This window comes from Falco punctatus, assembly GCF_963210335.1.
Source record: "Falco punctatus genome assembly, chromosome: 5".
NCBI classification, from domain to species: Eukaryota; Metazoa; Chordata; class Aves; order Falconiformes; family Falconidae; genus Falco; species Falco punctatus.
Window position 1 is genome coordinate 75,442,325 of NC_137584.1, and position 72,089 is coordinate 75,514,413.

The window sequence follows — 72,089 nt, forward strand, 5'->3', positions numbered from 1 at the left end:
GTTTGTACTGTGGTACGGTGCCCATCTCTCCTCAAAATCAAATCTGCCTTTGGAAAACACTGCTAGGCACCCGTCTGCATCCTTAACCACTTGGATGTATTCAGATGCCAGGGCAAGGATGTGCCAGCAAGGGTCCTTGGGTAAGGGGACCCTGGATTTTATGTCCCCAAACAGCTAACAGGCAGACAACTGTGTGTGTGGGTGGGCAGACGGCAAAAGCCATGGAGTGTACATTATTTCGGGGGATCTGCATTCCCAGCAAAGATGAGCTATTACAGCCTTCCAAGACAGAGGGGTGGCTTTATAGTTCAAACAGCAGCAGTTCGTGCTTTCAACTCAAAGGCCTCTCAGTTCAGAGGGCAGCATCTTGGTCAAGAGGTTCTCTCTCACGCTAGTCTTTTGTCTTTTTGTCTGATTTAAATGAAGTTTGGGCTAAAAGCTCTTGAAATTACAAGAGTGGTTACTGTCCCATAACGTGTGTGATGCTGCTATTCAGCGGAGGCATACTCGTTCATGGCACAGCAGTTCAGTACAAAGTGCACTAAATTAACTTCAGCTGCCTTCTGGCTTATGTTGCGGTGCTGTCTGCACCCCTGCTGAAATTGCCTCTCGTGTGTCACTGTGAGCTCAAACTACTGGAAAAAAAAAAAAAAAAAAGAAAAGGAAAGAAAATTAAATAGATGGAAGCACTGTTTCATTGGGAACCAGTTCTAATTTTAGCTATATAAAATAAATGTATTAAAGTGTACATATCTGTTGTAGACGTATCCTCATTTGGAAGGTGTCTTGCATCAGGAATGTTCTCTTGTGTTTGTGCAGCAACTTGCACAGTAGTTTCTGAGGCTTTATCTGGATTCATTGCAATTAAACAGGCACTCTTGACTGCAGGGAAATAGCATGGGTGCTCCCAGCCTTATAAATGCCACTTAATGCTCAGATTCCCATTAGGACTTGGTAAACTCAGCTCAAGGTGGCAGTGCAAAGGTAACCTTTGCTAAGAGGTGACATCTTCCTGGCCATCGTAACCCAGTGTTACCCTATTGCTTATGTGACCTTTTCTGTAAGAGTCCCATCTTCACCTTTTTACCTTTCTGGCAGATAAGTGTTTTTGATGATGACAATAAAGATACCACAAAGCACTTTTATTCTTGGTTGCCCCATCTGGGCTGTGCGTTTGATCCGAACGGCCGGCGTTCCAGTCAGATTGCACTATCAGATGGAGCTGGCTCTATTTCCTGCATTATTCTTCCTGGCTGTACCACATTATGCAATTATGTTTGCATTTAAACCTGAGCACTTACCTGTAATGATGCTGTAGTTCAGTACATGATACATTACAGCAGTAGATAATGCATACAGATAGGCTAAGAAAGCATGTTGTTGATGTGCTAAAACTAAACAGGGCATTGCATTTGAAAGCGGGCTCTGAAAGCTCACAGATTAGGCTGAGAGGTTTAAAAAGCTTGCATTACTGAAACCACAGCCGTGCAGGGTGAAACCCCCTTGCTGCTGGGCAGGTACAGGATGGAAAGGGCAGGGCAGGTTTCCCAAGGGCTGCCCTTCAGTCTCCATCGCAAACGTCTGCCACTGGCACTGCTGGTTGCTGCCACCCACTTCTGCAGAAGCAGGAGGGTCTCGGCAGCTGCTGGGAGTCCCAAACCCTGCACCCCTGTAGCACAGCCTAAGAGAGGAGCAATGAGGCAGCTGAGAGAACTGACTGTGCCTCCACTGCTGGCCAAGCCCCTCACACCTGCCTTACACCTGCTCTTATCCCTGTGATGCAGATGCAGCCTTGGGGGACAGATTCTGACCAGCTGGTTTGCATTACTGTCATTGCTGTGCTGTTATGAACACACACACACACACATATATATATATGTTTACAGTGGTGCTCGGTGGCTGGCTGGCAGACCCTGTCTCCAAGCGCTGAGCGCGATGGTTACCCCTGAAGTGTACCAAGGCACTTAATGTCTCATCTCCTTTAGGATGTCGCTTCTGGCAGATAAGGTGAAGACTTAAGTAACTTCCCCACCTCTTTGCAGGGCACTACACTGGAGCAAGGGCACAGATTTCAGAGAGTAATAGCTTTCAACACTGGAGGTCTGCGTCAGAACCTACCCTGGCAAGGCAGAAAAGCTGTATAGCCTGAAGAAATTTCTTTGTGGCCATTCAGGTCCTCCCTCTCAAAGGTGGAATTTACTTTTAAAATACTTTTGAAACAGGCAAAAATGGTCAGGCAAAATGTTTTGATGAAGCTGCTGCAGTGACTCAGCAGAAACCAAACCTGGTACAATCAGCCATGAGTTTTCCTTGCGGGATAATGAAGCAATTCCCTCCTACTACAGCAAGCACATAAGTTTTCTCTTCATTACAACGGGGATTTCAACCTATAGTCTTCCTAGCAGGTCCCTCCTTCCATCATGTTCTGGGGATCTGTGGATGGAAGGAGCAATGACTGGGCAAATGTCCTCCTGTTTATTTGAGAGAGGGAATACACAGCTGATAACATTAGGGCTCACAAAGCCTTTTACTTTTCAGTTGCATGATGCTTAAAATGTTCTCGGTGGTAATAGATGTTTCAGTGGAGCAATACCATGATGACAATGAAATATTTTTCAAGATATGCCTGAACCTCTTAATGAAATAGTGAAAAAAATTGTAATAGAAGAACAGAGGAAAAGTGTCCAGTGACAGTCACATAACTGGCTCTGCTGCTTTGGCTGAGGAGGTATATGCTGTGGATGCATATATGGCATCAGTGTTTGTCCTTGGATTGTGTGGCTTTGCTGTCTATACGCTTCATTTTATGCATAGGATGTACCAAGTTGTAGCCTACATGCAACGTTTTCTCTCTTCAAAGCACTTTTGAGTCTTGGCCTCAAAAACCAGGTTTGCAGTGGAGACGGTTTGTGCATCAGTTCACTTGTATTCCCTACTTCCCCCTGAAAGCTGTGTGAAAGTCAGGGGCTGGATCTCACACCAGTGCTCTGGCCTTCCTCCCACCCTTGCAGCTAATTTGGGACTCTCATAAGAGTGTTTTTTCTCCTGACTGATCCAAAACCCCCATCATCATCATTGGATCTCCACTGGCACTGTTGGGGTGGACCAGCCTCATTCCTCCCACCCCATTTACTGTAGCGTTCATTCAGAAATCCTTGCTGACATATAGGTACATAATTTGATTTCTTTTCCTGCAGGTGGTTGGAAAATGGTTAAGCTAATCTTTGTATTTGCAATTTTTGCTCTTAGATTAGTTGAAGTAAGTCATGATCATTCAGTTGTGCGATGATACTTGCATGGTGTGTACTGCAAAGGCTAACACAGTCATCAGGCTTGGTTATCCTGTTTGTGTCAACAACATGATGTTGCAATTTTCTCATTACCATTAAATTACCATTTTTAATTTGTCTCAGAAGCCTTCATTTTTTGAGAAATCCCTGGTTTAGAGAGAAGTGTAAATTATATTTGCCCTTTAGCTGTGGTCTGGAAAAGGAAAACCAGTCATGTTGTATCTGAACTGGAAGATCGCACTGAATTCCCCATTGTGTTTACACGCACAGGATTTTCATGTAAATTGGGCTTGCAGTTAAAACTCTGCACTGGGATAGTTTCCACTGAAATAAACTGTCTCTGAATATCAGGCCATAGATGAACATTAGGAAGATTCTTGTGAATTCGCAATGACTAGAGAAAAATTGCATTTTGTAAAACAGGGCTCTTCGTGTGCCTCAAGATATTTCCTTTGCTTCCAGGGCATTTTCCTTAATATTTCCTTAATAATCCTGAGGTTTCTGATTCTAGGATTGACCTCCCATTATAACCATCAAAAGACCCTGACAGACCCAAGAACAACACTTTGGGACTGGTGTGACTGTGGTACCTAGGCCTGGACCTTCCCCTGGGTCTCATGGTTTAATTATGGATTGGCTTAACGGCTCATACCTGTCCGTTACTTTGTGTTTTACCTCATATTTGGGTGAACTTTGTTGCCTGTGCATAAGAAGCTGACTTGTGCTATGTCTGGGACATGCACAGCCCTGACACCAGCGGTCTTTTTGTGCCCTCCCTATGAAAGCACCATTAGATTTAACTAATACTCCATGTCCTTAATTAAATACCTCTGGTGCAAAGAGCCTTACCTTCTGTGCTTGGAAATTGCAGTGATTACTCCCCTGCTGGAAAAGCCTTTTTTTTTTTGGTGGTTGTTTTTTTGAGTGGTTTCGCTGGTTTAGTTATTTGGGATTTTTTTTTCTTTAACAGGAATTAAGCTGTTTCTCATGCCATTGTCCAGTTGCAAATTGGCCCGAGACTTGTGCCATGGGCTCTGACCTCTGAAACTGCCCACTCATTTTTTTCCTGAACTAATCAGCTAGACGAACTATTTACAGTTGGCTTTTGGGTCTTCTCACTGCTTTTGCGACTGCCCCTGTCTGAGTAATTAATGACAGCGTGGCTTGTTTATGGTCTTGAGTTACTAATGCTGTTGGCTGCAAATGCATTTTTACCTCTGGGACGTGCCAGTTTCCTGGTTCTAGTCCCACCTCACCATCCCAGGTCAATTTTTTGTGCGTAAACAGATTTATCCTGTAATAGTTGTAGAGAGACTAGGGTCATTCATCAGTCCCATAGAGAACATGCCCAACCAGATTCTTCCCTTCTTGTGCCTGTGCAACTCAGCAGAAGTCAGAAAGATTCTGGCAGGACTTCCAAAATTTAAAAAAAAGGGGGGGTGGGGGGGGAGGGGAGGGGAAGAGAGAGAAAAGGAAAAGCATTTCTTTCTTTTTAACTCGAGGTACAGGGAGTCTTAACTAGAAATAAAGGTATTGGATAGTGCACCACCTGTCTAGCCATGTCCCAGACCTGATCCTTGCTGTACCAATGCTTACGGGAGTCATTAATGAAGGAACTGTCACGTGGCTTTCTTCGGTAGGTTAATACCACCTACATTTGAAAGCTGGAGTAAAGGGTAAAGAGAAGTTACATAGCAGGAGATGATGCAGATAAGCATAAAAATATCATCTTGTGGCCTTGGAAAGGTTTTGCTGGGTTATGTTCCAGGCTTGTTCTATCATGGGCAATCATGTCAACTGTGCCGATCCATAAGGGAAAACACAGTTTGCTCGCCTGCTCCCTCTGGAAATCTGTTACAGACTCTCAATGCATGGATAGTCAGAAGTGTTCTGCCGGTTTCTGTCTTTAGTTTACTCATAGCTACAGTTTCTTTCAGTCTCCTTGTGGATAATGTTGTCTTTTGGCATAAATGATTAATTTTCCCCCACCGTATAGTTCTCTAGGTATCTTTCCTTCCTTGTTTTTTAATATGTGTAAGGCTACTTTCTTAGTGACTGGGGACTCAAGCACAACCATTGCTGCCATTTTTTGTATAATTTCTTTCAGAAACTGGAAGAAGACAGTCCCATTATCTCTCTCATCTTTGTTGCCCAGTTCGCTTACCAGTGTCTGCTCAGTTGGGTTAACCATGGGTGGTCTCTGCCATGACATGAATTCGAGAGGGGCTTCCCTTCAGGCCTCTGAATCAATAGTGAAATTCACTGTTTTACCAAGGCAGTTTGTGCCAACATCTAAAAACTGCCACCCTATTACTCATAGCTAAGCTGGCATCAGGGACTGTCTTAAAGCTGGCTCTCAGAGAAAAAGGACATCAGTGGTCAGATCATGTTATTATCAGGATCATCATCACATGGAACTGAACTGGGTGAAAAATTTCTCAAGGTCTGAAGCTGACGAACTCCTAGAAGCCAAGAGGCTGTCTTTTCTTTGAGGGAAGGCTGGGAGAAATTAGAGAAGTTCAAATACCCTCCCTGTTTTGCCATGTTCTTCTTTAAAAAGACTTTCTAAGTGGAAATAGGTTAAACAGAAATGGTAGAGATAAATGCGGTGCTTTAACTAAGAGGATGGAAGTAGATTGTCCATTGCAAACATTTCCAGAGGTTCTCCTTGTGTCACTTTCAACTTCCTTACATCCAGCTTAGAAAGTTGCTTGGAAATGCCTCAATCAATGACAAAGTTGGAGTACTGTGATGATGTGCTCATGAATGAAAGTCCTTTATGGGGTGGCTGATCACATTGTACGATCCACTAGACTGTTTTGGCACTCTGATTTCCAGAGAAACTCAATACAGGCTCTTTCAATGTTTGAAGGCAGCTTCTCTGAAATTGCTGTGTGGACAAGACAAGCCCTGCAAAAAATGGTAACTCTTAATCTCTTTCCTGTTTGCTTTTCTGTAGTGAAAACTGACCTTTTTGGAACGGGAGGGAAATTCCCTAGATAAGGATTCACAGCGTGCTGGTTTTCAGCTCTTCCCTGCCAGTTAGTGTTTGTTTGCTGCGCTCCTGTAATGACCATCAGATGGTACCCTCTGTCCTGAGACTGCTAGGAGAAGCCTTGGGAACTTCTGCATTCATTATTAGCCTTGACTGTCTTCAGTCTGGCCATTCTTTGGTTTCATAGCACTGCCAGCTAAATACTATTCATTTCTATATAGAAGCCTAAATCCATGTATTTGTCTACAAAACAAGGTGTTGCACTGTACTGTCGGTAGAGAGGATATTGTTTCTCACTGCTTATACTTGGTTTTGCAAAAAGTAAAGTATTTTCTGTTCTCTTTTGGATGATGCTATTCTGTCTTTTCTATGGAGCTGTATACATGCCTTCATTCTCTCTGTTAGCAAAATCCTTATACGCTGCTGGGAATGAAAAGGCAATTGCAAAAGTCCTCTTTCCGTTCTAGTTTATGTAGAAAAAAATACATTTTTTTGCACTGAGTGATGAAATGCATGCAGGAGACTTCTTATAACAGCAGGATGAAAGAGTGTCCTGTCATGCTTGTCTCAGGGATCCTGGTTATACAGAGGAACACCTAGCCATACCAATTGAAATTCCGTAACTTTGCAGTTGTGGTGAGAATTTTTCAAGCGATTTGGCAAAGGGTTAGAGGCCCTACAATCAGGAGAGGCAGGGAATGATGCCAAGAGACAGGTTCAGCTTCTATGGGCACTGGGCAGTGTTTTGCATGCTAACTCCACTGTCTGTAGCAAATAACATGCATTTGCATCCCTTTCAAGTATGTGTAGGAGGGAGGAGCCTGCACCAATTTGTCTGTTTTAATTATAGATGTTCTACCCACCTTCCTAATTGCTCCTTCATTAAGGAGTAGTTTGTTGTTTCTTTTTTCCCTAGGAGCTAAAAATAATCAACTTTTGTTTGTTTCTGTAAATATTTTCTTTTTTTTGCCCTTGAGGAGATAATTATTTCTATTGTTGCATGAAGATGGTGGCCAATACAGGAGGAATAATTAGAGCAGATGGCTGAAAATACTTCCCTTGTAAAAGACATCTAGTGTAATAAAATACCTCCCCTCCTCTTTTGTCTCCTCCAAATATACATTTTTCTTTCCTTCAGGTGGATGTGAGTTGGGTGAGGGGTGTAAATCTTTTCCTGATGTATTAAACTGAGGAGCTGTCAAGAGTTCACAGCCTGGAAAGTGAGCTCCCTGTATCCATCACTGAAATTAAAGTGTTTTCGAATGTGGCATGGAGTCCTGGGTCTGCGGCGTGGGGAAATATATGCTGTACTCCATCACTTAAAATGTTAACCTTGTCTCACTGTGGTGACTGAGGACAGGAACACTTGCTCTCCGTACTTGCTGGTTAAATGGCAATCTGTCAGGAAAAGGCTACCTTGTGGGTGTCAGTCTCCGCTGTGTCTGCAGCACTCCAAACCTTTGCTTGGCCACACATGCTGGGAGGCGTGCGCCTTTCTCCAGCTGGAGACCATAGGAAGCAACTAGGAGACTTCCTTGCACGTGCAAGCAGGTTGCTGTTGTGCCAGAGCGGTACTGTGCTCCGTGTCTTATCCGGGGTGTCTGGGGGAACAGATAAAGCTGGCTGCCAGGGGTGGAGTTGGTGGGAAAACCTCTCCAGGCTTTAGATTTTCTCTCTGTGGCCATGTTGCAGATGGCCCTCAGCTGAAACCCACAGCCCAGAAGAGAGTGCTGAAGCACAGAAGAGTCTTTTGTTTAACTACACTGCTGGCTCTTGGTTTGGTATTCAAATGTCCGTCGTTTTCCGACCAGAGGATGAGGGCTCTTGTCTTTGTGTCTGTAATGGTTATTGCAGTCCTCACTTTTGGGACTGTACTTTAAAAAATCCCCACCTAACCAAATTATAAAGTTACCACAAAGTGGGTTCAAATTATTTACACTGTGTCTAAACAGAAGTTTCTCAGCCCTTTTAAGCCCAAACCTTGCATTTTGGGGAAGAGGGAGTTAAAAATAACCAGATAAACACATTTTGTGTTGGCAGAATGATTGTTCTTCACAAAAATTTAGATGAAATATTGAAAGAGTGGTCACTTACAATCCCTTCCCTTTGTGACTTGTTTGCCAGTCTGTGTGGGGATGCCAGTATATCACTGTTATTTATTCATTTGTTGCAGTCGCTGCTGCTGTTTCTGAGCCCTGGCAGTCATAGGCACGAGCTGAGAAACTGGTACTGGGAGATCGTGTCCCCAAAGGCTGACATAAAGGCAACCCCAGGCTGGCTGACAACAGCAGCGGCTAAAAACATAAAATGGAAAGAAATCTGCCTGAAAATGGAAAAAGAAGGTGCAGAAGGGAGGAAGGAGACAATGTGCTGAATGACAAGGAGTACATCTTGTATCATATGCTCTTAAAACATCATTTTACCTTTACATCATTCATTGTTCTGGAGCTCTATAATGGGGAAGGAGTTGCTACCCCCCCTCAAATTAACCTGTGTATAACAAGCAGTATATAACTTGGTACATAAGGTGCGGGCTTGAAATGAGTTCTGCATGACACACACCAGGTGGATATCAGGCCTGGGAATATATTGCAGGACACTGCTCATTGAATGTTCATGTTGGATCCCCTCCCTGGTACTCACGCACTGTGCTATCCCAGGAAGAGCAATGGGCTCCTTAGAGGTTCCCAGCGCTTGTGATTTCCCACCCACCTGGAGTTTCTGCCCGTATTTTGAGGGTTTGGTTTCCCACTGAGTTAGGGTTATCTGCTGTACTCAATTCAAAGTGCACAATGTTGCCAGGGTGGGTTTTCTGTGGGTGTTGGTGTAAGGGCACATCCTGCAAAAGTTTGGGTGACCATTTGAAGTGTTCAGTTCATGCTATATTTGTGTTCTTGGGGAAAACACCAGAAAAGTCTCTTGCCTCAATCTAGCCACTGATTTTCACGAACTTTGCATTTCTATGGTCTCGCTCCTCCTGTTAAACCCAGTTGAAGCTGGCCATGTTCAAGTGTGAGCGCTGACAGTGACACAGATGGATGCAGAGATGTTACGGTCTCATAAGCTCTGTTCTCTCCAAATCGTCTCCCCAACTAGCTGGTGTACATTTGAGCCGGAGTGTGAAGCTACCACTTGACTGCAGCAGCTGCAGCCAGCCAGCTCCAGTTTCACCGTTCAGGCCTTGTTTTATGCCAGCTTCTCTTTCCCCCATCCTGACTTTCAAGCTCCCTGCCGTTTGCTGCACCCCGTGCTGAAGCTGGAAAAAGCACAGGAGGAAAACACTCACTGCTAGCCGCTGATGTGCAGCTTTCCTTGGCTCTGTGGGTTCCTCCTGGCTCATTCAACAAGCGAGCATGGGATGGGCACCCAGCCATGACCCTGGTGCTTGCAGCTGCTGCTGCTCTTCAGTCTTACTGAGTAAGTGTTTAAATTAAACACTGTCGGTCAAATGCTGGGTGCCAAGCCGGGGAAAAAATGGAAAAGGAAAGAGTTTTGCTTCTATGAAAAAATAGTGAGGGGGATGAGCTCAGCTGCATTTTGCCATAGGCTGCTTAATAGGGACTGGACATAGCCACCGGCATTCAGTAAAGGAACTTAAAAAGTCCATTACAGTTGGAGATTGCATTGGGCTTTTCTCCCAGAAAACATGAAGAGGGTAATCATATGAGATTCACAAGGTCCAGGCAAACTGTGCTTGTGATTCAGGGCAGCTGGCTATTTCATTAGCCTTGCACTAGGCGATACCTTCTGCTTTCAAAGGTCTTAAGGAGCGGCTCTTTCATCTTAGGGAAGGGTGTAGGACAGCAAGAGAAGGGTAACCAAATAAAATCTTCTGTGGTCTCATTTCCCTTCATCAGTTCAAAGCCTTTCCTCAATTCCTACAGAGCTGCTTTCCCTCTAACCCCCCCCCCCCCGTACATTCTTCTGTGCCATGGTAATTTAAAGTACTTTCCTTTAGCAAACCCCCTTTCTCTCCTCAGAAAGATTCTTTAGATTTATTCTCTTCATGACAATGCACGGATGATACAAGAGATTATAAACGTCTCTTGGTCCTGTGTTATTAGTTGATGTTCATCTGTTCACTTTTATTTTTAAAAAAATAATTAAATAATCCAAAATCACTTGAAAGACACACGTGAAAGTGATGCACATGGCAGCAGACTAAGCCAGGCATCTTGTCACTGGCAACCTTTAGGTACTGACTGGATGGAACAACAGATATTTTTATGACCTTGGCCAACTAATTTCTGCCTCTGTGTAATCATTCTTGGGTAGTATACTTTCTTCTGAGCAATAAAATCTGTCTGCCTTTGTTTAGGTTGATGGTGCAGGGGTTGCCTCTTACTGTGGATAAACGTATTACCTGAATAACACTTGGTTTCAGCCTATTTATATTTTTTCTGAGTGACATTCTTAAGATGGTTAATAGTTCTTAGTTTCCCAGATGGTTCCAACCATTTCTTTTGCCTTATTACAGTGGTGGGTATCAGCTACTAGCTTTTATGCCAGAGGGTATAACACTGAATGGTGTGGAGTGTTCTAAGGGTTGACAGCAGAAACCTAGCAAGAATAGCTTAAACACTCATGTTATATAGAGAACCTTAAATGAAGAACTAGTGTGTTTTCTAGTCAGAAAGAGGGATTATCTTTAAAAAAAATATTCAAATTCAGAAAAGGCGTTTATTCTTATTAACTCTTGCAAAACTTCTATCAACAGCTGACTAAGTTTTTGGTACTAGCAAGAACAACCTGGTATATTCCTTATGCCTTTGCTTTCCCATTAGAGCTACTGGAGGCTTCTAAGTGGCTTCAGAGGGTTAGAGTGACATCAGAGTGACTTTATACTGTTTAGCAAGCCTTCTCAAAAAAAGCCCCAATGTTCTGATGGATCCCACAATTTTGCAACTACATGATGAAGTGTTTTGCTAGTAGCATTGGTTGAGTTTGTGCCAGACAAGAATTTATGGAGTTTGTAATGGAATATGCAGTTTGTGCTGCAGTTGGCTTGGTAAGCAGTGTACCTGGGAAATATGGGTCTTTCCATGAGCTGTACCCTCCTCTGTCCCTTGTTTTGAGACAAAAACAAGTTTAATTATCTACTTTTTCAATGGATTTATTGTATACCCTTGTATATTGTGTATCATCTGCTTCAAAGCACTGTCAGTGAAGAGCAATTCACAGCCTCTCTGGAAAGAGAGTGACTAAACATATCTATCCTTTCAGCTGGAATTTTGTCCTAAATCTCTGAAATATATAGATAGATGTTTGCAAGTAATGAAGATGAAACTTGTCCTATTACACTTAGCAACCATGGAGAAATTGTACCCTCTGTAACAGTTGTGTACAGACGTGAAGGCTTATTTGTACTTCTATAATGATGAAGAGGTTCACTCCCTCTGACGCTGGAGGTTTTGCTTCCCAGATGTTTTCACTGCATGTGTGTTAATGCACTCCCAGGCTTCAGTCTAAATTGAACCAAGTAATTCCCTTTGCAGGGAAATCGTAGAATAGGTCAGAGGGTAGAACTTACCAGCATCCATACCCTACAGATGGGATGGATGTAAACCAGTTGTATCATTTAACCTGGGAGCCAGCACCCATTCCTTGCTGTAAACAATCAGGACAGTAGTCACCATATAATAGTTGGTGACATATAATCATAGGTGCTATGGGGAATATTGTATAAAATATCGAGCACGTAAAGCTAGAATTGACAAATGCACAGTTGAAAGAATAACTATCGTACCACCAGTATTGATTCACCTAAACCGCAGCTCCAGAGCAAAAGCTTTAATGCACGTGATGTGCTTTGATTGAAAATGGAATAACTTTATTTTGCTTTTGTATTGAGGTTATTCTTTCCACTGCTGTTTTGGATTAGCACAATCCAGTGAGGACCACAAATATTTCCATGTCTGTTCCACGCCCCCCCCCTCCCCCAATCAGTTGAGGCTGTTCTTGCTAGTTCACATGTGAGTCCAAAAGAATATGTTATCAATGCATGTGTCCACACTTGTACACACATCCGTGCAAAAATATGCACACGTAAGAAATCGGTCACATCTTCACTGCAAAGTTCATGATTAAAGTTTAGAGGTAAGGAGACACCATGACTGGAAACAAGTAGGTGACATTCTGACATTGTCACGAGTCGGGAACCAGTGCTTTATTTGGAACTGGCAATGCAAGCCATTGAAGGAGAGGCAATAATAATACTGGGTAAGCTGAGAAAGACAAAAAGGTATTTGAAAAGAGGAATGTGTCTCTAGATGCAGATGAATGGCAGGAAAGCCTTTGTAAAAGCCTGTAAAGCAAAACATTTCCCATCGAGCGGGATGTTTTAATTCTAAACTCTTTAGGCTGTTTTTACAACATTGCCAGGAATTAACATGCAGTTCTGCCTCTCGGGAGGCAGAGAGAGACACACACCGGGAAACCCGCGGACTTTCCACAGCCAGCCCTGCAGCAACCCCCTGGTGACCCAGACCAGAATGAGACAAGGGGGGCAACCCCCAAGTTGCGGGAGGTGTTTCCGAAGGCCGGGGACCTCTCCAGCCCCAACGCTCCTCCATCCCTTGGCTCCACGCGGTGTCCCCCCGGGAAAGCAGCTGGTGTGGCACAGGCGTCTCCGCTGTGCTCTCGGCCAGCTGGCTTCCTGAAGGGTGGGGAGGGGCGAGCTTTGAACTTCTCTGGGTCTTATTTTCTTTTCAGCTTGCCCTCCAGTTTTGCGGCCAGTGGGATGAAGACTCCAGCTGGCCTGCTGGCCACCAGCCGCGAGATGGCGATAACGTCACGATAGAAGGCGGCCGGACGCTGCTGCTGGGGACCACCACCACCAGGCTCAACCTGCTGCATCTTAAAGGTCTGCAGGAGGGGGGGTTCAGTGCTCTTCTTCCTCCAGGGCTGGAGTTTTTCATGGCTGTGATCTCTCCTTCCCTTCCCCAGCTCCAGCATCGCAGGAGACCCCTGGTCAGGCAGGCTGAGTCTGCTCTCAGTAGATACAACAGGATGATGATGGGGGACAGGGGAAGGATTTAATTATTATGTATGCAGAAAGCATCGTTTATGCTGTTTGAGACATAATGACAGTACGAGTAGGAAGGCTTTTTTTTTTTTTTTCCCCCCTTTCTCTTTCCCCCAGCTACTGCCAGTGCTGCTGTCCTGAGTGGCGTTCAGTGATAATGGCAGTGCTGATAACAATAATCAGCTCTGTTTTGTTTGGCATCTTTGAGGCAAACGTGTTGCAGAAGCATTTACAAAATTAATGATGTTACAGAATTACAGGCCACAGCCACCCAATGTAATAAATAATCCAAGATCCTGGAGCATGACTGGTGGAGAGTAAATAACTGTGCACAATTATGGGGGGAAACACTGGGTTTTCAGGGTTCACATACCCTGGGGTAGATTCAGCGTGTCAGTATATCTTTGTGGCTTGTCAAAGTAGGAATTAAAATTACTTTTAATTCAGTGCCAGAAATATTACTCCCTGGAAATTAGGCCTTAGTTGTGAAAACTGTTGTGCACATGCTTGCATTAAGTGAATTACTTGTTCTGGTGAAATTACTTGCTCAAAGGTAAGCCTATGTTTAAGCCCCTGCTGAAATGGAGCTCAAAAACTGGGAAAAGGACTCTTTATATGCTTAAGGACCTGGGTCATCTTTGCTTGTAAAAATGATTTTTTTATATTAAAGGGATGTTAAGGATATTAGATTTTCATTGAGATGATGATGAAAAACGTGCTTTGACAATTATATTTCAATCTAACTTCACTCATTCTATAAAGAAAAATCTTTGCAAGTTTATCCCTATTGTGAGAATATTTCCAAAAAATATTAAACTTGCTCTATCTAGGTTCAGAGGTTTTCAAGACTTATTACAGCAGGCATCATTCCTGTTAAAAAAAAACCAACAAAACAATCAAAATTAAGTTAGAACTGAGATTAAAAACCAAAGTGAAATGTTTCAGTACAACTTTTTTCCCTCTCTTCCCCAGTGAAAATCCTAAATCTATATGATTTGAGATTCTTCTTAACCTCATTGTGATTACAGCATACAGTAGAGGAGACAGGTCAGTACCCCAGATTTCTGAGACTTTTGGCTGCAAATCTGGATGAGGATTTCAGGGATCAGTCTCTGTGAAGAACTGAGGCACAGTCTTGCAGCAGAAACCCTTTGAACTTTGCGCCCACTCAAAGGCACATTTGATCTATGAGTCAGCACTCACGAAGCAAACGGAGGTCTGATTGAATTTAATGAAGTCTGGATTGGTATCTTTATGGCTTTGCCTCATCTGACATTCAAATAATTTCTCCCCTTTATCATGTGTTCCAAGAAGCTTGGTTTATAATGTAGATTAAGTTAGGAAAGCAGCATTAAAATATTCTAGATGCTGTTATTGTCTGCATTGCTACATGCCAAACACAGGAATCAAACGTTTTAGAAGCAGAAGCCTGCAAGGTAGTTGTTTACCCGAGCTTCATCTTTGCTGAAGTTTCTTTGCTGCATCCACCCCCACTTGCATGGGTGCTGCTAGCTGTTTAGTCTTGGTTAGATGTGGAGTCAAGACATGCTGGGGTCTACTCTGATATGAGACTGAGATTTATCTTTTCTAACCTTATCTTTAAGTTGTCCAGCTCAGGGAAGTTGGTTAGACTCCAGTACTGATAGAGAGAAACACACACCACCAAAGACTTGTTCATCTTAGGCGTTACAGATACCCGTTGTAAGACGAATCATGGTCAGGTGAGCCACTTAAGGTAGCAACTACCTAGTCTGTGAGCAGGTCAGATTATTGACAACTTTCCCCAGGTGCAAGGTGGGCATGACAATAAGCCCCTAACCTGCAGGCAGGTGTAGATACGGGCTTCAACTGAAGCACCCCCTTCCTAGTCTAGCTGGAGTGGTTTTCTTAGTTGGAGCTGGAGAATGGGATTAAATCGTAGTTTTGCTCCCTTTGGCTTTCACGACTCAGTATCAGGCTGTCTGTGCACTCACAAGCTGAGAGTATAATGGACTTTACAGAAGAAAAAAAGCTGGAATGCTACTGGATCCATGCCTGTGTAAAGATGCTCTACTGCTCGTTTTCTGGTGCTGTATCCAGCAAACCCAACACATGTTTATGGGCCATTTCTTGGATTCCCCTTTTTAGGACACCATGAGGATTTTGAATACTGCCTCTATGTTGTCTCCTGATGATGCTTTGAACATTGCAGAAATTGTTTAAAGAGTATTATAAGAAGGGTGTCACCTTTATATGCAGCCTTAAAGTGACCCTGCTTTGGCTGTCTTAACATACAGCAAAATGCGTATAGTGGTTCTGGTAGTGACCAGGTTGTCTGAGCAGAAGGTCTGGAGACCAAAGCAGTAGAGAAACAGCATTAGGCAACTGAGTCCTGTTCCCTGCCATGGGGGCTCAGCAGTTTCTACCTCCTCCTCCACAAACGAAGCATGAACACGTGGTTATCAGCAGTGGAAAGTTTAGTAGCCAGACTGTGAAACTGCTCAGACAATACTGATTGGAGAAGAGATACAAGATAGACAGATTGTAGATAACTGTATATTCAGCATATTGCAGTTATTTTCATAATCCCAACATCACAAGTATGGAAATATTTATGGTAACCCAGGACAGATGGAAATTTCCTTTGCGCAGAGCTTACAGTGGAGTAACTCCTTTGTGTTTGATGGGTTGATACCTCAGACATATGTTATTGTCTTTGTCTGAATTTATAGTGCTCTAGGGAGCTCTGGAGGCCAAAAAAGCTGCCTGACCTTTCAGGAGTACCTTGGGGATGAATTTTGGGGTGATGCAGCCAGTATACCCTGTTGCTTTTCTAATGGCAATTTGGAGATGGCCATCCTTGGAGGCATAAGGGAGAAGATTCCTTTGGCCCCTATTCTATAAAAGCCTCAATATCACTTGTCACAGCCCCTCCTGTCCCCCTAACATTTGTATCTTTGCTGTATCTTAGCTGTCCTGCTAAAACCAGCGTGCCAGTTCCCTCTTCCATGGTCAGGCTCCAGGCTGAGGTTTTCAGAAAGGTCTGACCCACCTCACCCACAGTTTCTGCCTCTAAAACCTGTGCATTCAGTTTCCAGAATACTCCAGCTAATCTGAGGTTTGGGGTTTTTTTCCAAACTATGAGATTCCAGAAAAAAAAGTAGAGAACTGACAAGCCCCAGAGATACTCAGGACAGCGCCAATTATTCTTTTTTTTGAAGCAATGCTTATCCGTCAGTATTTTGCATTTCTTGTAATTCATGCTTAGATCAGACTGTGGCTAGAATGGGTCCTGTGCATAGAGCTGGGGAGCAGAGAAATGCAGATACTGATTTGGCTTGACTTTTTCCAAGGCTTTGGTGCTATTAGCAAAAAGCATCAAATATTTGCTGGTACACCTGCATAAGTAGTTGTCAACTAACCAGTGCTTCAGTCACTGCTGATAAAGACTGCCTTTGAGTTTGCTGAAAGAAGGAGAAAGCTTTTCCCTGTTTTCCTGTCTATGGCATCAACCATAAAACCCATTTAGAAATCCCTTGTCAGTAGGCACAGTTGGAAACTACTTGTGTTGCGGTGTTTTCTGTGCCATTTTGCTCATCCTATTTGGGATGTGCATTGTGATACTTTTTGCAGGCAGTTTCTAGTTCATATTTTCTTTTTTTAATCAGGCAGAGACATTACAATTAAAATACCGTAAAAGCGATTCTGGCAGTATTGCAATAAGCATGTTTTTTAATTAAAGAAAGAACATAGGATGTACAAATAGTACCAGCTAATGGGAAATTTCATCCAATGTATTTTTTAATTGAGATTTAAAAGGAAGAAAAGTCAGCCCTATTTCTCCCTGTTGCTGTGTGGTATTTTCCTGCATTGTTACAGTGAGGTGTACCAAGTCTGCAATAATTACAGTCTCAGAGCCTTAAAGTCCTGACTGTTTTCACGGGGGTGAAAAAAAAAAAGAAAAAAGAAAAAAGAGATATCAGTTCTTTAATTTGTTAGTATATTTTTTTGCAGGAATTCAGTGTTATTCTGTAGAGTGCAACTTGCAGAGCTGGACATTCCTGGAAGAAGGGTTTTAAGGCACTAAATCTGTAGCAATTTGGTGGGGTTTTTTTCAGTTCTTTCCACAGCTCTAAACCCTGGCTCGTGGGTAGGGGCTGCAGATTTCCCTTTCCCATCATGTTTCAGATGGGCATGTACATTAGACTCCCAGGGCTCTTGCTTGCCAATGAAATTGATTTTCTGCAACTTCAGTAGCTCTTGAAACTCCTGTGGGGTGTTGTAGGGTGAGCAGATGGGCGGAAGGTAATCCTGGCCAAGCAACTGCACATCGCTTTGGCAGAGATGGGGCTGAATCCCGAGGCAGCACCATCCTCTTCCTCCACTCACCGGCATGGAAGGAGGGGATGTGCCCTTTCGGGGAAGCAGGTACTGCTTCTAATCATGGGATGGGAAGATCTGCTGAGTTGGTCTCCACCTGTCCTAGACGCTAATCAGGCCTAATCAGTAGCACCGTTAGTAGACCTGTCCCCACACGCTTTCATGTGGTAGAGAAATACAGCCATTGTGACCTATGGAGGCTGGGAACTGAGGTCCAGGTCTTCCTAAGTTTTTAAAATACAAATAAATACTTTCAAAGGCATGAGTCTGTATCATGAGCCCTGAACTACAGAGGAAGCATACTGTGTAATAAGTTTCTTCACTTTTGAGGTATCCTCCTCTGGCGACTTGACAGACCGTGCACTGCTATAGCTTTGCTGTAGGAACAGGCTGTCGCTAAGACCAAGGTCCAACCCACAGTGCTGGACACGAGGAGATAAACCTTTAAATTCAAATGGCAGAAATCAGCTTGAAATGAGATAACCGTGGGTGGAGAGGTATAGCAAATAGAAACAGTCTGGTCTAATAGTCACCCAGACAGACTGTAGGTGAGCAGAAGCATATTCCTGCTCTCAAAACAGTGGTCCTGTCTCTTCCCCAGTGCATCCATCCCTTGCTGAGGGAGAAACATTTAATGCACGTCTGTCACGTGGGGACTTGAAATAATAGCTCAAGGGTTATTTTTCCATCACACCTCTACGTGTGGTGTTCACCTTGATGACTACACAAGGCTCATCTGGAAGCTTCCTTCATTAGGTTCTAGATGATGTCATACATGTTGGAAGCCATCTAGCAGTGTCCACACCTCTTCCCCACCAGGTTAGCTCTCCTCTTGCAAATGCATCAAAGATAAGTATCTCAGACGAGTACCTAAGAGCTGAAGAAGTAGAACGACTTCTTTGAAGGATATATACCTATGGCAGCATTTTCTGGGCTGCCGATCTGAATTGCCTTTGCCTGTCTCCTGTACTCTAAGGGAAGAGCCCAACTGGCTTAAAAGGGAGCATGTGCCATCTGAGCAGATGGCGGTGAGTGCAGCAAGCCAGAAAACACAGGCTTGTTGAGCTTGGGAGACAATTCCTGTCTGAAAGTACACAAGCAGCTGCCGTCTCCTCGCCCAGGGACAGATTAAGGCCTCTGTCCAACCAAACGTTAGAATACAGGCTTAATTTTTTAGCATGTTAGTGATGTTCTGGTGGAAATACACAGGCATGGGGATTCACAGCTAGTTTGGGATCTGTACCCGTGTGTTATGAATGTGGAGGTACATACCCAGGGAGGTGGAGAATGAGTTTTGGACTCTTGGTTCAGGCAGCCTTTGGGATGAAGCCAATATAACAAACTTCTTTTCTCCTTTGTGTCTTGCTTGGCAGTGGTCCAGCCTGTAACCAACTTTCATGGCTCATCCGACTGTCAAGTAAGCATGTCAACAGGGTGCAGGTGACAGTCGATGAAATAATCGGTTATTCTTATTTAAGGCTCTTAAACTCTGTATTCCTCTTCCTGTACACAGGATGACCTTTGTTGGTTGGTTTTTTTTGTTATTTTTGCTTTGTTTTGGTTTTTTCCCCCCTTCCTGCTTGGAAGCCCCACCAGGAACACCCTTGGAGCCAGAGAGTGAGCAATAAGTGGGCTGCCAGCACACTGCAGCCTTGTTGTACAGGATCAGTTGTTTCAGCAGAGAGATTCCAGCTCTGGCAGTTGCCTTCTGCTGTTTGCCACTCCGGGATGCTTGCCAGGAATATAACTTCTGAGCTTAAGCTTGTCTCATGGGGGGATACTGTGGCTTTGTCATGTGAAACACCAAGTGAGAGGAACCAGTAAAGAGCAAGCTGGAGGCTGTGGGAATATTCATTATACATGGCCGTGGTGTACCCACAGCACAAGCAGAGCAGATCTCCCCTGCACGGTGATGGGAAGGAGCAGTCCAGCTGAGGAGATGACTTTTCAATCAGTAAATCCTCTTCTATGCAGGGGAGGTGTTCTGTTAGTTGAGGGGCATAGCACAATAATGAAGTATAAGACGATTCTTTTGGTACTTTCGTTAACACCTTCTATTATTGATTATAAAAAACTCAAAACCTTTTCAGACTATCCAGCATATTTCTTGTAGCTTGCCTGCTCTAACACTTCATTCAACTTTACATAAAGAAGTAGAATTAAATCTGGTGATAATCACTTATATCCTTGCTCCCTAATGAGCTGTTCATTAGGAAAAACTATCTTGTATCTACAGTGAATGCAAAGTATGGACTCAAAAGATGATACTAAAAAAGGCCTCCACATAAAAGGTGCACTTTGGAATGGGAACTTTGCTTCCCTCTGAGTTTGGGAAACTGCTAGAGCGCTCTAAATCACAACCAAAATAAGAAATATCAATATCTATTTAATGCATTATAAGAACATCTATGTTAGAAGGATTTTTTTTTTACAAGGTTTTTGAGAAGGGATATAAGCTGCTATTTATGAAAGTGTGAATCGTCATGACAGAAGCAAGGAGAAACGTCAGTCCTCACAATCCTCTACTCCATCATTATTTGTTCTTTTTTTTTTCTTTTTTTTTCAGAAGTGCATGATGCAGCCTGTTTCCATAGTAAATGTTCTGGAAACCTGGGCTGTGGCATTGCATGAACCAGTCCAGGACACCTGACTTAGTGACGTTTACATCAGCTTTCCAAATCCTTTTCTTTTGTGTTTGCTCTCCACTATTTCCCAAGAACTTCAGATGTCTTTTTTCACAAAACCAGTTCTGCCAATGGTATGATGTTGCTGCAGTTATTCACACAGCAGATTACAACCTCCACCTTATTATCAGGTTTTTATCAGGTTGTTTTCCTTAATATTCCCTTTCCCCCCTCCTCCCCATTATTTGGTCTGGCTGTTTCTCCTCTCCTGTGGGACAGATGGAGTTGCCTAGTTTTTCCCTCTTTCTTTTCCTCTCTCTCTCTCTCTCTCTCTCTCTCTCTCTCTTTCTCTTTTGTAAAGACAGATAAAGAAATATTTCTTTTCTGGGCAGAGGTGGAGGCTAATCGCTGGGTTAATTGAGAAGAATAGTGCTTCTGATGTTCGCACAAAGTATCAAATAGCCTCAACATATTTCTCCCTGCTCTCTGCTCTCCCTCACTCCACCTAAAGAGACCCATTGAATTTGCACATTACTGTACAGAAGTGATTATGGGTTTAATTGTATTTATTTTGCTTGGTGGGGAGGCCATCATAACAGTAGTTGATTGATTTTTATAAAATCACCCTCAAGGTCATATGTAGGACTTTGCTTTCCTGTGCAGCCATAACAAACAATTTGAGGGTCACAGCCAAAGGCTCAGTTGAGCAATATTCTTGCCTTCTGCTTTCAGAGAAGAGATCAAGTGCAATAAAAGAAGGAAGCATAACTTTTATTTTCTTTTTACAAAAGGGGAAGACAACCTTGTAAAGCAGCAGCTGTATATTTATTCTGATCCAATGAAAAACAGAGATACAGAGATCTAAGGGTTAGAGGGACAATATGCAATTTTTTGACATAAAAGTGTTTGTAAGCTTGGCTGGAGTTGGCTTTACAGTTAGACTTGGTAAATGGTTAAATGAAGCCCTGCTAATGCTTTCTTTTCTTTTCTGTGGATGCTGCTCTTCTTTTATCTTCAGCAGATGAACTTTTTTTCCCCCCACTTTACCTTCTCCCAAGGACTGCTTGCCTTTTGCCTTGGTTCTGGAAGGGGTTCAGCAGCTTTGCAAATAGCCAGGGGACAACGGCATTACGGTGTGACCGTGGGTGTATATATCTGTTTCCTATGATTATATGTTGGGTCTGACTGCTGCTTCTAAGGGAAAGTGAAAGTGTCACACACAGCAGATGCCTTCTGGTGGTCTTGATCTTGCAAATCTTTGCACCATTGCCAAGTGTGCTTGGGTTGCCATTGCATCTAGCAACAGAGAAAACCAAAAGCCGGGCAATAACCACCACCTTGAAGTCCAATTATTATTACTCCTTCACATCTAAATCTTCACCCAGGGTGGGGAAACCTTGCTTTTGTGTAGGTTTTCCCACAGGAAGGGCAGACTTGCAGGCCAAGCATGGCACAGCTAGTGCCTGCATGCCTGCTGCTACTGAAACTTGTTGGGACTATTGCTTGTACTTGCACCCAGTGCAGAACAGTCAGCAGCATCCAAATTTATCAGACACCCAGAAATCCACAAAAGATACAGGAATTCTTTGAATCAACAGAGAGAGAAGTCTATCAAGACAGCTGATATGCAGCTAGCTTATTACTGGGGAACAGGGGATTTTAAAAAGAAGAAAGGAAACAAAAGGGAGATAGAGGACTGGTCATAGAGGACCAGGTGTATGTAAGGAGGCAAACAGTGATTTTTAGGAGCTGTATGAAGGTGAGCTACTCCTGACCTGCCAAAGCCATCTTGTGCAGAAAGGTGCACAAGAGACAGTGCAGAACGAGTATTAACACCCATCCCAAAAGCATTAACTCTTGCTGGTCGAGCCACTCCTGTTTTTGCAGAAAGAGGGACTCCAATGTGAAGTTCAAGGTGTCACCTTTTCACTCCTTGCTAGTTTTCCAGAGAGGCAGATATCTATACCACTGGCAGCAAAACACAGCTTCGTGGTGTGCTCTGTTGTGTCTCAGCACTGCTAATGAAGGGAGGAAAAATAAACAGGTGCTACTGTTTTTCAGCAGACCTTCTGTGGGCCAGGCAGGAGGAGACAAATCCCAGACCCTTACGGGAAACAGGCATTTTCCCCTGGCTGCCTCGAAGTCATAGGAATGGCTGCAAAAAGAAAAGGAATGAGGAATCTTACATTCTCCCATCTGTGTCATCCCATGGGGAAGGGATAGAAGGTTTTGTGCAAGGAATTCAGTATTTCTAACCTGTCTTGTAGACAGCTTGAAAATTTTGGATGGACAAAATGTGGCTGAAACTTGGGAAAAATTTTGGGGATGTTATGTGAAGCATAACTACAATTTTGCAATCAAAAGATAGGACAATTTTGGCTACCAGCCTTCCTGGTTCAGTGGTACAGCATGGCAGCAATTAGAATACTCATTTAAAATTGTATGAAGAGAGGTGGAAACAGAAATGACTATACTTCAGCATAGGAAGTCAATAAAGACCTTGGGGTAGAACTCTTTTTTTTAATGCTAGGAATAAAATAAATTGCAGTGATTTACAGTTCCATTTCTAGATTGCGGGGATGAAATTATTAACACTGCTGCTATAAGGCAAATGTATTTAATAAGTATTTCTGTTCTATTATATCACAAAAGGAAGATGGACCAGCAGGTCCATTTATTACTAAAGAATGTTAATATAATGAAGATGTTAAATAACATTATTCAAGAATGCACATTCTTAAATCAACAGGTCTATTCTCATTCAAGAGCTTTAAAACTGCTGAAAAAGGCATTTTGTGGCCCACAAATATTAATTTCAGAGTACATGGGAAATTACAGAGGACTGTAGAAGTTCTGATCTTGTCTCAGGGTCCAGGCAGGTAAACGGAAAAAAGATATTGGCTGCTTAGTCTGATATCAACCACAGGTCAAATGAGAAAACCGGATAAAGTTGAACGTTACAGATGATTGAATCCATAAATTACTAACTGTAGGAATATACTGAGTGAAAGGATAGAAATTTTATGGAAGAAAAGCCAGAAAGCTTTAGTTCACTCTCTAGGAAAATTGCAAGTTTGTTTGATAAAGTTAATTCTGTAGAACATGTGATCGTGTGATGGCTAACTGAGGATCACCTGCCAAGATCTCATGGCAGCCATCAGATATGAAATGTACTAACTCAGAAAGTAAAGTGTTAGTAAATTGAACCATTCTCATGTCTACTTGGATGCCACTGCACATCATTGATAATTTGAAGGTAAATGGAGAGTTGCTTATCGCATTTTGTGAACGCCATTCAAACTAAATGCAGATTTACACCGCTGGGAAGAAAGCTGGGCCGGGAGCAATTAGGAATGAAAGTCATGATTACACAATCAGGGACTTTGTCAGACAAAGCCATGATCATGAAAAGGATCAGCAGTCTGTGTGGCTCAGGGATGCCCACCTGATCTCCCAGTGCAATGAAGAGGCAAAAGGAGGCAGTGTGGTGTTTTTCACCATGAAAAGCAAGAGGCAGAGTGTGGGGCAAGCTGGTTTTGCCTCTATAGGCAGCATCAAGAACAACAAAGCACAGAGGAATTAGGAGGTCAGGATTTCAAACTACAGAATGAGAACTGGGTTGTGAAAGAGGATCCACCGCTCCATGAATTGGAGACAATTCCTTGCAGGAAGAGTCCTGAAAACCTTACCAATCTGTCTGGATGAGGGCTGAGATTCGATTTTACCTGTAAGTACCTTCACAGAAAATGCTGTTTTCTATACCTCTCTGCAGTGCAACGCAGGAGGGTGCAAAGGGAACCGCTGTCTGAAAGCTCATCCTTGATGAATTATGGTTGAACATAAAGCAGAAATTGTGAAGAGTAAGAGAAATTTGCTGTGGGAAAAGATGATCATAGAAAATGGTAGAGTGATGTCCCCAAGTCGTTTAATTGATTGTCTGCCTTTCTGGAGGGTATGTGGCAGTCAAACACAGGCAACTTGACTTCCTCCAGTTTTTCAATAGCATGACGTGCACAGGCCATCAGGCGGTATGAGCTAATGGTCCCTTCAGTCTGCAAATGAATACCATTTCAAATATTCCCGTTTCAGCCTGGCATGTTTTGTATTAAGAATATTTCTGTTTTTCAGAAGTCTCAGATGTATCTCAGAATAAATCAGGTCTCTTCTGCAGTTCTGTATGAGACAAGCTGAAGTTTCTGCTGTTTTATCACAGTGTATTCAGTATAATTCATAAAAATGCTATGTAGCAAGCTTAACAGAAATATATTTGTGTATAGAAAAATACGTCTAGGGAAAGAGAAAATGTACACATAGGGGAGCTAGTGTTTGTGAGATCGATCCCATGGTTCCCAGTGGTTATAAGCAAGAAAATGTAAGATTTATCTCTTTAATCTATTAAGCATATTCTGTAAAAACTTATGTGGAATCTACTGAAATTGGGAAAGAAAATATTTAATGGGTAGTCCTTATTCAAATACTAGCTTTGTTATAAGCCTAATAAATTAAAACTAAGGCTAAGTTATAAGACTTTGTTATAAGACTAAGAAATCAAGAAACAATGAAAGCCCCTCAACCCAAGAATAAACAAGAATTACCAGGATAAACAGAATGTGTTCAGCAGGGGTGGATGCAACTAGGTGGGAAAGGCGCAAGTGCTATGCATCTCCTTTATCACTGAGAGCAGCAGGACCAAATCAAAGGTGAACAATGATCAAGGTAGTTTTAAATCTGATTTTTATCTTAAAACTTCTTCCTTCCTTTTTTAACTCAATACTGAAGTTAAAGCAGAGGTCTGATCTCCTTCTTGCTAAGGTTTGGTAGTATCTGGTGGTGAAGGAAAGCCAGCTGTTTGGTAGGTATAGAGGTCACCATTAAAAACTGCTAACACCAGTAGAAAGCTGGCCATGGTATGAGGTGGCACAGTTATTAGCTACTTTACATAAAAGGGAATGTTGGGAGGATGATAGACGCTTTGTAAAGAGGCCTGAGGTTGCCAGGCTTTGAGATGTTCCCTGCTAGCTCCTGGGAAGCATGGCTTGAGCGGGGAAGCCATCCCACATGCGAAATGATTAGATATCTGAGAGTCCACTGTGTCCAAATACATTGTAAAGGTAGGGACAGTGTCCTTCACAGGGAAGAAAATATGAATGGAGATAAAAGCATAAACCATCCTGAGATGACAGGCTGGGATCACCAGCTCACAAGAGGCAAGAACAAAGATAGCATTTGACAGAACTGAAGAGACTGAGTAAAAATCAGGGGATAGAAATGCTTTTTCATGCACCATATACTTAGACCACAGAATTCATTGCTTCAAGAAATCACTGAGACTAAATACTAGAAAGATTTGAAGGATCAGACCTATATTAATGACAAATCTTAGATGGTAAAAGGACAATGTTGGCAAGGAGATTCTGAAGCCTTATGCTTTGATGTGAAGTTAACCTCTAATTAAGGATTAAAATGAGGCTTTCATGGGATGGGGAGGTCATCTCACATTCAGCTAACAGGGAGAAGTTTCTTATATTGTATTTGGAAGCATCTGGTTTTGAACAGCGCCTGGAAGAGTATGCAGGATTAAATCAACCACTGAGCTAAACAAGTTGCCAGTTCTTATGTTCCAAAGATGTTCTCACTTCCTCTCTCCCTGTCACAAGTAGCCTGTAATCTGAAAAGTAACATGCAAATTAAGTAGTACTATCCCTTTTTCATGTTTAGAGAGCCAGTAGGTTGAAACTGGGATTTTCCAAACACAGCTCCTTTGCACTGGAATTGGAGAGACTTAGATGTCTGCCCAGGCTGAATGGCCTTGCTCAAGTCTAGAACAGCAGCCTGTGGTGGAATTGAAGAATGGGCTGAGTTAATAAGGTCTGTAAAAATCTGATAAATCCATAGGCAGCAGCACAGGGCAAGGTGGAGATTTTGCAGGATGCAATAATATTTTACTCAATCTCATAATTTTATTGCAAACCCATTTTTTTACCCATCTCTTACAGTTCCTTTGACTGTGAGATGATGACTGGCTTTTAGATCTATGGTTGCATATCACTCTTCTGTTGTCTTCAGGTGGCAAACTCTTGTTCACTGGTCCAGGACCTGTAGAACTGCATGCTCATTACATTCTGATATCTGATGGAGGAGAGCTCCTGGTGGGATCCCACGAGGCCCCTTTCCGTCACAAAGCGTACATTTACCTCTATGGAAGCCTCCATTCTCCATCATTATTTCCATATGGGGTCAAGTTCCTGGCAGTGAGGAATGGGACCCTTTCCATTCATGGTGAGTACATTTTTAAATTTTATTCAAAAACAAAGCACAAATGCATAAAAGAAAAGAAAACAAAGCAATAAATGTTTTTGGAGGGGGGAAAAAATCTCACAAAACAACTTTGGTCATGAACTTGGGTTTCTAATTGCAATGAAATATTTGTAGAAATCAAAAACTGTAGAAATTTTAGGCCAGAATTTCATATCGTGTTCACCACCAGACCCCTATTTCTGCAGTATCATATGCACTAGATCTTAGTGCTGTATCTCCATAAAAGCTCCCATATGGGGAGCTGAGTAATTTTGAAAATCTGACCCCCTAAAAGTAGATGGTATCAAGTAGATATGAAACCCTGGCAGGGATTTAGGTGCCTAGAAGATGTTTGAATTTGTGCACATCTGTTCACAAATGAAAGTCTCTATCCCTTGGACACTGGACCTTGGATCTCTGTTGTGAATCACGTGGGTTTGCTCTGCTGCTAGAACGGGTTATCCTTCTGTCATCTTTCTCCGTAACAACTGGGAAGTTTCCTCCCCAAAGAGTGTATGACTTTTGGGATGCCCAAGAAAGGGTAGTCTGCCAGGTAGGTTGCAGAGTGAGGCCAACGCCAAGCACGCTGCAGTTGGTAGCCTGTGCCAGCTGGAGTGGGGATGATGCTTTGAGCACCAGCAAAGTGCTCCTGGCAGTGTGTTTTCCCCCCCTCCTCCATCTCTCCATGCTGTGCTGGCATCCCCATGCTGGTGGTCTGTCTTTAGCATTAGGAGCACAGCCAGTATCTCTCTGTTTTCCTGGTGGTGCACACAGCTGCACCTGCTCAGCACTGGTTGTTGTCATAAACGACAAGTCCAGGGCTATGAAGAAAAACCTGTGGCAATGCCAAGAATTTCAGTCCTAGATGCCCAGTCCTCTGATTTAACCACTGGACCTCTCTCTCAAAGAAAGCCCCACAGGGCCAGGGCATTATGTTCTTACCAAGTGGAAGAGACAAGGGACATAAAGGACAGAAAATGGCTGTAGGTTTGCACATGTTGTGGCACGGGAATTTAGCTACAGAGTTTTTTGGAAGGCTATATTTATACAGGTATAAAATGTCCTTTTCTTGGTGCAGCAGGTTGGATGTGGAATTCAGGTCCAAACTCGGCACGAGTCAGAATATTAGTGCAATGCATGTGTGACAAGCTCTTAATTAATGGGTTGTTTTTAAAGGCAATATATGCCGTAGAGGAGAAAAAAACAAAAGAGCACAAATGTATGTGAATGCTTCATCTCTCTCCCTAATGTTCTTGTGCATCTGCCTTCATATTGGTAGGTGTTCATATCCTCCAGCAGGGCTTGAACTTACACCCTCCTGGCCTACAGGCAGAAATGCTGCTATCTGAGCATCGCTGACACATGTGCCTCTTGGTCAAATATTATGTCAGACACCGAGGGATACAAGCTGGGCACAGACGGGGAGTGAGCTGTACCGCTGTGTGGTAATCCTGTCAGTTCACAGGAGCTGAGCAAGGTCAGGAGAGGTGGGTTGTTGGAGAAGAGTTGATGAACAGATGCTTTTCTCGATCAGAAGAGATCAGTGGAGGCTGGGGAAGGTGCTACTGGCAGTGCAAGGGAGATGGGCTGCACTGCTCCTGAACACCGTGTCAGGTGCTCTTGACCACTTTGTTGAGACACAGTGAGGCTAAATTATTTAGTGCATGCAAATGGATTTAATAATTTTGGTAAACTGGCTTTGCAGAAGGGCAGAGTGTGTCTGTCCCATTTCCTAGAGAGGCTCTGTGAAAAAGGGCCATTAGATTGTCTAGGCTGAACTGACTGTCTGCTACTGGCCATTGAGTTTCACACACTTATCCCAGCCTTGGGTTTGGTAACTCACATTAGATTAAAGCATGCCTTCCAGAAAGGCTTGGTCTTTGAGGACATCAAGGGAAATGGAAGCTAGCATTTTCTGTGGAGACTTGTTCCAGGGGATTAATTTGGTTAATCATCCATGTTTTTTTTTTCTTTCTTTTTTTTTTTTTCTTCTTCTTTAAGAGAAGTATTAAAATGTCTGATTTGAATTTGCCTGATAGCAGCTTTTGCTGCTTTGCTTTATGTGTCTTCTCCTACTACTTTAAAGTATCTTTTCGTTCTTGGTTTGACCCCTGTAAGTCAGGATTTTGTCCTTAAATTGTCAGGACTTTTTAACAAGAGCCTTGTCTTCATGCTGGTTTGTTTTCTGGCAATGTAGGAAAAGCCAGTAGCATCTCCTTGCAGCTGTGCCTCCTGTGCTGCTTCCCCTTTCCATTCTGAGCCTGTATCATGACTGGCTACTTGTCTCCATCCTCATGGACAACACGTGAAACTATAGAGACCAACAGGGCAGAAGTACGTTTTACAGTGTCACTTTGGCAATATGACGGAGGGAAGTAAACCCAGGTGTCCATTTCAGTACCCTCAAGGCATTTCTCACTGATATTTCATAAGTTTCACTCAGTGGCATAACTCCCAGCAATTCTTCATTCCTGAGGAAACCCGGAAGGTGAGATCTGCAACCCAAGCATTACCTGGATGGAGATATGTGGAGCCAAAGGTGGCTCGGCCCATTAGTGGAAACATCTCTTGCTTTCAATTTCTTTTTGATTCTTATTCTAGAATACTTACACATTTCTTATTCAGGAAATCCATCTTTGATTCAAGAAAATTAAAGAAAAAAGCTATGAAGTCACTTTTAAGCTCCGCACTACACACAGACCCTGTGCATGGCTGCAATTAAGGTTCATTCAAACCAAGTAATCTGCAATTTAGCATGAAGCAGTAGAAGCCCGCTGGAAAGCAAGACCAAAAGCAGTGTGTTCTTTTGCTGGGTTCATATTGCCTACATAAAACAGAAATGTACTGTTCTGTCTCCAATTTTGTACCAGTCTGCCTTGTGGTACAGAACAAATTGTTGAGCATGACAGCTTCTTTTATAAATGCATGAAAGAGACTGACACGCTTAGCAGCACACATTTGTGAGATGCATACATACACATGCATATAGATGTTATCTCAGATCAAAATCATTAAATAAGCAGGCTTCCAAATTCTTAGCTGTCTTGGTGAAGACAGGACTGAGCACATTTTAGTTTCTTTCCTGTTTCAGACCGGGAAATTTGGGGGATGTTCTGCAGCCATGCTTGAGTTCAGATTGTTTAGTAAACGCTGTCAGCTCCTCACTTTGATATGTTAATATGACTAAGGGTTTCCCACAATCCCCTCGTGAGTGGCAGTCCTTTGCTCCGGTAGTTGTAGCAGACTGGGAAATTTCACTGTTGCCTTTGGCTTTAGCCAACTCCCCTGCCAGGCAGAGCGTGCCACCCATAAACTGCCTGTCAATCACACATCAGTGTTAAAGGGGGTTTCAGTCAGCCGGGGCGACTCGGCTTTTTGACAATGTAATTATGGCCCTTGCATCCGCAGTAGGGGCCTGAGCGGAGCTGAGAGAATTTTATTGATTGTTCAGAAGGGAAATTTATCACTGTCTCCAGCTCCATTCGTACTTTATTCCCTGAGAAACTCTCCTGACAAGCTTCAGGAGAGAAGTTTAGCATGGTGGCCTTGGCTGTTCTTGTGCCTTTGTCCTTCCCAGGGAAACTGGACCGGAGACACCAGCGGATGCTGGGTGAAGGGCACGGACTGGGTGCAGAGGCAGCTACGTGGAGATGCTGCATCAGTAGCTGAGGACACCTACCCTTCCTTTGTGACAGCCTGACTCTGTGGTCCCAACACTCTAGTTGCCATCAGTGGGAAAATTTTAAAGGTCTTTTCCATTCTGTTCCATTTTTAGCAGTCCTGTGATGCTGAGCTTGTTATTCCGTCGTGTCCCCTCAAAACAGACTGTGCCTGTTCCCAAAAGAAAACCAGGACTTCTGCTGTGTATTTAGCTGAAACTTTGTCAGTGCCAGCACTGTGATGATATGGGGCATGAACATATGAGCTATTCCCTCATTTTGGCTAATAACTTATAGTTCTCCAACTAGATGGAAGGTGCTATGCTTCAGGTTTAATAACATGCTACATTCACTTTGTCCAGATGATGAAAGCTGTGTGGTAAATTAAAAATAATGTGCAAAGAGTTTTGGTTTGATACTGTACCTATTTATAATCAGCATAACTAAGACAGAGGCGTCAGTGGTCGTTTCAGTCCTCTAAAGTCACGGATAATCCTGCAAAGAATATCCCTGCACTTGCACTGGAAGCTTACTGTGGAAGATGACATTGTAGAGGCAATCCTGCACCTCTATCCCAGGCTTCTCTGCAACCAAAACAATCTTATACATTTTCAGGGTTAGCTCAGGAAACAAAAAAAAAGTTTGTATCAGCTGAGCCAATTATTAATTTTAATCATTTTTAATCAATAATGAAACACAAAATGTTTGTGAGCTGTGCACTACACTCCACAGAGCCTGTGTATTCCTCGAGAGATCAAACATTTAATCAAATGCTTCTTGCTTTTCCACCATTAAGCAGTGCTATGTATCTGTGCTGAGTTGGAGATTAAGAGATCATAGACAACATGAGAGAATTTGTTCTACTTTACTCACATATTAAAAAGAAAAGATTCCCAGAGATAAAAAAGAATAAATATCTGCAGCAGGGTGATTCAGGACAGGGTGCAGAGATCCACCAGGGATAAGATGTGCTTTTTTACCTCACTGAAATGTTCATCCATTCAATACGTTCATCCATTCAATAACTGAAACCACTGATTTGCACATCCCTGTTAACACTGTGAGTTCAGATCCTTCTTCCCTTTCTGGGGTTACTCCCATAGACCGGTTTTCCTTAGATGCTGGTTGTTCTGTGTGGTGCTTGCAGGAGGATTTTTGCCTTCTGTGACAGCATTTTTCCTTTCAAGACCTTGACTTTAACATGATGCATTAAAGCAGATGGCTCTTGAACAGAAGGCTAAGCTGCCTTGAATCCCCTTGTGTTCACTGGGGGTAAGAAACTGCACTTAGGCACTTCCCATGGAGTAACTAATGTACAATGACTTGTTCCTTCACTTTCTTATTCACAACTATAAGATGACCATTAGATTTTAAAGACCTAGCAGATGGAGGGGAAAAAACCAGAGTGTGCTGGGTTCAGGGAAAGCTGCAGTGTCTTTTATAGCTTGCCTTATTTTGCTAACATAAATGCATCTATCACCTTTGATCCAAACTTAACTCAGTTGCTCTGTATTTTGGTGCTGATCTTAATGAGGAACACATGGAAAAAATGGGACTGAGGGGTGGGCGCTAGTATATACATATTTAATATACTATATATAGACTATAGCTAATGTATTGGCTTGTGTTCCTTGACAGGGAGAGGTCTGTGGGTTACTACAAATGTGGAGGCTTCTGTGGGATGAAGTAGTTACATCTTTTAAACTTTTGAATATAACACTGACATACCCCTTCCAGTTCTGGCCCTGACTACAACCAGCAGACCGGCTGGAGGAAGAGGGGCAACCCACAACAAAATGGGGGTGGACATCCACCCCAGATGGGAGCAAGCCTGCGAAGTTTGGCAAGCTGAGAAGCCTGTACTCAGATGTGGGGTTTTGCAGAGCTGCAGGCTGAGCCACTCAGGGACCCCCCCGTTTGGGCTCATCTTCACTTTTCCCATGTGTCTAGTTCTCTTTCATCGTGTGCAGGGGATGTAGCAAACTGATCTTAGCATTTAAATGGTCATGCCACCCCATGCACCCACTCCTGCGGGCAGACATTCCCTGTCTTGTTCGGCAGTGGCGCGGGAGATTAACTGGCAATAACGCAAAATGTTACCAGCTGTGTGCAGCGCGTGAGGAGACCATGCCATAGTTTGCTGCTGCGTTGGAGCCGTTTGCTCCTGGTGTCGGTTTAAAGAGGTTTCCCTGTGTGCCACCTTCAGTCGTGAGCTGTTTTCAGGTGTGGAGCATGGCTTTTTTTTGGTCAGCTGGCTGGTTTATGCAAGGGCACCGCAGGAGCTGGGAAAATTTTTCCCCTTCCTTTCTGGACTGATGTGACTTACCGAAGTGACTGGGTAACCTCTGATTAAGTGAAAAGTTTGGAATGCATAATGTTTGCATTTATGGGACAGCACACTGGGGAGGTGCTTTTTCTGCATTGAAATGTGTCAGAAAAGATCAACAGTGGGAGTTTCCATAGACCTGTTTAATTACAGAGCCCTTCCCATCCTCAGTAAGATACTCCTTGCATTCTTGAGGGTGCCATTCAAAAACATTTAGGTGGAAATGCTTTTGGTTAAAACTGTAGTTTCACAAAAGGGAACCGTTCCACATGACTAGGTCACTTTCAAGGATATTTTCTACTGGAGAAAATAAAAATTATTCACTTTGTCCTCTTGTTTAGATGATTTTTTTCCCCACTGGGAGAAGGCAAAGGTGTTTAATTTTATCATTTTCCTTTCATCTGGACTTTCATGGTGTTACTTTTAGTATTATACCTGTTCCATGTCAACATTTCTACACTACTGAAATGCAATGTGTTCACAATGTAAAAATCAAACCCCCTAAACCTGCAAAGTGATGTTAGTCAAAAAAGTGTAATGGTTCCAAAAGTAATTTTTTTGGTGGAATTTTAATTCTGTGGAAGGTGTTGAAGGTTTGGCCTAATTTTAAATTGGGATTAAATCATGTGTAGCTAGCGGTAGACTTGGCTTTCATTCTCCAGAACCCACTTATAATGGGGGAGCACCACCCCTAATTTACATGAGAGGTGGAAGAAGTCAGAGAGTTACTGCAGCTGGGCCCTGGATGAATGGGCCACTGAGCAGGTTAAAAGCTGATGTTAAAAAGCTGAGCTGTGACTACATCTTTGTACATTCACAGTGCTTGACCAGAAAATAACTGCTAGAAAATGTTGCATGTCCTCATGTTGCAGTGGCAACCTCAGCCTAGAGCAGCATCCTGGTCCCCTGCACTGGTTGTACACATCATCAGAGTCTTTCCACGAAGGACCTCTGCCCAGAGCCAAGCACGTGATAGTGCCACAAGTGAGATGGCATATGATGGCTTTGCGCATAGGGACCCACGTCAGGGGACTGAGTAGGTCCAAATTTCCTGTCTCAGTCTGCCCGTTGCTTGTGCAAAGCTTGTGCCTTGTGCTGGGTTTGGTTCCACACACTGGGGACATCAGGCAAGCTATGGTTTGAGCCCATGCTCAAATTCCATTTAAAACACCCAGTACGGTCCTGAGTGCCCAGCACTGAGGCTGCTGCAGCTTGCCTGTGTAGCAGTCAAAAAGCTGATAAACTCTTGGGTGTCCTAAGGGATAATGAGCAGTTATAAATTAGAAAGGATCTTCCATTTCACCTCCAGGTGTGAATGAAAAGCTTTCTGCACTGGCTGTGGTGGGGAGTAGCAGGAAAGCTGTCTACAACTCCCCAGGAGCAGCCCACACACAGCAGTTTGTCCTGCAGGACTGTACGGGGGTGGAAAGACATCTTCCAGTTTCAGGCACAGACATTCCTGTCTATCCAAGATGCATACTAGGGAAAAAAACCCACCCAAATTCCTTTCATTGTGAAACAAGCTAGAAACACTTATGCAATATACCTAGGATTGGAATTAACAGGGAGCAAAAGTAAGCTGGAAACACTCAAGTCCAGAGGGCTGAGGGCTCACGGTTCAGGGGAATGTTTTTAAAGACATCTGAAAATAGAGGGAAGCAGCTCTCAGTCTTCCTCATCTGATTCCCTACATTTTATGGCCAGTGACTGCACTAGTCACTGTGAGTTGAGGTAGCTGTGACTTTTTTTTTTTTTAAGTCTTTATCCAATCCAAGTTCATGAAAGAAGTTTTCCAGATCCTTAATTAAGGATCTGGACCTTTAAAGGGCTACTTGACTACAGAGAGCTGCAGCAGCACAGCTGTGTGCAATCCTAACTAAGAAGGCTTTCTGGAAAAGATTTTCTATTCCTTTTAACTGAAGGAATTTTACACATTATTATTTTTATGATTTGTTTTATTAACTGAAGTAGCAGCAGCGAAAAGTCTCTGTCATAGATTTAAAAATATATTTTAAAAAACCCCAAACGCTTTTCTGAAGCACCCATTTCCAATGGCTGTATTCTCACTTGTTTGACCCTTGGAAATTTTAGGAATGGCCAAGGTAAGTTTGAGTTGGCAGTGCAATTTGGATAGGGACAAGAGAATAATCAGGGATTATGACAGTGGAGTGGAAGCTGGATTCCTTATGTGGTCTGACACCTGAAATGCTGCAGTAAATTCTGTTGTGTTTTATTATTGGAGACTCACTAGTGGTGGTTCCTCCCCTCCCCTCCCCTCCCCTCCCCTTTTTTCTTCCCTTTTCTTTTCCCTTTTTAAAATTAGTATAGCTATAATTCATTGTATTACATTTATAAGTCTATCTCTTGCAAAATTATTTTCTTTTTTTTTGGAAATGTAAACTGCTTGTTTCTTTTCACTTTGTGCAAGGGAATTGAAAGATCTTATTCTCATTTACTGTAAAGATTTACAACGTCCCTGCAACAGATTGACAGATTATCTGCAGCATAACTTGTATAGTCACCGTAAGTAGATTGTGTGTCTGAGCCCTTCAGTTCTTGTAAATTCCTTTTGTGGTATAAAGGGATCTCATTACTTCAACTTTACAGCACCAATAAACTGTCAAAAGCTGTAAAAGAGCTTTATAGTTTGTCAACAATGCAAACAAACTGTATGTTTGTAACCTGAGTTAATTAATTTGTGGTAAATAGGAGTGAAGATGAGATACAGCAGGATCCTGGCCCTGTGTACTTAGAGCAGAAGTGTTCAAAGCCTGCTGTCCCATGCCAGAAAACAAAGGTTTTTTGAAAAATACTAAACAAATTTGTGAGAAAGACCAACATTCCCATGTCAGGCTTAGGGCTGGAACCAGTCCTCCTAAAATCCATTTAAGGAGTCTAGTTTCTACCAGCACGCCCATGCCTACCCCAGGATCTGCAGCTCTGCCTGCCTTGGGATGTGTCTCACACTGGCTGCTGGCAGGCTTAGTTAGGAGGTTCCCTGGGTTTCTAAAGTCAGGTGACAACACGTACTCCAAAACGTCTTTTTTTCAGGTCAGGGGCATCTGTTTTCAATCTAACCAGCATGCCATCTAGTCACATAAAATCATAGGCCTGGACCATTCCATGGATTTAAATTAGCATTAATCTAACTGAGTAGAAATGTGTGAAAGACAAAAAGTTCCTTTCAGAGCAAACTGGTGGCTAGGGAAATCATTAGGCAGTGAGATCGGGGGTTTCAAACACCTTCTGGTTGCCACTGGAGTAAGAACACGTACGTGTTGTTAACGGTTGCACTTGATCTTTTCTGATCTAAATGCTTCTGTGCTTCTGTGTCTGTGGACGCAGATTGCAAGAGGATAAATCAGACACAGAAGGATGACTGTGCCAAATATACTCAGCAGAAAGACTGTTGTATCTTGAAGCAGCATCTTCTGGAAATAAAGTTGTAAGATTATGGCTAATAACTCTGAAAATGTTGGAAAAAACAACAGCACCATAGGACAGCCTTATGCAAGAAGCTGAATTGAGAATGAGAAACCTGAAAGACTCTTCCTAAATGTGCTGTCATTGGATCGATGTGTTGTAGATGTGCAAGAGGCTGGTGATCACAGATGCTTAGAAGAGGTGGGCATACATTTTGTTCAAATACAGACTGACCCCAAGACAGCCTTTGTGTTGGGAAGAGAGTTGGAGACAAACAGGAGAAATAGAGGTGCAAAGTAAGAAACTTATGGGGAGAAATATGAAGGTGTATGTAACTAGGTGACTGAAGATCAGTCTTGGAACACCACAACCAAGGTACAGCTTGGCTAGAAGAAAGAAGAGGTATCAGCAGCCTTGACTGAAGTAAAAGAAGTACAAGTCAGCAGTCCAAAGAAACATTCTCAGAAGGAGAATGGTAGACAGAAAAAGTACAGATTGAGGGAAGACTTAGAAGAAGGCAGACCATGATGCAGCAGAACCTGACAGGAAGACCTGGAAGCATAAAAAGAGAGATGCAGGATGAACCCGTGGATGGAAGAAATGAGAACGTGGGCAAAGCAGGCTGAAAAAACTCATTCTGCCTAAGGCTGTCTGCTCAAGCCATGTGCCTTCACAAATCAACTGGAGAATGGGTTGATCCATCAGTTTTCTCTGCCCACGCTCCATACATTCCTGAAGCTATGTGAGGAAGAGATGTAGTAGTCTGGGAGGTGTGACATCAGATCGAGAAAGGAGCAAAGGAACAAGTTTGAAGGGATGGCAGGAGAAAGGGCAAGGCTATGATAGTTATGTGACTGGAATCACCTTCTGGGACAGACCGGGAGAGGTGAAGGACAGGAGCTATAAGAAGCTGAAGAAAAAGCATCAGGGGATCAATGGGAAGAGAGGGGGGCAGATAGTGGCTGTTGGAGACTGAAAAAAAGCTGGAAATTAATGGATGACTCTCAGTTCAATGGAGAGTTGTTGTCTGGAAAGTTATTCCTTGGAGGATGGGGGATTGGTAACACAAGGTAACTACGATATCAACACCTCATCATGTCCTGGCAGAGAGCTGGAGGTGACTCAGGAGGCTATGACCTTATCTTTTGGTTTTGATCTGCTTCTTGGACCAGGGTAAACTAGCCGCTTTTCAGTTTATCTGTTGGAACTGACTCAGTTTCCCTTGTGCGTTCCAACAGTGCCAGGCATTTGGGTAGATGCAGTTCAGCCACCTGCCTCTGGAGCTAATATCTGAACGATGAGCAGTAACTGAAAATGCAAACAAGAGTCTAAGTGTTGTTTTTCAGATGTGTTAGATTATTCCTAGCTGGAATAGTAGGCTTCAGTTTTGAGAAACTGGCCTGGCTCAGAGGAAACTTACTTCCCAGCTTTATCCCAGATACTCATGTAACCCCAAAGAAGCCACTTAACCCTTCTTCATCTCCTCCGCACCTTTCTTTGTGTACAACAAGATTAATAACTTTTATCTTGTGGAGGCCTCAGCCATGTTTGCATGGAGTGAAGCACCATGCAGGTAGGCTCCTCAGGTCAGTGAGTGCTGTGGTGGGACTTGTCTATATCCAGTGTAGAGGCTCCCATTAGATCTGGTCCTAGCTATCTACATGTGTGGAATATCTAGCATGGTGGGCCTTACTTCAACACAAATAATAGATTACAAACTATGCATCTCCTTTGGTGATCAGTGCCAATCCAAGTTTCTCTTCTGATGGAAGCTGGAAGACATTTTAAGGCAGTGGGCAAGGGGTGATTTTTTTTCATAAATGTACAAGGAATAGGTAAAATGAACCCTTCAACACTTCATAACTGTCTGGTCTGACAGAGGGAAGCTTTAAAGGAGATGTATTGTCTGAAGCAAAATTTTGCACTGGGATGAGGGTAATATCTGGAGTAGCCTTTCTCAGCTGAGATCTATACCACTGCTTTTTTTTTGTCTCTCGCTCTCTCCCTTGCTGCTCTGGAGAGCTCAGGCTGGCAGAAAAGTGGGACATGTGCTTAGGGTTATAATCGGGAGGAGGGAATCAGTGGCCAGGGCAGCACAGGTCTGCGCGTTCCTTCAGGCTCAAGGAAACTTGTAGATTTGTGGGGACAGCCACGAGCAAGGGCAGTTGGGGTTTCCAAGGCTCCTTGGCCACTGAAGTGCTTCTGAGTCAACTTCGGGGCCATCCAATCCCCTTGCTTGAATGAGGAGACAACTCTCCTGTGCCTGTAGCGGGACAGAGAAACTCCTCCAGAGGGTGATGCAGAGTGTGTACGCTCCCCAGGAGGCTATTTTCCCTGTTGACTATAGGACATGACTCCTAATTAATTAGCTTACAGCTACCTCTCCCTGCCCTGTAGTATTTTTTTTCAAACTCTTCTATTTCAGTGTTTCCAATTGTAGCGGCTTCTGCTTTCACAGCTGGGTCATCTTAAATCTTAAAACCAGCCAGCTTAAATTTTCAACACCTGTTGAGGCACCCAATGTGCACCTGGAAGAGGAGATGATATTCGTGTCTTTTGTGGTTGAAGTATTGTAAAAAATTGCCTGATTTATCTAAACCTACAAGACACAGCACAATCCACACTGTGCTTACTGTAGACAGACTTTCTTGTCACCCTGGAGATAAGTATGTCCTGACATACCTTGCTGAGTTTACTAGTTTTGGTGTGATTCTGAGACATTTCTGTAAAGGTCAAATTCTCATCTCCGGTTGAACTACTTAGGAGTAGGTGAAATCAGTGAAGTCATATAGCATCTGATGTAGATTTATAAAATGTTTTGTGATAAAGGCTGTAAGAATTGAAATTTATATTGTGTTTCCAATTCTCTACTTGACATATCAAAGACAGTAGCATTGTACACACCAGAATTGCCTTGTTATTAATAATTTTGCCAGGTCAGTACAAGACTGCATCCTCACATCATGCTTCCTACAGGAATCACAAACCAGGGTCCTGGTGCCAAGATGTCCCTTATGCTACAGTTTGTGGTTAATTCACTTTGGAATTTGCTTTCAAGCCCCTTTGCATTTCTAGGCTGCCATTTGGTAACATGGTTCAGCTCTGCTTAGTATTGAAGGGTGTTTCTGTCGAGTCATTTAGTAAAATGTTCAATTCCTGCTTTGCCTGCAATAGCATTTAGAGACTAAAGGTTCTGTCCTGTCCCTTTAACATGAAGGCACTTCTGCTTTAGATCTCAAGATGTGGTCTTTTTTCCAATCCGAGCTTAGTTAATTATTAAAAATGAGTTCAATAATTAAGGAGTTATACAGATTCATCTATTTTTCAACACTTCTGAGTGTTTCTGCTTGCAGTACTTTTTTAGGAAAGAAATAATTTAAATATACCACAGCTGTTGATCTTTTAAACCTTCTGCTTTCAAACAAGTAATTTATTTACCTGTTGCACAGCCCAGTCCCAATCACTGAAGGTTATTTTATGAACCCTGCATGTTTTATCTCAAATAAAGCTTGTTTTCAAAGGGAAACAAGAAAGAGAGCTCTGACTTTCCAAAGGGTGGTCCTGCAGACAGATGGCAGACAGGGTTCTTTGTTCCAGGCAATCTCCTTTAGATATTCATGATACTGTAGCAAGTGCATTGGTTCTTTGAAGAAGAAAAACTGGAGAAGACCTCTGGGAAATGAAGGTTGTCTCCCAGCTGGAGACCATTCCCTCCTGAGATGTTCACCAGCACATTCCACCTCCCCATTTAAAAGCTGGGTATAGGAGTACCTCTGAAAAGTGGTGTGTCCTATCCAGTCAGCCCACCTGGTAGGCGAGCAGAGGCCTGGAAGCTTCTTCAAGAAGAATTCGATTTGGCTGTCTGTTAGCTGTTTGGCTGTTCAGTTACCTGAGTGTTAGCATAGAGAACCATTCCAGGCACCCTGACTGGTGTCCAATGTATCTATGTGTGGCTGGCAGATGGATGCAGGACTTAACATCAGACCAGTGTCTTTCTGGAACAGCAGCTAGATGCCAACTGTACATCCAAAATGACACGCTTAGGCACCTGAAACCAAGCCACAGTCTCCAAAGTCAGCTGCAGACAACAGTGGTGACAGTGACTTAGGGGCTTGGTAGGTGTTGTGCTCTTTGTCAAGCTATCCTCATTTAAACCTCTTTGACACTGAAACTGGAGAACGTGGGGGTTGCGTGTTTTCCTACCATTAGAACTATGTGAGATATAGGTCACAATGTTATACCTACTTTAAAAAAAAAAAAAAAAAGTTAAATTTTAGGTTTACCACCTGTAAATTTTTTCTAGAAAGGGGAATGGGTGATTTTAAACAGCAGTGGATGATGAATGCTCTAGAAAGAGTGCAGTTCATTTCTGTGTGGGTATATGATGGGTTCCCATCAAACCATAGGGCAGGAATGTGTTAGAGTTACAGCTACAGCAAAGAAACCTCATTTATGGTTCCTCCTTGGTGAATTGACCAGGAAAGCATCACTGACCAAATCTCGTGTGTCTTTTGTGCTGCTTAGAGCAGAATATGACCTGCAGATTTTGTTGAATGTGGGGATATAAATGGGAAGCAAGGAAAGCAGAATCTGCTAGACTTCTACCCTTGCTCTCTGCCCCCCCCCCCCCCCCCCCCCCCCGCCATGAAAATATTCTAAAAGTATTGGAAACTGGAAGCTGATCTTACCTAAATTATCAGGAAGGTAAAACTGTGGAATGGGAGACAGAGAGGGAGTCTGAGAGAGCACAGTAAGAAGTCAAAAAAGTAAAAGGAAAAAAAAAAAGTGAGGGGAGAGGGATGTTTGGATACCTTGAATACTCTTTGTTTAGAAGAAAAAAAATGCTTGGGAAGATTTTCCTTAAAAAAATTTATTTCTGACATCGCAAGTGCCTGAAACAATCCTTTTCCATTAGAACATATTCTGCACGCAGAATGATGGTTTGCACCTCTTAATGACAGGAGTTGCCCAGCAGTGTTGCTGTAGTATGTGTGTGACAGATGTACACAACGGGAGTCAGTGGTGTGTCTGGCCACAGATGCATGCAAACACACATTAACACACGCACACAAATCAGTATTATAAACAAAACGTCCAGAGCTGGAGAAAAATGGTATGCTGCTCAACGTGCAGATGGCTGCTGTTAGTCGTTTGCTTTTATGTGAGTCCTAAAAATTCACGAGGATCACTCAGTGAAAGAAGGTAAATGAATAAAGATGATGAAACTGCTGCTAGTAGAAGAACGCATGCAGGCTGGTATCGAGTGTTTTTTTAAGCTGGCTGAAGCTGTGTGAAGGATGAGGTCTCACAGGGAAAGTCTTTCATGTCTGTGCTGATGAATGGTGCGAGGTGGGCTTTGGCTAAGTCTGCATTAGAAAACAACATGGCCCAGTAGAAGTAGGTCTGTAGAGAGAATGACGTAGGTGCTGAGGATGCAGGGTCCACACTGTATGTGTTTTGGGGGCTACGATAGAGTCATTCTAGTCTGGTTCCATCAGCATCCAAAGTGTATTACATGTTCTACTCGATTACAACTTCTGCGTTAGTTTCATCTGAAGGAAATCCATTTGATGCACTCCAAAACAGTTCTATGACATGAACTGAAGCACATTAAGTGAAGGATGTCTGGAAGGTTTCCTTAACTGTAAGCTGAGAAATTCCAAGGTTGATTTAAAAAAAAAAAGATCATAAGCCAGAAGTATGTTGGCTAGGTTTAGATGCCCATCATTGACACACAGAGCAGGTGTTCAAATATACTTTAAGATGACAGAGTAAAAGACTTGATTCTTCCTTCCCTCATTCTGCTGTAAATTTTTTGACTTGGAGGTGCTACTCCGTATTTCTATCTTCATTAAGGAAGGAACTGGGACAGTGGAGTGTAACCAATGAGAAAGTGAAACAGGATATGGAGAGGAAGAAACTTGCTTAAAATAATTTGAAAATGATTTATTTGATGCAACCTCTACCCTTGGTGATTTCAGGTGTTATTTCTTTTCTATAGTACCATCAGGGAGGACAGTAACTTGCTGTGGGCTAAAGGTAAATTATGATCTATTGCAAAGGAGGGAAGGAAAAATATACTAAAGGTGGGGGGGTGAGGCACATACTATCCCCTGATGCTGTTCAATGTGTTGGATCTCACTGGGCCAATCTGTTCTAAAGCCTGCTAGGGAAAAAGAAATGTCAAGAGTTAGAGCAAACGTGATGAAGTGAAGAAGGGAGGGTGAAATGGCAAGATGTTTCATTGCTGGGGCTTGTTATATACAGACTTGGTAGTGTGTCCACTGAAGAGGAGCGAATTTGGGAAACAGCAGTTGCCACCTTGGTATTGCCTTCCAGTGGTGGCCCAAGGTTGCTGATGCAGGGGGCTCTTCATCTTGCTTTGCCTAACCTATATATCATCCCCATCCCCAGGGATATTACATGACCTTCACCTCACCTTCACCTTAAAGTTGAAAATTTGTTTTCAGGTTTAAGCAGACCAAGGCCTCACTAAGAATATGTTTCAACCGTGTTTTCTGAGGTTGAAGTTTTCAGAGAAAATGTCCCCAAATATACAACATTAAAAATACTACATGATGTTATTTCTGCTTTTGATGAAAAAGGCTGAAGCAAGTTCTTTCCATAGGACTTTCTTTTAAAAAAAGAAAAATATTGAATTTTTGATATTTTTATTTTTTCTTAATTTTTAAAAGAGAGCTGATGTTGAAAAAAATGAAAACGAGTGAGTTTTTTTAACACCCTCACAAATGATTTTTTACAATAATGCATTGACCAAGATTTGATAAAAATGACAAAATATTTTTTGTGGATGAGAATTCACTTTTCAACAACTTTCCATTTTTTCAAAAAGAAAAATTACTTTTTTGAAAAGCCTTTATTTAAAAAGACAGGAAGTAGAACAACTTTTGTGTTGGGTGTCGCCACACACTTCCCTGGGACCTCCAGGTTTTGTTCTCCTCTACCTAGCTGTCCCTGATGGAGACTTTTTCAGGAACATCACCCATGGGGGACGCTTTTTACCTGCAGAGTATTCCTGGCTCTGGAACCAGCTTGAGATACATTTCGATGTATCTCTAGAATCCTGTTTCCGTCATCATATAATCTTATGCTGACTCAGCCAGATGTCCAGTGTCCACCATACTTGTCAAGTGGTAAAAAGAACCATCAATTTTTTTTTTTTTATTGATTGTTTTTTGTCAACTGTTTGAAAGCAGGCTGGTTGCATGCTAGCCATTTTAGTCTTGCATTTGATTTTGCAGCCCATTGGTTGTGTTGCATGACCAGGTAAACCACTTAGCCCAAGATGTAAAAAAATGACCCCTCAGTTTGTATCCTCTGCTGGAGACAGTGTCAGAACAACCTTATGTTGCTAGCTGAGCAATCTGTAGTCACTTTTAAAAGGTTTTGGAAGTGGCGATATTTGTCTTCACATAAGTCACTGAAATGTTACTAACAGGAACATATGTTTTTGTGAATGCAAGTTACTTGTAGACCTAGATTCACTGTATGTCATTTTGGATACATGACTGGGGAAGCTGGTAATTCAGAGTGCTTTTTGCACACAGAGGAGGATGATGGCCACTGCAGAGAATGCTTTTCTCCATTGGTTATGACAGGTGGTTAAGAAGAGGGTGTTTCTCACATAGGGAAGTCAGTTTGGAGGAACGAACCTCAGCTCCTACTGCTTGTTGAGCAAACTTCTTTCCAGCATGTTTTTTTTTTCCGGCTTTTTGGGACCAATAAGGACAAAATATATGAAAATGCCCTGTTGTTTGGAAAGCACTGCATTTCTGATCCAAGCAGAAATCCTCCTTCATAGCATTAGTCCTGTATCTCCTACACAGCATCAGAAATAAATGAATGACTGGCATGATCCAAGTGAGGCAGGGTTTTCTAAACATGCTGCTTGTTTTTTCAAGTGGATTGACTTGCTTTTACTTTTCTTTTTTCTTTTTTCCTTTTTCTTTTTTACCTTTCTTTTTTTTTTTTTTTCTTTTTTCCTTTTTTTTCTTTCAGGCTGGATGCCCAAAGTAGCTTTCACACGCTTGAAATCATCAGCTCATGCTGATGACACACGATTAGTGCTCCAGGAACCTGTTGACTGGCAACCTGGTGATGAAATTGTGGTGGGACGGACCAGCCTTGGAGATGCACAGCAACAAGAAGAAATGGCTATTATTGAGTCTGTGAATGACACGGAGCTGTACCTTAGATCACCGCTCAGGTATCCTTTCAAGGGCCAAAGGGATTTCTATAGCAGAGAGCAAAACCTGGGGAAAATTTGGTCAAAGTGAGGATTTGCTGTTTCCTGCAGGACATAATAACTATATAAATCACTTTAACAAAGGTGGTTAGAGATATTTCAGTTCCTCACTCCCCCTAAAGCTAGTGGACATCCAACCCTGAATGATTCTGACTGTGTTTAAATTCTGTATCATAACCATGAACTCAGAAAACCTTTGAAGAAGAAAACACTGATGGCCAGTACAATCCAGTCGCCTCAGCATAGGGTTGACAAAGAAATGTCTTGCACAGTTCATTTCTTGAGAAAGTGCTTTTTTTTTTTTTTTTTTTTTCACAAAAAGTGTCTGACTTCTGTAAAAAAAAGATAAAAATCTTCCCTTCTTGTCTGATTTACTTAAAATGATTAACACCACACTCAAAGTGAATTATTTCAGTTTGGAAATACTGCTTCCATGTTTCCAGTGAGTGGTAGTTTCACTGCATTTGTTCCCTTCGTCTTCTGTGCATGGAGATCTCGGACAAACAGCCCCAGTGTTGAAACTTGTTATCTGTTTGGGAGGCAACAAACCTCTAGTGCTCAGGAAGATTAATGGTATCATTTTCAGGCATATCTGGGGCTTTAAGGAAGAAAGTACTGATGGTTTTCACTCAAATATGTTTTGAGAAGAAAATTCAAAGGCTGAAATAGTTTGTTATAAACATGGTCAGGAAAAGTTCTGAGCTTGAGAGACAAAAAAGACATCAAAAGATATCTGTTCCCAGGCATCAGCCAAGGAAAAATGTATCTAGCCCATATACACAGACACATTGGATGTGTCACTGTTCATAGTGAGAAGAGGGCTGAAACCAGCTCTGAATTTGGGTGGCTGCAGTCATCAGCTTAAGGTAAACATCACTGTTTACAACTTGCCGTCGGGCAGGTGCAGATACTTTCGTTCCTTTTTTGTGTTTTTCCTTAGGTACTCCCACAGTGCTGGAGAGGAGTGGGTGAATGGCCAAGGTCTGCGTTTGAGTGCTGTGGTGGCACTGATTAGCAGAAGGGTTGCTGTTCAAGGAAATGCCACGATGGAGAGGATGTCACACCTCAGACAGTGTGTAAAAGCAGGTGTTGCAAGAGGTGAGGAGGTCTTTTCTCACAGGAATGTAGTGAGGAGGAAAATTGCTCTATTAAAATCACATTTTAGTATCGTGTATCGGAACTTTTCCTTAATAGGATAACTTTGAGACATATCAATGCCAGGGAAGCGAGTCTATCTTTCCAAACATTGTTTGACATTGAAGTGTGAAGTCTCGGGAGCTGAACTGCATTTTATTGTAATATCTCAGATGTATTATTTTCACATTGTTGTTTCAAGCCATCTTGGGAAAGACCCTTTAGTTTTGCCTGAGCCTAAGGGTGTAGAAAAGAAAGTATTTTCTGAAAACATGTTTCAGTGTACATAATATATTAAATTTTTAATTGTGTTTACTATTTATTCATTTTAAGAAGAAGGAAAAACAAAACAGCCTGATGTTGTACTCTTTATTGTAAAATATTGAGATGCTTAGTGTTTAGGGATACCGAGAAAAAATAACAGGTGATGGTTTCTTGTAGCTTATAGTTAGACAGGTGAAACAGTGTTAGGTATCTCAGTTCTCCTTTAGTTTTACCTGTATAAAATGCCATGAAGTTTGATATTCTTCCTGATTTACACCAGCTGATGGTGAAGCAGAATCAGACACAGTGGTTATAATTTGAGGAGAGTTAGGTTATCTGGCAACCCAGGTGTAAGGTTTCCTTTAAAAATAAAATGCCTTGGGCTTTCAGACTGTGACACAGGACTTCATTTGATATTCAGCAGCCAACTGCTTATATTACTCATGGATTTATTGTTCATTTTCTGTGGAAGTCATAAATATAGTCTCTGAAATGTGCTAACTGTTTGAAGTTTTTATTTGAGTTAAAGGATAGGAGGATTTCTCAGAGGAGTCACCAGAAGATGAGCGAGCAGTGTTTTTTCGTGGTTAATTTACCTTCTTTTAAAAAAAAAATGAGCATTACTGAGCATAAGCAGGCAGTGCTGGGATTTGAGATCTCCTCTGCACCTCCACTGAATAAACCCAAGTTGCACATTCATAGCCTGAAATTCTTCATACCAAAATATCCTGAGCACAGACCCGTGGAATGATGTCTTTCATGGATGCTGATGCCTTCCCTGGCCCTATGATTTACTTTCCTTGTCTTTAGACTGTGGGTAATAACAGTTCCCCATCCATCTGCAGGGAAAGTCAGGAGAGCAAAGGTTTTAAAGAAATTTCAAAATGTTCTCATTTCAGTTTAGTTCACTACATCCGTGTCCAAATCCCTTTTCAAGAACCTCACCCAAGGTAAATCAATGTCAAATCCATCTTCCCTATGCAAAGGACTATTTAAAATTGAACACAAGGAACTTGCCAAGGCATAAAACTACCACAGCTTCCTGCTGGTTTGAATGTATGTTCCTCTAAAAATGTCCACACTCTTAGGGAAGGAACCATGAGAGTATTTAGAGGGAGTATCAAATACGCTTGTTTGTGGCTATTTGTCTTTGGGTCCGTATTTATGATCACTGCTGGAGATGGAGTCTTACTGAGTCAACCCAGTGGGTTTCATGATGTTGCTTGGGGCACTCTGCACATCCCATGGTTACCGTGGAGAGGTAACACTGACAGCTCCCACAACGTTGTATTCTAGGTGGCTCCGGGTGTCTGTACAAGAGAAGCGAGAGGCAGCTGGGGTCTCAGGACCTGGGTGCCATCATGGTTGTGGAGGCCTTCCAGGGAGAGGCGAGTCAGCTCCGAGTGGAGGGGGTCCAATTCCACCACGTGGGCCAAGCATTTCGGCAGCACTGCAGTGCCCTGACTGTTGCTGGCAATGCACGGATGGCAGGTGAGGCGGGTGCACTGGAGGTGGGCCTGAATGATTTCAAAAGTCCCACCTTTTCCCACCCAAAGTTGGGGCGATGTCCTCAGAAGCTGCTCAGCTCTTGGGTAGTTGACAAACTGGACTGGTAAATGTGAGAAAAACTCACCTGTAGTCTAAGCCCAAGTGAAACTTGATGGAGTGCTTTAAGCTGCTTTAGTTCCTTTGCATCTCTGGACAGCTTCTTCTGAAAATAGTATTTTATTTTTATACCACACCTCTGAGTTGGCATGCTACTACTAACTCTGGAAATGATTGCACTATTACACTGTGAGGGAGCCCAGGGGAAAACAGGGCTGTGCGGTGACATAGACCAAAATCTAACTAACACCAGAAGGTTAAGGAACACATTGAGTTCCTTTGACTTTGTCACTGATAAGTGCAAAATTAATCTCTGTGATGAATGAAGGCTCAGAAGACTGGTGGTGATAGGGGCAAGTTAGATGGGCTTAAATAATATTTTGAGAGTACTGGATGGGACTTTCCTCTTCAGCTAACCCACAATTATGCTTTTCCTATGCCACCTTCATCACTAAGTGAGGATCTGGGCTTCCTGGTGGCAAAAGGCAGCACTGGCCATGATCCTGGAGTACACTGGACAGGTTACCATGCCTGGCTAGACAAGGTGTACAAGATACCTGCCTTGTCCTTACTGCCCTACTGAAACGTTCCTCTTCTTCAGTCCCACTTCAATCATCCAACTGCCTGAGTTTGTAACATACTTCACTCTTGGGATCTTACCCCATCCTTTCATTGGATCTCCTCCTCCTACTTCCTCACAATACTGGACCACCTCCATTAACCCATTTCTGTGCTCAGGGACCCTCTTTCCTACCGTGCCCATCCCAGCAGTGCCCACCTGCCAGGTGAGTACGGGTGGGTGGCTGTAACCAAGCAGTCTCGCAGGAACCAAAAGAATTAATTGCATGGCATCAAAGGATGAGGAGCTAATACAAAACTCTTCCTACTTTCAAGCTGCTGCAGGAGCGGTCTGCAAACTAGGACCATGCGCGGCAATCAGTTAGCTGAGGGGAATTTGCTCAAGCTTGTCTAGACAACAATTAACATGATGAGGCATGTTTGCAGAGCACAGGGGAGTGGGAGACGGATGGTGCCAAGGAAAGGTAACACCTTGCTGTTAATTGATGGCAGTTAACCACCAATCGGGGATTGCCTAGTATGCAAGGCTTAGCTTCAAAACCAATTAGTTTAAAACGCGCAGCTTCTGAAAGTGTATATAAACTTGTGCTTCTGTACAATAAATTGACATTTGCTTGTATCAAGCTGCGTCCCGTCTCTTCATTCGCCGCAAATTGGTGACCCCGACGTGATCCGTTTAAGGATCTAACGTGAAGGGCTCTTGAATCGCCTATCTGAGCGACATGCAGCAAATCCCACAGAATTTTGAATGATCTGCTGAAAGGAAGCAGGAGCCGGCCTGAAATCCCTCCGGAGTTGAGAGGTGAGCTGTGGGAAATCCGTAACGGGGAATCAGGCTTCGTCCCCAGAAGGAGACGTATATGGACTCATGAAGGGTCTTCTAGTCAGATCTGGGAGTCCGTGCCTCAGTCTCCTCAAATGGTGACCCCTATGGTGGTGTCCCGAAGCCTTGGAAGAATAAGGACGGAAAAAAGACAGCTCGTGGAAGAGGGCTGCATTCCGGAGGAGACAGCTTGGCTGAACGATCGTCTGGCTGTCTGGACCAGGTGGACAACCTAAACCCCGAGGATAACACCTGTATTCATCGAGACAGGTGAGCAGCCAAGAAACTTTAGAGCCTTTGAAAGAATGAAAGTGTGTACATACAGCAGCCAGTTGTATGATGCTGCCGCGGAGGGGAACTCCGTGTCGGGAATGCATTTAGCATCTTGGTGGCAAATTCTGACTACTCTCTTCCAAGTGTGGACTAATTCTACTAACGGTGCTAAACCAGAGGAAGCTGTAAATTCCACCGACAGCGCGACTCTTCTCAAGACACCGTCAGTGATGGCGATTCTGTCCACACCTCCTCTGCCCCCAAAGCTTCTGTCACTGATTGCAGCGACCCTCACAACACAGGACCAAGCACGGGAACAGGACAACTCGGACAATGATTTTATTGACACTGATAAACCTTTTGATCCAGGTCCTATAGATCTGGAAAAGGAGCTAGACCTTTCCCCCACCCCCTTGTCTCTCCTGATGCATTGATTGTATTTTTGGGGAGGGTGAAAGGGAGTCTGAGGGATTGGTGACAGGAATGCAAGTGGGAAACACTTCAGTGATGGGGTTTGGGAGTTGCTATGGCATGTTCAGTATTTTGTCAGACAAATCAACCTCCAGAGTGGCAGCCTGTGCAATACGAGGCTGTTAAAGAGTTAAGCAAAGCAGTGCGGGAAGGGAGGATTCATAATACATTTGCTATGTCCCTTCTTGAAGTGATGGCAGAGCCTTATACACTCACACTGCATGATTGGAAGTTATTGCTTTGTATGGTACTAACTGATACAGTATATGATGTGGTTATTTGATTTTTGTGAGCTATGTGTAGTGGCCTTGATTGAAAACCTTAATCGGGGAATTGCTGTTAACTATGAGCAGTTGGCTGGAGAAATTAATTGTGCCTATTCTGTGACTCAGGCAAGTATCCCAGGGACAACTGTTTGCAAATGAACAAGATGGCTATTAAGGCAGTCAGGATGCGGGAGTCTTGCCACAGTGTTGCGGGGTCCTAGAGAGTCACTAACTGTAATACTAACTTTATTGATTGGCTTCAGAATATTTTGCAACAAGTCGAACATCAGGAAGCTCAAGTGTTGCTTTTAAAATAACTAGCTATGATAATCCCAATGAAAATTGTAAATGGGCAACTTTCACAATCGCAACCCCAACATGAGTCAAATGACTGTAATGCAGAACTCACAGCAGACTGTAATTCTCAGGCTGAGTTCTGGAATGCAGCATAACACATTTTTGCTTCTCTAATCTCTTCTGTAAGAATAGTACACACACTTAACTTGCTTAGTAAATTAGGCTGCTAGCTTGCTAAACAAAGCAATACTACAAATACTATTTTTTTTTCCTGGCTTATTAACAGATGTTGATTCTGTCCATCATATGTTGCTACAGAACCGAGTTGCTATTGATTTTTATTATTAGCACAGGGACACAAGTGTGAAGACTTTGATAGGATGTGTTACGTGAATCTGAGTGACCACTCTGAATTAATTCACAAAAGCATACAAAACTTAAAGGCCTTAAACAAAGATCTGCAACAGAGCCAGGGCTGGGTGCCTTTGGTCTCTTCTCACGGCTGGGAAACTTTGGGCCATGACTCAAAAGTATTACAGGATTTATTATCATTATCTTTAACCACCTTATTGATGTTTGCCTTATGTCTCCCATGCTTTTTTTTCCTGTATTCAGTGTTTAGTTGATTGTAACATAAAGCAGGTCATGGTCACCCAGCTACACACCCCCTTTGCCTCATCACAATTAACAAGCAAAAAAGAGGATAGAGAATGTCTGAAGAGAGTGATAGGAGAGGAAGCTGGAGAATATTTGACCTAACAAGGGATGAGAGAACAGCTAGGTATTGTGAAGGAGAATAGGAAAGATGAGCATGGTTATCTAGTGTTTAATAGGTGTCTGCATGCTTGTAGTGATATATAGCTGTGTAACTACATGAATGATTTCTGCCCTGAGCCTCGCGGAGCACACAGCTGCGGTTTGTGTCCGGGCTCAGAGATGTAAATAGGGGCTTCTCTGTTATGGTAAAGTGTGTCTCTTTGCATAAAAAAAGAGGGAATGAAGGGAATGACCCCAGAGGTATGTTCAGAGAAGGCATGCTATGTTTCGAACTTTTTGACTGAACCAGTTCTTGTTTGGTGTGCCCTTCCACCTATGTATAATGTTAATCCAAAAGAAGATGATACTGTTTACACTTTGAATGTCGATAATTGTCTTTCTGTAGATGCTAATGTAGTAGGAGGCTATGATGGGAACGTGTTGCAGCGGTTCTTCTCTTATCCGGAGTAACAGCAGGGAAAGCATTAAAGAGTTAAATCACCTTGTTTGGTAGGCAGTTAAGAATGTGAGTCAAAATTGCCACTGCTTTTTGTTGTTGGTTCAGGGACATGGCTGTGAGGATTTTGATGGTATGTGCTGGATGGATTTTAGGCGCCCCATTGCAGCAACATGTTATCAAAATCTGAGAAAATTTCAGCCTTTTTGGCATTCATTCAATCAATTGGCAGTATTGTTTGTTTGCTACTACCTTGGTTGCTGTCATGTTTGCAAGGGCCCTGCAGAACATGGCAAACCTGGTACTAGCTGTTCAAAAACAAAAAGGGGAAATTGTAAAATTGTATGGAACAGAGACAGTGGGTTATTTTGACACTGATAATATGTCTCAGTTGGTTTTTTATTTGTTCTATTACTTATACCTTGTTTTTACTCGTTCGGTTTCAAAGGTTCTTTTTGTGCAACAGGAAGGGGGAGATGCAGGAGCGGGCTGGAAACTAGGACCATGCGCGGCAATCAGTTAGCTGAGGGGAGTTTGCTCGAGCTTGTCTAGACAACAATTAACATGATGAGGCATGTTTGCAGAGCACAGGGGAGTGGGAGACGGATGGCGCCAAGGAAAGGTAACACCTTGCTGTTAATTGCTGGTAGTTAACCACCAATCGGGGATTGCCTAGTATGCAAGGCTTAGCTTCAAGAACCAATCTGTTTAAAACGCGCAGCTTCCGAAAGTGTATATAAACTCGTGCTTCTGTACAATAAATCGACATTTGCTTGCATCAAGCTGCGTCTCGTCTCTTCATTCGCCGCAAGCTGCCATGTGCTTTTTGCTCACAAGACTCATTTTTTCCCCCAGACTCTTACATACGTGGCTGTTGTGTCTTGGACTCTTTTGGCCAAGGACTCCGTCTGATTGGCATCTCAGACTTTGTTGTGGACAGTAATGTTTTCTATAACATTTCAGGCCATGGGCTTCTGCTGGGTAAGTGAAGCAGAAAAATTCCTATCCTATATCTAACAGCAACATGTACTGATTAGCATTTGCACAAAAATCCCTTTCGAGGAAAGAATGGCAGATCCTTAACTGCACCCTGAGAACTTTAATCAAATCTGCATTTTCTGGTGCCAGTGAATCTGGAATAAAACTCCCATGCTTCCACATGCAACTCCTAGCAGTTATTTCCATTTGACCATATACTCTGTTTTTTCATGCCAGTCTTCACTTGTTCTGGATCACTTACTTTTCAGTGTACAAGTGGAAGAATTTTTTTAGGGGATTGATTTATCTGTCATTGGAAGAGCACCATTATGCAGTATTTAAGACCCCAGTTCAGTGAAGCATTTAAGAGCATACTTACCTTTAACTTCAGTCATTTGACATCGAAGATAATGGAGTGAAAGCATATGTTAAAAGTTAAGCAGAGGATTTAGCACTTAAATAAATTGGAGCTTGGAACAACAAAAATGTTAAGCAACAAAATATTTCTCCTAACTAACCATCAGGAGACTGACTTGCAGCATCTTCTGCTGGGATCTCATGTTGCCTAAATACCTAAAGATATAGCTTGATTTTTGTTTTCCATCAGAGATGGGATAAAAATAACCAATTTTAAGATAAACAGAGGGGGGAAAAAAAGCCTTTCAGTCCTGATCCTGCAGTTACATACACTTACACAGAGCCCCTATGCTAGGTCCTGTATTTAAACATAAGGAGAAGTGATAGGTTATGATTTAAACAGAGAAGACTATAAAATGAGAGTGATTGTACACATCTTGCAGGAGAAGAGAGCTGGCTCAGAGAGATGCAATGCCTTGCCCAGGGTGATGCATAGAGTGCTCAGGGCCATGGCAAAGCAGAACAAGATCTCCAACCTGCCACATGCCTTGGCTCACTCATGCTAGGACATGTGTCTAGGACTCTGGGCTGAGCTGAACGTTTCCACTGAAGTTGCAGACTGAATATACCTTATCCCCAAGATGTCTTTAATGGCTTCACTGTCAGCAGCTCCAGAGGGTCTGATGGATGAATTTATATATCATTTTGTTGCCTGTGAAAGAATATTTATTATAGCTGGCCATTTGCAGCTCCAGAATTGGACTCCCTCAGTGATTTCATCTAAACCCCTTATTTTCAGGGGGTTTGCAAGACAGTCATAAAAAGTCGCTCTGGGCTTAAAATTAATTGACAAACCACGTCTCGGCTTGGAAGTCAAGACCTTTTACACCACCTCAAAAACCTATATGGCTGTCAAAAGGACTGCTTTAGGATCCTGTTCATGCTCTGGTACTGGCATAATTTGTAGTAAATGCAGCCTGAAAGGAAATATTTCCTAAGCAGATCTTGTTCCAAAAATGCAGAAAGGCTCAAAAGACTTAGAGGGAGGCTAAATATAGCTACTGACATCCCCAAAACCAAAGGACTTAAGTTTTCCTGTGAAGTGGCTTGTATGTGGGGTAGTAACGTTTGGGGGAGGGATCTGTATTTAGAGTAGAACTCGAGCAGGTATAATTGAAGATAATAATTATTGTTAGATAAACAAAACTAAATAGATTTAATTTGCTCCTGATGTCGGCCAAACAGAGATATTCCACTTTGTATTCTGCATCCAAAACACCAGAGAAGGTGAACATATGCTGATGTGTCCTTGTTCGGACTTGACTTATATGGGACTGTCCACTTTTTGCTGTTGGGTGGCACATTTCTTTGTGGTATCATTTTAAAAGAGATTTCTTTCTCCTTCCCCCCCCCCCCCCCCCCCCCCCCCTTTTTTTTTTTCCCTTTTTCTTCCTTCCTACTTCAATACTGTTACTAGTTCTGGGGCACCCCATGACTCCGAGTTGTGTGATCAATTGGTTGATTGATTTTTCCTTTTTCTCCTCATACTTGATTGCTTAGGGGGCCAAATCCCCCACTCCTGTGCAGAGTTTGTGCAGGTATTTTTAAGTCTGTTTAGAAATTTTTTCTTGCATGTTAGTAGGGCAGTGAATGGAGACACAGGAGACAGGACTTTGAATTCTAGCACTGCCAGAAGCATGGCTATATATGCATAGGTGAGCCACCTCCCCACTCTGAATCTCACTTTTTCCAACTGTAAATGTGCTTTATAATATACCTTTTAATCATTTTCTCTATAAACTTGTGACACAGTATGGCTGGTGTTATATTCATATGTAACACCTGGTACAGGGCCTTGTGCATATTGAATTGCAGAATCGTGGTCTCTATTGCATCTTTGTAGAATATATGTTGTAGCATTCCTTCCCCTGATTGTTTTTATCTCATTAGAGTGTAAGCTCTTTGTGGCAAAAACTTTTTTTTAATTGTATTTATAGTGTTGATCAGATTTTGCTTGTGGCCTCCTGATGTTGCTGTGTTGAGCAGTCATGGCAGTCGTTGACCGTCTCACAGCCATCTTCTACTGTATGTTAAAAACAGTTTTCTAAGTGCTTTTCAGACAGTGATTTACCCAGGACAGCTAGAAGGGAAAGCTAATTTCCAGGTGGGCCGTGCCAGCAAAGCAGTCAGGGCAAAACCCAGCAAGTTCTGTGACTTGCATAATAGATGGTTTCCAGATATATATAAATTATTTTTCTTTTTATCTTTTTATTTGTGTATTTTATTTTATTTTTTTTTTTTTTTAAGGAGAAGGACCAGAAGAGGGGAACAGAGTCAGTAACAACATAGTGATTGGCCTTTCGGGAACAGACAGTTTATCCAACACTGAGACACTGTCACCAGCAGGGATCTACATCAGGGCTCCTGCCAACCATATCAAGGTAAGAAGCTCAAGTATAAAGCGTAACATTTCCTTTCTAATCAAAGATTTCAGAAAGATACAGAGCTTCATTAATCGGGGAGATCATATACAGAACATTTGCTTTTTAGCTGAGCTGTCAGAAACTGTGCTTGTGATGCGATATTAAAACAAGTGCATATTACAAAATAAATTATACTCATGGGCAAATTTATTACAGAAAATTTTACTGCACTCGAATGGAATGAAATATTGCAATGGTGTCCTTCATTCTGGGATATTTCAAAAAGTTGTTTTATTTTCTAATATGCATGGATTCATAAAAACTGGAATAAAGTCTAAGCTTAACTTCTCTAGAATTTTTCCCTACTTCTGTCTTCATAAAAAAAAATTAAATCTCAATTTTAATGGACTGGTGACAAGCACACTAAAATTCAGCAATATCAGATGCACCTGTGTTGAGATTTAAAATGGCAAATTAGAGTCCAAAATTTGCATTCCGCTCTGATGAGGAGAATGTGTTCCCTGCCCTATGAAAATGACATTGATTTTAAAAGAAGCAAAGCTTCTTTATTCTAAAAAGTGATAAAACATTGAACTCTTAAAAAGCTAACAGACTAACAACCCTTATATCAAAAAGTTGAGCACAGTAAAAAGCTTTTTGTTACCTAATTCTCTGATGCTTTCTTTTAGTTCATGCTTTTTTTTGTCTTCTTCAAGTCACATTTCAGAATGAGTCAATTTTAAGTGTTTTTTGGGGGGGAATATTTCAGTGATTTCAAACCATTTTTCCTTCCCAACTGCTTTAAGTCTGGAATTTCATTGAAACTGACATTTCTTACTGCATTTTCTGTTGTGACAAATGCACATTTTTCATATATATATATATCTGAAATCCCAACCTGTTCTCTTGCTAACCCACAGAAACCAAAGCAATTATTAACTATATGTGAAAACCTAATTGGCCCCTGGGCTTCTGTTCTAGGAGGAAAGAATTGCACCTACATTTGAAGGTGAAAGAGACCAACACATTTTCTATGTTAGTATGAAAACAGTAACATTTAGGAAGGAGAGGACTTTTCTGCAATTCCCTCAAGGGCATATTTATCATTTTTAAGACCATCAAATATGGTTAAAAAATACAACAACGAGGCAAAATCACATGAATTTCAGCTCCACTAAACACAGAGTTTTGTACTACCATGCACTGACTTACCCTGGAGCTGTCTAGTCGATCGCCAGTGGCTCAGCTTTTGCAAAGGTTTGCTGCAATTACCTCTACGGGTACGTGTGAACTGACTGTGGTGGGTTTGCAGCCCATTTGTTTAGCTCTCCTAGTTCATGTGTCTTCATAGATACGCCCAAAGCCGCGTCTGTGACTGTGTATCGGAATGTCAGGGTTAAGCCTGCTCTCCAGAGGTGTGCTACTCAAGGCAGAATAGCAGATGGCCCTTGAAGGGTTGCTGACGAACCTCATTGTCAGCCGTCTCTCTGGGTGGGCTATTTCAGGCGTTGGGGCAGGAAAAGGAAAATATGAAGAAGTTGCCTAGCTTAAAATTATTAGCTGCACTTATTGTTCTACAGTACCAGGCAGTGCTCAGCAGAAGACGTGAAAGGACATGGATATTAAGAGAAAAAGTCACCCTTCCTCCAAGCAAAACACCTGTGTCTTGTGGACTTTTCCTTAGCACAGTATTAATAACTAAATGCAAGGGATGCTGGTCTGGCACCAGCATCATGATGTTGCAGAGTTTGAGCACTTTTCATCTGGTCAAATGGCTCAAGAATTGGATACTGCTTTTTAGGTACTTATAATCTTAATCTAATAGGGAGGTTTGAAGAATGGAATGGGAAAGACGCATCTTCCCAATGCCTGGTTTCCAGGCCATGCCAAGGAATAGACATTTCCCCTTCCAGATTTTAATGATAAGTGGTTGTTAGTTTTTGTGTGTGGGGTGCTTTGTGTGTGTGGGCGGTGTTTTTTTTTTTGGGGTGTGTGTGTGTCTGTTTTCAGATTGCCATCTTTCGATTACTGGTTTTAAACTTGCAGGCTGCAACCTTTTGGGCAAGGATTAGAGCTAAGATAGAGAGCTTTAGGTCCATCCTGTTACATCTTCTGTGCATGATGAGTTAAGCTTTCCACAGCGAGTCCTGCAATAATATTTTCATAACTACTCAATTTAGTAGTTTAGGAGCCTAAATTTGACTGAAGAGCTTAAATATCCTTGAAAATCAGTGGTCTCCTAAACAGTATTGAAATTGGGACACAGCAGTCACTCAAACCTGAGCCTACAAAGGCATTTGGAGACCAAATTCCCACTGTTTTCCCTTTGACTTAAGCTCTTAAGTGCATTTGGGAATCAGCCATTAGACAAAATTTGATACTCGTGCAAAATAATTATTACAAGGTTAGCATCTTTTTTTTTTTTTTTTAAATAAAGTATGGAAGCCTTGGTTATCACTTTTTAGTGTCATAAGACAATTTCATTAGCAGGCTGGTTTCTTGCCTTTTAAATGCTATCAGCATGAGGAACTGCAGATTCCCCTCTGATACTGGCTTTTTTGTCACTGAAACACATATCCTGTGTCCCTGGTTTTATTTTTTGGTGCAGGGAAAAAAAAAATGGTAATTTTTTATCTTTTTCTCTTGGCTATCTTGGGCCCAGTGGGTCTTGGACCTTTTGTAGTAGCTTCTTATTCATAAGCATTCACCCCTTTAAATCCCAGAGCCAGCATGCAGTGCTCATGCATAACAATGTACAGATGGGGTTTACAAAATTCAACGAGCATCCTCCCTTTCCTTTCTTGCCATGGCGTGAAGGACTGGGAAACAGCTGAAATGAATGAATGGGGTGGAGATCAGCCCATGTTTCCATGTTAGAGGAGTGACCGATGGTCACACTGTTGATAAATGGATTTGTTTCCCAATATTACCCAACACAGCCATTCTCCCCAGTACCAAAGAGGTGAGGCTACAACTGTTCGGCATTGATTGTTTCTCCACATTTCATCCCTACGGAGATCTTTTCTAAAACTTGCAAGGTGAGTGCCCACTGAAGTGAGCCCATTGTGGGGGGTACTACTTGCATCCTGCCAGGTTCGGAAACTGGGGAGTGGTGCTGGGCACACTCTCCAGAGCTTTAATGTCATCTTTAAGGTCAAGCGTTTGAGTCCTGGCTATCTAGAAGAAATTCATGAAATATTTACATTAGCAGTGTTGTACAGTTAAGAGACACTTAAAACGTCAGCCAACTTATTTTACTGACTTGCAATGCACACCTCCAGGTATTTGGCATGCTCAGGGAAGTAATTTCTCTCTGGAATTTTGGTTGCACGGACATTCGTAATATACTGACTTCCACAAAGAATTGATTTCCACACAAAATTCCCTGCTTGCCTAAAACCCCTGCCCTCCAGCCACTAGCTGGCTGAATAAATATGCAGGTTTTTTTCCTTGTGAATCATCTGTAGAACGGACGATTGGAGTCGCAAGTAAAAGATCTTGAAAATAATGTGACTGGACTGCAGAAGTATTTTATTAAAGGGAAAGGGTCTGTGGCTGCATTTTCGGAAAAAGCAGCAGTTTTGCCAGGGGATAGAGAAAGCAATGCTTTGGGTATTGATGCTTTGCTGCTTGACAGATGTCAGAGATCATGACTGCAGGGAACACACTTGGATGAGTCGGAAGAAAGTAATTGGTATATGGAGGCTTTCACCTCTAGGTCACCAGGCTCAGCTTTGAATTTGGACCATCAGGGACCAAAAAGTCATTAGTACTTTAACTTTGTCCGGTGACCTATGAATGTAACAGTGGGTGTCAGGCCCGACTTTAGAGAACAAGCTCTTCTTATAGCTGCAAGAAAGCTCATCTCAGACTCCCTTTAGAGAACTAGGTATCTCCAGAGCGCAATTAATCTTATCCAAGGATAGACCAGAAGAATTGCCCTCTGGACATGCCTATACTTTATTTTTTCCTGGAAAGGGAGCCATGGTTTACCAGCCTGGACTTCAACATCAAAGTTTTAGGCATCTAGGTAGGTGAGAGGGACCATGCCCAGATGTGCACAGGGTAACATTGCTGTATGGACACCACCCAACACCAGCCAGCTTTGGCTGCTGGCCAGATGAAGCAGGTAAGAGCAGATTTTTTCCCTAGAGTACAAAAGCTCCTGATTCACTGGATACAAACACACATAACCCACTTGCTACTGATTTGCTAAGTACCAGACTCCTAATTTTAAGGCCGGGCAGACCTTATGTTTGCTTATTTTTCACCTCTTGCAATAGTACAAAGAATATACCTCTTGTCATCTCTTCATTAAGACATATTAAGTGACAATAACTTACATTTAAATTATTCACTTAACCTTGGTAAAAATAATCCCAAACAAGTAACTTACCACAGGTCTGAGTAAATTTAATTTTTTGGCCACTGACACATGCTAAAGATGTAGTTCTCTGCTTTTGCTTGAATTTTAGGCATCTCACCTTTTCAGTGCCAATGTTTCCTTTTCCTGTATTTGCTTTGGGAGGTATGAGAAAGATACAGATAATCAATAAACTGTTAAATCAGTACAGATAATGAATAAACTAAGTAGTTTGTGATTTATCTTTCTTTCATGACATTGCCTTCTTACCTAGAAAGGATTTTAAAGGTGTGAGAAGTTTTCCACACACTTTTTGTCTTACCTACTTCTTGAAGAATTATGGCAATACTATTTTTCTGTCATTTGTGTCTATTGCTTGGCCAACCCTTGTTGCCTGGTTTGAGAACAGTGGTTGTTTTAAGACTGGCCCAAGGACAGAGTGAAAATGGGACAAGACTGAGGACACAGAAACAAGGTACCAGCTTCTACCAGCCGGACTTACCAGAATCTGAATGGATTTCAGTTGGGATTTTAATTTGGGTTTTTCTTAGTTTTATTTTAATTTCCAGAGATCTGTGGTAATCTTTTTTTCACAGCCACATGTACTTCTCCGCAGGGTAACACAGTGTGTGCTGCTGGATATGGTTATTTCTTTCATCTCTCCCCTGAGGGACCATCCAAAATGCCTCTCCTGTCCTTCAGTGAGAACGAAGCTCATTCCTGCACAAGGTACTTGGAGATTTTTGGTTAAAGATAACTTAATTCAGTGCATGGTAGTGATAACTATAATAGCAGTGGTGAGCAGAAAAGGCTTTACCCCTCCTTTCAGGATGTCTTCACACATCCACACCCCCCCCCCCCCCCCCCCCCCCCCAGTTTTCCACGCTTTTAGGGGTTCCTTTCTTGTAAGCAGAGTTCTCTGCAGTAAAGCAGAAACAGTGTTTGACAGCGACGTGTCTGGGACTGTATTTGAGGGCCTGATGGCGAATGGTTTCCTTAATAGTTTCAGTATGGTCCTTCCTTATTCACAACCCCAATTTGTTAACTTGCAGCATTTCTCTGTGCTGTTAACAAGCTCCTCCACTTTAGTCCCTCGTTTAAATGATCCTGATGTAGTTTAAGGTGCCACATTTAACATACTTCCTTATCAGCCATTTAACAACAAAGCACTGAAGCATGTGCTCTTGTGTTGAAAGCTCATTTTTAAGTATAGCAGGCATTTAGAGCAGAAAAGGTGGCATGCAGAACAGATACATGGTTTGTTTCTTGGACGACTCCTTTAACATCTCCAGCAGGCCATCATTAGAGACTTGACACCAGCTTATGCAACCTGGAGCAGCATTTCTTACCTCCAGATGCTTAATTTCAGAGCAGCATGAACACTTAACTGTTAGAATTTCATAGAATCATAGAATGGTTTGGGTTGGAAGGGACCTTAAAGATCATATAGTTCCAACTATATATTCCCATTTATGCCACAGGCAGGGACACCTTCCACTGACCAGGTTGCTCCAAGCCCTGGCCAGCCTGGCCTTGAGCACTGCCAGGGATGGAGCATTCACAGCTGCTCTGAGCCTTCTGCCCTCACAGTAAAGAATTTATTCCTAATATCTCATCTAAATCTAACTTCTTTCAGTTTAAAGCAATCCCCCCTTGTCCTGTCACTACATGCCCCTGTCAAAAGCCCCTCCCCAGCTTTCTTGTCAGCCCCTTTTGGTACCGGAAGGTGCTATAAGGTCTCCCCGCAGCCTTCTCTTCTCCAGGCTGAGCCACCCCAACTCTCTCAGCCTGTCCCCATAGCAGAGGTGCTCCAGCCCTCTCATCATCTTTATATCTCTCCTCCGGACTCACTCGAACAGGTCTGTGTCCTTCTCATGTTGGGGGCCCCAGAGATGGACACAGCACTGAAGGGGGGTTCTCACCAGAGCAGAGAAGAGGGGCAGAGCCCCCTCCCTTGACCTGCTGGACATGCTGCTGCTGCTGCAGCCCAGGGTTCAGTTGGCTTTTTTGTCCTTTGATTAAGTAGATTGAAGGGCCTAATCACTTTGCAGTCTAATGGGATAAAAGATGCTGCGTGTACATCAGACATTACATGTAGCAGTTGTTCCTGTAGCATTCAGGAACAGCTATTCACCAGAGCTTTTGCCTGTGCTTTCTAAAACAGAAAGGACAGTAAAAATTGACATTGTACTAGAAGTCAGTGGATGGAATCACCTGAATTTTGAGGAAATCTGCATATTAATCTGGATTTAAAATCTCTGAGAGGGTCAAACCAAGGGCTGCAAGTCAGGAATATGTACATTTGGAATGTACTCCAAGTTGGCTGAATCCAAGACAGAGAAAAGCCTTATCTGTCCAGATTTGTATCAGGCTTATCAGAAGGTGATGCTGGTGGGAAGCTCATGAGCATGGGGGGGATGTTTTGCAGTAAGACCTGTCAGTGGTACTGCACACTGGTTGTTAGCCCTAATGTGGTTAATTCTGAAATTATTTGAAAAGAAATTTTAAGTATGCTCTCTGGCATGATTAGATGCCTAAAATAAATATTACTATCCACCAGTTTTTGATTTAGGACTAAATGATAGAAGTGTCATGCAGAGAACTGTTACAGATGTAAGGTTTTAGATATCAAAATGATGAGCAGGAAAATCTGCTTGTGAATATATGCACTGTAAAGAAACAGTCTCCTTTGCTTTATTTCCTAAACAGGTATGGGTTGCTGGTGTACCCAGAATATTTGCCAGACAGCCCACACAGACCTGTGCAGCTCAGCAGCTTCACAGCTTGGAGCAGCCGAGGTGGAGTTCAGGTATGTCTCTCCTGACTGTCCTCTGTGATGCTCAGGACCTTTACAAGTATATCACCTCTACACAGACTTCGTCTTTTAAGGCTGCAGATAGGTCACGGTTACAGTAAAGCTCTTGTACCTGTACATCCATGTCCCTTAGCTAGAGGCTCCTATTTTGGTGATAAAGCCAGAAACACTTTTTTTTTTTTTTTTTTGTGTGTGAGTTCTAACTGCTTCAGTGCAGAATCAATGCTACTTTCATCGAGAGCTGGTGTCCTTTGTAATCACCCAGCATCTGTCTGTCACTATGATCACAAAATCATAGAATGGTTTGGGTTGGAAGGGACCCTAAAGATCGTCTTGTTTCAACCCCTCTGCCATGGGCAGGGACACCTTCCACCAGATCATACAGCCAAAAAATTCCTCCCAGTGGATCTGAGCTATTTGTAGGGATTGCAGCTGGTAGAGGATCTGTTACCTTCACAGGGCTAATGGATTCCATGGAATTTTTTTCACCATTGTTAAAAATTTTAAAAATTGTTAAAATTAAAAAAAACACATCACCCTTTATTATCTAATATTTTCTTCCCATACCAGTGCTTAGAGGCTGTGACCCGCTTAACACCCCATCTGATGACCTGAACAGATTGTACGTGATTCTCAAGACATGTTGTCTAGTCTAACACATCCTATGGCTCGCTCTTTGAAGGTGTCCAATTTTTCCATGCTTTTTTCAGACTGGTACATTATATTTCTGGAAAAAATCATTTGCATGAAAAGAAACCCCAACAAACAAGCAAAAGGATGTTTTACAGGTGTTTTTTTGTTTGTTTGTTGTTTTCTCTGCCTAAACTTGTAATTTCTTTGTATGTTACTGACTTGGAGCATACATGAACAACTAAGTTTATTCTGCTTCTTTCCATGAACTCCACCTAGGAACAGTCTTCTTGCTGTAGGTGACTGTAAGCAATACCTATGATTATTTTCAAAGCATCTTTCTTCTACAAACATTAACTTCTTTATCCTGCTATTCTTCCCAGTAATAGACCCCCAAATATTTAGAGCACTTTCACCCTTTCAGTTACTGATTCTCAGTTCTGATTTTCTTTCATACCTTTCTTTTTTTCTTTTAACATGAAAATAAGTTGGTGGAATGTAAAGATTTTTGTATTATTAATTAAAAGAAAAAATGAGAAATTAAGGGGAGATGCTCTAATACTAAATACACATTCAACAATTTTATGTGGTGTTGCACTTCCCCTGTCTATTACAAGTCAAGCAGAGCTATAAATCACAATTATTTTTTAATTTTTATTCCTTTATTGTGCTTTTATATAGATTTTTAGTAGCAGCAACCTTAAACTCCAACATTTCTGGATTTACGCTTGCAAAGACTTTGGCATTGACATTGTAGAAAGCCTGGGAAACACTTCCGTAGCTGACAGTGTTTTAATTGGACGTGTTGGGCAAAAGGTAAGCACTGCAGGAATTATTTCAGTGCCTCTTGAGCTGCACAACAATCCTTCAAACAGGGATTCTGAGAAATAAGAAAGCAACTTGAATAACAGCCCTGATCCATGGCAGCTTCGGTAAAGCTTGGATTTTAAATAGATTGTATGCAAAGATAAATACTTAGGCATAGCTTCAGGATGAGGTTTGGGCACTGATCTGTTTGTGCTCTAGCTATCTTCCACTCCTTGGAAAGATGATGCCTTCAACAGCAGCAGCAGCTGCTGCGAGGGACATTGATTTGGAGATGAAGCACAGAAACTTGGAGCATCAGTAACACTCTCCCAGCCTGCTGGAACTAAGAATTTTGTTGCTTCTGCTAGAAGAGAAATAGCATTTGATCAGCTGGATCCTGCATAATTTTTTAGGTGTTCCATTCGTACCAGCTGATGGTAGAGCTGAATAAACATCAGCTGTTGATGAACCAGAGATTGCATTCTGCAGGAAAATTCAGCACTATTTCCAAACTTGTTTTTATTTCAGTATGGAAATTTTGAAGTTGTTGTTTGTTTTCTGTTTTGTTCTGTTTTGTTTTTTTAATTTGAAACAAGGACACTCATTTTTCTATTTGAATTTGGAATTATTAAAAGATTTTATATTAAAATGCATATTAATGTATATTCTTTATAAAACAAGATTCAAAAGTAAAACCAAAATCATACTTCTGTTCAGCTTAAGAGCTGAAGGATTTTAGTAAGACAAGTGTTAATTTTTTCCCTACTCATGTTGTTTTCCAAGACTGACATTGTCTCAGAAAAAACTTGGAATTTCACAGAACCCAAATTTTTGAGAGTAATATTTTTTGTTTAAACAAGCTTTTCTAACATAAACTCCTATAAACCTTTTGATGTAATCAGCCAACACCATTTAACCATACACAACTGGGTTTAGTTTAGTGATTTGATAATAATGATGGAGATCAACAGATTTGATTTCTCACCTACTTAACGCCTTGGTGTCCTATGCTCTGTCATTGCACCGTTGGTCCACCTGGAACACAGCGCACTACTTTTTTACTTGAGAATGAAAACTGCCATCAAAGTGTAACATTTTTATTTATGCAGTAAATATGATCATCTTCCATTATTTCTTCAGGCAGCTGGACAAAGTCCTTTGGGTGCTATGAGGTTGTTAACAGATTAATAACATGGATAACAAAGGAATTTTAGTTATAACTTGCCACAGCTGCTTGTTCATGATTTTGAGGTCTTTTTTGCCCTGCTCAGTTTTCTATTGTTGTTTAGGAAATTAATTTTCTCTCTGACTGGCAGAAAAAGAGTTTAAAATGAGTTTTCTTTAGAAGGTTGCAGAAAGAAGCCTCAGTAGCAGGTCTGTTGAAAATACGCAGCTCAGATAAAATCCTAGCTTCACCAGTCCAACCTTGCAGCCTCCCAGCGACACAATGAATTTCCCTCAGACACCAAAGGGTGGATGTCTTTGTTTTTGCTTTGCTGGATCTGTGGAAAGACTCCAATGTTGTACTTGTTAAGAGATTTAGAGGCGCTCAGCTGTGCCTTGTTTCTTGCAGTACCCCAGGGGGGTGATTATCTTTGATTATCTCATGATAAGAGCCTCCTTGTCATAATTTACATCTTAATTTATGTAATTCTCCCTTTAATAATGATGTCTCTTTAATATCAATTAAAACTTTATGACATTAATTTAATGGGAACCTTGGATATTCCTCTCTGCTAGCCCTTCCAGTTTTTGAAAGAAGTGCTTTAAAACAAGATTGTTTTCTGGACATATCAGGGCATTTAAAAACTGGGGCTTTGATCAATTAAAACGTTAGTTGCAGGGGTAAATCCAGGGCCTGTAAAAGCCAAGAAGAAGACTTTTGTTAGCTTCCTTGACATTCAGCAAGCCTCTTCCATGCTTCCATAAAGCAGCTCATAGTCCTTGTGGAGCCATTTGAGGAGAAGCATTTCTTCCTGAAAAAGCAGGATGTCTGAGACAGGTGACACACAACAGGGAGGAACTGTCATCTCACCTCTTTCTTCTGTTTGCCATTTATTTACATAAAATAAATTAGCTACTAAAAAAAAAAAAAAAAAAAGAGACAGAGAAAAAGGAGGGTGGAATGGAAAACCAGGCAAGTGTAAGCAAAAAACCAATAGAGTCTTTCTGACTGATTTATTACCAGAAGCCAGGGATTTCAGCTTAGCAGTGACTTGGAATAAGATGGCCCAAGGACCAGGACTGTGACCCCAGATGTTTTGACCTCAAAGTAAAAAAAGGTGATGGAACTACTGTCTCTTAATGAGACTGAAGATAACAACATCTCTCTGAATTAATGATCTATTTATAAAAGTCCATTTCATTCTATGTTTCCAATTAAAGAGAATGCTTTCACAGAGGGTGGATTTCTCAACTGATTCTCTACCACGGCTTTTGAGAGTTGTTCTACAAAAGTGTTTATTGGCCTCAGAAACAGTATCACACAGTCCTGCTGGCCCTTCCTCTTCCAGGCTACCCACTAGCTCTAAGTACATCCTTCCCAGCCTGTCTCCAAGATAAACTGGCAGAGAGATGCACACTTCCCCTGTATCCCAGCTGACAGTCACCACAAAATCTAGTTTTTCTGTTCTGTTTCCCATCACTTGTGGGTTTTGCTCTTCCTTTCCACTTGTTGTTACTCCGATGGACCCTGAAGTCAACTAGAACTTTAAGGAGAGCCTAGCTTAAATGCTTCCCCACCCCATTCCCAATCACATAAAAGGGCTTTAAATCATAGCAGTCAGGTTTTCCTTAGGACAGAAATTAGAATTATTAGCTTTGTAGAACAAGAAAATTTCCTGCCTACTGGACAAGACAAGGTAAAGTAAAAGGGGCTGTAAAAAAATATGCTTACTCTGCCTTCCAGGTGAATTCTTTATTCCCAGGGAATGTGCAGTTTTCTTTCCCTTCAAATGTCCAGCCTTAACTACTGTGCAACCGCCCGGACAAAACAAACAAGGCAATCACTGCCCTGAATGTAATACTATCACATACTGCAAATGGTGAATTAAGCAGATGTTACTTGTCAGAATTTGCAAAGCCATAGCTTAGATCTGTCCTTCAATCAGCATACATTGCCCCACAACCATTGACTTGAGTGCAGTCACATCCTTGTGTGCCAGCTGCTGTATCCTGGACTCATTAGACTTGGAGATTCGCATGGTGATACGTTTCCCAGTGCTCTGCGTTTCTTCATTGCAGGACAGGACATGTATGTCAGCAGGACTAAAAACTCCCAAAAGATACCAGGTATTTGTCTCCAACACAACCTTCAGGAACTTTGATGTGAACACTTGCACAGCGATCAGGACTTGTTCTGGCTGTTACCAAGGGCAGGGTGAGTCTGATTTACACTTATTTCGCAGGCTTTCCTCAGTCCCTGGCTTCCTTCCATTTCAGATTTAGATGTTTAGAAGTTCACAGTTTCCACAGACAACCATTGATAGATATTTCAGCTGAATGCCACAAAAAAGCACCGTATAATGACAAAGAATACTGGCCCAGTTTTAATTCTGTGATCTTGTCACTATGTTTGCTATAGGTGAATTACCAAAAGCTAGGTTTTGAGGTATTTGCATACCTGCTGTCCTTAGGTTTCACTGTATTAATAGTTTTCAACAGTGTCACTCTCTCTGTTTCACTTCCCCAACTGGAACAGATGGATAATGGCTCCCTGTTTGCAGGGAGGTTGGGCATAAGGTGACAATATGCAGATGCAAGATAAATGTTGTGCTAGGTGTGCAGCTCAGATGCACTGAGAATATCCCTGAGCTGGGATTGGAAAGATTTGCATAACAATCAGTCCTCAACATACTCACCCTCTTTAGTGTGTGCATTTTGCTGGCATTATGGGTGGGCTGAACCAGCTCGTTTAGCTGCTCTGCTCTGCTTAGGTTGAGGTTGCAGGTTCTCTCCAATCTTCCTTGGAAATAGCTTCATCGCTTAGCTGAAGCCACATATCACATGTATTTTGAAGACAAAGGTAGCCTTATTTTTGTGCTGGTTTCATTTTCTCAGTGGAATTGTTTTTTATACACTAACTTGTTTCTGCTTCTTCATTCTGGGAAGTACAATTTCAAGATGGATGATTTATTTAATAGCTATAACAACCTCACAGAATTTCACCAAACTCCTACCTCAGGCCAGCCTAAACCTTAGATGAATTTGCCTGAGATAATGTGTAAACTAAGCATCCTTTTGAGCTTTAAAGAGGTACCCAAAGGCTCTTTGAAGAATGTTTCAACTGCAATTACCTCTTAAATATATTTATATATAAATGAATACTGTCCTACAATAACATAACAGAAAAAAAGACTTCAAGAGTTGAGATCAAAGAACAGGAGGAATACTAAAATCTGACTTTAGAGAGGCTACAGTTGAGAATACGATAGTCAGATAGTGGTGCATGAACACCCATGCCAAAGCTGACTTGTTATGGTCCATGAGGCAATGATTTTCTGTCATTTCTGGAAATACTAATATGTTCAAAAACTCCCTGTGCTGCAGCCCACATGACCATTCCTCATTTTTGTAGTTACCCATGTTACAGTAATGAGAAGATCCTTCAGACACACTTTTCAACCAAGAATTTATTGTGCCAGGTGCAGTACATGCACACAAGTATATTTACAGGCATGTAAACAGTCCTTATCTCTAAAGATTTTGTCTTATAAATAAGGCAGAAGAGATCTATAAGAATTGCTGTTTTGGAGACTGTAAATTTTGGCATTGGGACTTGTGAAGAAACATTTGGAGTCACTGAGGAGATGTTGGTAGGGCCAGGAGAAGCACTTGGATCTGAGGGCACTGGACAGGTTGGACCTGGTCATAAGAAAGCAGTGGCAATTCCTACAGCCATCTTTCGTTCTTTATTTATTTATGTTTGTTTATTTATTTTCCTGAATCTCCCCTTCTTGTTGACTCAGCAGACATTTTTCCAGAGTGAATGTGGAATGAAGCTAGTCTCTTTTTCTCCAGAGATGTCTCCAGGCTTGTTACTTGAGAAGGTCAGTCTCTGTTTCTGAAATGCCGCTTGTTCCCCCCAGGTGGATTCACAGTGAGAGCTGAGGGTCTGACCTTCATCAACTCACCTTTCCAAGTGTCCTTCCCCTTTCCTCACTCTGCCATCCTTGAGGATCTCGATGGCTCTGTCACGGGGCAGAAAGGAAGTCACCTCCTCCCTTCTACAGATATCCTTGCACTGTCTTGTACAGCCAGTGCCAACTTCAGTCAAGATTCTGGTGGCAGTGTTTGTGGCAGTGACCTTGTTATCCACCGTATGTCTCTTCACATGTAAGTAACCATGCCCCTTCTGAAAATCTGGTATGAGTGTTGCTTGGTATGTTCTATATTGAGAGGGCTGCTGGGTCTCAACACAGTCCCAGGACTCTTGCCCCTCTGCTGGGTCCTAAACTAGGTCAAAATCCTGAGCACTGGCATACATTAGTCTGGGTTTGTTGTTCACATGGTCTCTGGCACTGGTTTGGTTCTGGCTACTTGTTCCCACCCAGACAGATCTCAGGCAGGGTTTGAGAGGCAGCAGAAGGACCATTCCCAACTGGCAATTTGGATGGGGGCTCCATGGTTTTGGGAGGGAACTGCATGGACAGCTATAAGAATTATGTATGCCATTGGCCTTCAGGCCAAAGAGCAGTCTGTGGTTTAATTTATTTATGAATTTAGATATGGGTTGCCCAAGTTCAATATTTTTCTGATGTTCTCAGCAAGCTGCTTACATTTCTTACCTTGGTATCCTATCTGTAGTCTTGATTCCTGTGCAATTCTGGCAGTGTTAAGTGGACCTTTAAGTGGAGGCTGTGATGTTTTGCCATTTTGTTATTCAGATTACCAGGGGGATATAAAGTGACCCTTGCAGAAATAAGAATCCAGCTCAAGGTGGGGACTTAGGCTTAAAGTGAGATTGATAACCAGTCCCCAGACACCCAGACATCTAGTGGGTGAATTGCAAACTTTGCCAAGATTTTCTGAGTGGTGACCGACAAAATGTGAGAGAAACACTTCAGTTGATAAGATACAATATTTAAAAAAAAACTTTTAATTTAATTAGATTTTAAGTGAAGTTCTGAGAGTGTTTCCTTTTATGCTCACTGTGAGAGATTTCCTCAAATGCTTCCAAAGAATAAGTGGTCATGAATAGGGATAGGTTTTCATCTCTTAAGCAGAAAATATTTGCCATCTGATTTCACTGTTATGATATTTTCATCAGATTCATGTATTATGTTTTCTACTAAAACTGAATTTGACATTTGATGGTTTCATTGTCCCAGCTGTCATGCAATGAATACCTATATTATATAGAAGATATACTAAGTTCATGGTGTATTAAATTAAAAGAAAGCTCTCCAGTAGGTATGTTTCTGTTGCTCTGTTAGAACATCCATGCCTTTCTTACTCACCTCATCAGGACCTTCTGATCTTTCATTTTGCTGTTCTTTGCTTGCTGCAAGTTGAATTCAGTCAATTCAGATCATCAAACCTTATTAATACTGACTCAGGCTCACAAGCTAAGCAACTTGTTTCAGTCTATACATTTATGGTTTCCTATCAACATGACGGGATCAGACAATGATACAAGGGAGATATGAAACTCAAGAATAAACTTCTGTTATTGAGAGTGGCAGAACAGTTTTGGCAACGAGGTAATTGCTTTTCCAGAGTTAAGATGCCAATTTTCACTTGATTTCAACGGGCACTTATGATAATACCAAAGTTCACAGATGGGAATGAAAACCTATTTGTTGTCTCAATCATAATACAGGAAGCCAAAGCACAAAAGAGCAAATCACTTTATGAGTGAAAGGGACTACAGTAAATCTGTGATGAACTTATTCAGCGATCAAAAATTACTGTTAAGATTTGGCAGGTGAGCCAGAAGCTTAGTATGAGTGAATTCAAATTGGCTTGAAGACATATAAACATACTGTCCTGAAGAACATGTGTGGTCCCCACATAGACATGGACAATGTGTCCCACTAGAGGTGATGGAAACCTGGGTCCTTCATTTGGTTGCCCATGGAGAGACATATAGTGCCATTTAAAATGCCCTCTGAGATCTCCCTTGGCTTGTCATTCTGTGGCAGAAGGGCAAGGATCTCCTGGAGACACTGTCAGATCTGGCATCTCTCACCAAAGGTTTTGATAGCTTGGGACATTTTAAGCAGGACTAGATGCCTCTATTTCTCTAACTTTTCTCTTAGGGTTGGTCAGCTGAATTGCCCTTTGGGCTTCTACTGACTGGACTTACTATGATGGTAGTGTCTGTAATGGGCACTTAGTCACTGAACGCATATTTAAACATCAGTAGGCACTTGGGTGTCTCAGTCCTAGACTAAATGACAGAATTTTCCTCTGCCTGTCCTCTACACTGGCTTCTGGGGAAATAAGACTTCTGCAAGCACAGGGAGCATATGCACTCTGTACATTAATACATACATGTAAGCACAGTCTGTCTCTTTTTTTGACTTCGTCTTGAATGCTTTCCAGTTTTGGCTGTTTGTACTGTTGAAGGCTCATAATGGTCCCTGGCCTGTTTTGGCCCAGGACAGCTATCCCATTCCCAAGCAATTCATGAGCACAAGAGATCAGCGTGACCCAAGGAACTGTTTCTATTAGGGCAATGTAGATGTCCCTATGCTGTTTTGGAGGCTGAAGGAGTTTGTATGATGTGACCAGGCCATGCTAGCTAGTCTCAAGGCTGGAAGACAGGCAATGGGGATGGCCAGCTTACCAGGGGAGGTGTAGCCACAGGTCTGTGTCTGAGTGCTTACAGAATCTATGAGTAGATGAGGCACAGTTTTATTGGAGAAGATCCATCTATCTGTGTAGATATAAACACATCTTATGATGTAGGGTACATATCCTCCTTCCTGGTATCTCTTCAGACTCCCTGTCAATTATGACTACTAGACTACTAGAAGTTTGAAACAGAATGATACTTTTGAATATTGGTTTTCATTTCCAGAAGGATAGCAAATGGTTTTGGTGAGTTCTACTGGCACTGCCCTATATCCCACCTCTGTAATAACCCAGCCCTGCGATGCAGCCAGGTCTTTCCCAATAGCTTTGATGGTTTTACGGCTCCCAGTGGATGTTCCAGCTCACTTCTGTTGCTGCACTTGTTTGTTCAAGCTGGACTTGTTCCTGCCTTTGAGCAGCTAGTACCTAAAGGGATCCAGTGGTGAAATCTGTTCAGCCAAGTACTATCACCAGTTCTGTTACCCAGGGAGGACACTTGCGAATTCCTGGCATAAAAAAAAGGGGTGGAAAAGGCTTTTAATGATCTAAACATCCCTCCTGCTTTTCTTCCCATGCTTATCTTCCCTTCCCAGTGCCCTGCTTAACATTTCACTTTCTTTTTGAAGTACAAGTCTGAACCATTATCCATTTTTGGCTGTTTCAGGTCAGTAGTATACAGGCAGAAATCCTAAAGTGCTCTGTCAGAGGGCTGATAATAATTCATTTCTGAA

The 72,089-nt window shown here is 42.2% G+C and overlaps 1 long non-coding RNA gene across 1 annotated transcript; it reads right to left on the bottom strand.

Annotated features, from left to right (window-relative positions):
- Window positions 1-2,802: 2,802 nt before the first annotated feature.
- Window positions 2,803-48,158, bottom strand: LOC308064729. Its single transcript, XR_013928507.1, has 2 exons — window positions 32,714-48,158; window positions 2,803-31,978 (listed from the first exon to the last, which is right to left on the bottom strand). It is a non-coding gene; the product is annotated as an uncharacterized lncRNA (long non-coding RNA).
- Window positions 48,159-72,089: the final 23,931 nt, after the last annotated feature.